At 39.8% G+C, this 72,089-nt stretch overlaps 2 protein-coding genes across 4 annotated transcripts in view; one reads left to right on the top strand and one right to left on the bottom strand.

The window, feature by feature from the left end:
- Positions 1-11,764, bottom strand: part of LOC130572812 (leucine-zipper-like transcriptional regulator 1) — a 13,522-nt gene extending 1,758 nt beyond the window's left edge. The window contains exons 1-6 of one of the 2 annotated variants that reach the window (XM_057364755.1): positions 11,289-11,764; positions 4,463-4,707; positions 3,632-3,711; positions 2,782-2,860; positions 1,195-1,241; positions 310-430 (exon numbers count right to left, since the gene is read on the bottom strand). In XM_057364755.1, the coding sequence (XP_057220738.1) occupies positions 310-430; positions 1,195-1,241; positions 2,782-2,860; positions 3,632-3,711; positions 4,463-4,607 (472 nt within the window). In that variant the 5' untranslated portion in view covers positions 4,608-4,707; positions 11,289-11,764. The remainder of the gene's footprint in view (positions 1-309; positions 431-1,194; positions 1,242-2,781; positions 2,861-3,631; positions 3,712-4,462; positions 4,708-11,288) is intronic. The other variant, XM_057364754.1, reaches the window with a different exon arrangement.
- Positions 11,765-25,564: 13,800 nt separating this feature from the next.
- Positions 25,565-71,324, top strand: RALB (RAS like proto-oncogene B). Of its 2 annotated transcripts, none has more exons than XM_057364753.1 (5): positions 25,565-25,670; positions 61,916-62,072; positions 63,193-63,401; positions 66,148-66,325; positions 68,457-71,324. In XM_057364753.1, exons 2-5 carry the CDS (start codon positions 61,959-61,961, stop codon positions 68,574-68,576), a joined length of 621 nt encoding a protein of 206 aa, XP_057220736.1. In that variant the 5' UTR covers positions 25,565-25,670; positions 61,916-61,958; the 3' UTR covers positions 68,577-71,324. The 2 variants fall into 2 exon arrangements, with proteins under 2 accessions (XP_057220736.1, XP_057220735.1); XM_057364752.1 differs by lacking the exon at positions 25,565-25,670 and adding an exon at positions 46,149-46,307.
- Positions 71,325-72,089: the final 765 nt, after the last annotated feature.

The following is a 72,089-nucleotide window of genomic DNA, read 5'->3' as shown; positions in this document are numbered from 1 at the left end:
GGTCTCTGCTGCATATGAAAGTTTTTAGTAATCCTTAAAAAATTTTGTGAATAGTAAAAAAACATTCTCCCTGATTTTCAGCTCTAAAACTGGCAAATACTGCAAAACTTCTTCCAGTGTAATAGTGTAGTTAATTTCAGCCAGCAATTAATTACATTGACAGAATTCATCACTAAATGTTGTCGAACAGAAGCCAAAACTAAGAGCATTCCTACTGATACGAATTTTCTTAGCAGAGCAAGCCAAGCTCTCCTGCTGCAGTTGCTGCTTTACGCGGGATCATAACCTTACCCTGCTTTTTTAGCTTACCAAAATGGAATGCCCAAAACTCCTGTGAAATGCCTTTGATGCCAAAGTATCCTCCATAGATGTACATGCTGGAATGATAGAYGACTGCACTGTGACCTTTTCTGTTAGCTGGTGCCGAGCTCTAGAACAGTTCAATAACAAGGAAAAAACATATTAAGTCATATCAGCAGTATCACATCTGTCCTGGAAATACACTTTTTTTTTCCCCCACAAATGACCCTGCAGTCCCCAAACTTATCTCTTGACTCCTGCATCAAGCACAGATAAACAGAGTGGTAATTGTGTCACATCTTAATAAATTTTTAGATGAAATTTCAAGGCATAGAAGCATTGTGAGGATGAAYTTTCTGTAGGAAAAGAAGAGTGATTCTTTATGTGTAGTGATACAAAACCCATCTCAAAAGACCAAGCCATAAACGCTTCCACTCAGGTTTCAATTAGAAGTGGCAGTAACTTGGTGAGTCCACGTGTTCAGACTGAAGAAATGAAAAATGCTGCAGCGCTTCACGTTCCAAAACGTATTAGCGTGACTGCCAATCTGTTTTCACAACCCTACTTTTAAAAGCACAGGCTTCACGTATGGTTGTAATACTCCATTTAAAATTAGTTTCCTTGATAAGGATTTCAGAAAAACAGATGCAGCAGCAGAGGAGAGGACTTAACTTCTCATATAGGACTTAAAATTTAAGAGCAGTATTTTTAAACACTGTTTTGAAGAAGGAAAAAGCCGTAAGTTATTGAAAGTGCAAAGAAATAAAGTATAGCCACATGTCTCCGAAGAGATGAGATTGGAACTGTTTGGGGGAACATATTTCAAAGCAATCTGTTTAATCAACAAAGCAACAGGCATTTGATTCACACATTCCCCACTTCCTGGCTCCTTACCTCCGTCTCTGCTGGTTCGTTGCAGCTCTCTGTCCATCTTGCGGAATCTGGGGGATTGAGTTAATAAAGCGCAGTTTAGATCCCGCACCACAAGAGGACACTCCTCCTACAGCAATTGTTCAAATCACACAGCTCATTTTCAAGGAAGTCTCGTCCTGGTGTTTACTCCTGACAAGGCTGAAGAAATCCCGCTAAGACAGCAGCACCAAGAGACTTGCAGGAGGCACAGCTTGAACAGTTTTCCTGTATCCTTCTCTAATACAGAATCACACAGGTACCACTGTGTGTTCCTGTTTCCTAAAGCTAAATTTCACAATGCAGAAAAAACCTGTGATTTTCATCATTTTCTGAACTTCCAGGACTCACAGATTTCCCAATGGAGGTACAGCTCCTACTTACCATATACACCTTATTATGGCAGACTTATTCTTTCTTCTTGTTTTTCATAGGTCCCTTTAATAGCCCTCTAGTAACAGCCAGAAATCACAGATCTGTGATCACCATGAAGGAGACAAAATGTCAGATACCCAGCCCCAGAGGTAGAGTGAGAAATCTAATTTCTCTAAATTTCTTAGATTTTCTAGATCCCCTAAAAAGGGCAAGTGCGAGCTTGCATTATTTAAAGCTATTCTTTCCTAAAGTTTTTAAAKAACAATTATGAAATAGCTAAACACACAACCTATGTCGAATAACTCATTCCAAATTTTCACTGATAAGTACTGTGAGTAATAAGATGCTTTCTCCCTGAAAACATGTTTTATCTGAGGCTTTCCTTTCTTCCAGCAGGTTATCTCAGACTACTGGTGGAAAACACAAAGGGAGGATTAAAAAAAACCCATTGACTTAAGGTTACATAGTGAAGTAGCAAAAGAAGCCAGGAAATTTAAATCTTGCTCTGGCCATAAGATTTACAAGCTCAAAAAGAAGTGAGCGTCTCTTTCTCCTCTCCTCAATCTGATATCAAAGTAACAGCCATTATTGTACACAGGATTTCCAAAGGAAGAATTCATGGTGTATGGCATTGCTATTAAATTCAAATGTTGCACTACTYTTGTTAGATACACACTTATGAGATCCTTTCTTAGGAGAAAAAAAAAATATGCATTATAAAATGTTGATGTTAATTTTCCACCTTCTTATTTAATTATACTTTATTTCTCCTGCTCCAGCTTATGTGTTTTTTCAGTAGAAGTACAAAATGAGATATATTTTACTGATCTACTTTCTTCCATAACAGCTTGGTTTTTAAAATATATGTAGCATAAAATATATGTAGCATTAATTATTAGGTCCTATGATCAAATAGTAAACTTAAGAAGGAGAGAGGGAGAAATGGAAATTCTGAAACCTTAAAATACATAAAACTTTCCCATAAAATATTCTCTAATTGAAGTAAGAGCTGATTCTCATAGCTTAACAGCCTAGTTTTGGGGGGAAAATATCCACACACTTTTACACACATTACTTGTTGTAAAGCTTAGGGAAGGCTCTGTTACAAGCAGCAGAAAACAGTTTGGTTCTTACTGTTTATTACTGCCTATGGACTTGGAATGTCCCATGGAAAAGACTGGCTATTGTATATCATACCAATGTCATATATCCAGAGAGGAGCTTTTGCTTGTGTGAAAGCAGAATCCACCATCCCACCAAAAATATACAAGCTGCCCTGCAAAATGCAAAAATATCTGTCACTACTCASAGGCACATAGCAAGAAAATAATTTTTAAAACACTTCTTAAAGGTTGCTATCAGCAAAATATAATTAACAATATGCTGATCTTTTAGCAATTAATCCCAAAAAGCCATCAACATGTAATTATTCTCTCTTTATTCTCTCCCAGTGGGAAGCCCTAATGAACATTAACGGGGACGGCATTTCAGAACCACTCATTCCTCGTCAGCCTGGGGCAGCTTCAGGGATGGGAATCTGGGGCTCTCTGAGGCATTGCTCAGGTAATAGCAGATTTTGCATGTTTATAGAAATATTTCATTGTGTTGTAGCTSCTGATATCCTAAATTCTGTCTTCCCCTCGCACACAAGGCTGTAATCCTTACTTTCCTTCACTCCCCCATCCCTCTTCTACGCAGTTCTTTAGTGAATGTTTTTATGCCGTAGCTGATCATGCAAATGAATTCAGAGCAACTGTTACAACTGCACAGATAAGTCAGAGAATGTGCTGCCAGGGTCTTTATCTGGTATTACTGTTACTGACTGAGCACCACTGAGGAAACCAGGGAGCTGCTGCAGAGCTGAATTACTGTCACTCTGCTCGGAAAGATTCCCAGACATTGGTACAGATACACCCAGAACTGCACCAACACAAAAATGCTTTCTGGGTGTAGTATTTCACTATATAATGATCTAGGGCATTTTATTGCATTGTATAGCAGGAAATAAAATGTCAGGATATGGATAATATAAATCTTGGTCTACTACCTTATAAGCCACCATTGAATGTTCTTCCAATTCTTCTGGACCATCTTTGGAGCAATCCAGCATTTCCCATTCATTTTTCACTATAAATCAAAGCTGAAGTTAAGATAGTAATACAYTTAACACATAAACAGTAGGGAAAGTTGAAAAGGTGAGCTTTGAACGTGCCGTGCTCCTGAAAATGAAGTGTTTTGTTRTGTTTCCTCTCTGTTAGTTCAGAAGATACTCCCCCAAAAATATATTCATTTTTCTATTCAGCAAATTTAAATGTAATCATAATAGTTACACTTAAGTGTGATAATTGTTACTGCTTGTATTTTAATTGTTACCTACATCAAAACTTAACAATTCCATGATCATGAACCCCAGCACAATTCAGGTTTATTCCAACAACAACTGAACAGGGAAATCCATACATCAAATCAAAAATTACAAAGAGTCATATTTGATAGTGGATTGRTAATACAAACCTACAAGGTATTGTATTCACATGTTCCCTTTGTGCATTTTTATATGCACAAACTATTTCTGTGTTAGACAATCGGGAAAGCTCTTTGATATCCTTTGCTAGAACCAGAATATTTTAAATTTCTCAGTATTTCTGGTTGAGAAAAAAACAAAACAAAAGGAACTGAAATCAAAACTTTGTGGGACACATGCAAGAGGAGCAAACACCCCCCGTCTGCCCAATGAACAAAAAGCACTTTTATCCATCCCTGTGATGGAAAGACTTGAAATGAGGATAATCTGTTAACTACAGAGTATCCTCAATTTGACGTGAAGTGGATGCAGAATCTCTGTAATCCTGACACACAAGAGAAGGGGCCGACTTACCTGTGTTGTATCTCCAGAAGTCCCTCAGYGTGGTGCTGCCCCGCCCTCCGTGGAGATAAATAAACCCTCTGCAAAGAGCACAGGCGTGTTTGTAGCGGTCACAGGGACRGGGCTGGGATGCACACTGGGCAGCTTTGCCTTTCATGCTGACAGCCAGGATCTTATCCAAGGATCAACTTGCAAAGGGCAGCCATGTCACAGGAAGGGCCCAAAATATCAGGGACAGGGCTTAAACCATGTCCTGACTGCAAAAACACAAAAAATGAGTTTAAGGTTAAAAAAAAAAGGAAAAAGAAAAGTCTCCACCTTATGATAAAATGTTACTGTGTTTCCTTTTCAATCCCATCAAATTTTGTCCATCTGTGATAATGCACCAACTTGAGTAAAGCACCTGAAAATCTGATTCAGATTCTTGTATCAGTGAGGACAGGAACATTCCTGGAGCTGAAAGTTTTCCAAGGAACTTTGAAACAAAGCTCCAGCACCCTACATTAGCAATACCAAGACTTGGTCTTTTTTCAGTATTAAAAGATTATTTTAAGACAAATCTGTACTTAAAATACTTTTGTAACAGTGTATATTACAGATGAAAGTAATGCATTAGCAGTTGTCCAGAATTTGTTTAGACTTTTATCTGTAAATGAAATGAGGATGCATCTCGAAAAAAAATGACACCAGTCCTTCCCATGCCACAAGATGTCACTGTGTTCTGTGAAGAYACAAGTACCAGGAAAACATTCTTCTACTAACCTTCTTCAAAACATGGTTTATTTTAATATAAATTATTTTACAGAGCACTCTCAAAAAGCCTTCCAGCATTAGACCAGATCTTGGAATTTGTGTTGGTAATGCATCTGGGATGACACATCACCAAATGAGGTGTCAGTGTCTCCCAATTCCAAAACTTATTCAGTGAAAGCCAGATTCCAGCTGCATCGAGAACCCAGCATGGAAATCAATAGGGAAGAGTCTGTCAGTGTGGCCACTTGGTTAACTCTTCAGTTCTGCAAAGTAATGCCTGTCTTCCACAGGTACACTGTTCTACACCCTCAGTTTCTCTGGCTCAAGCAGGTGTGTATTTAACTCCCCAGTGGATAAAATCACTGTCACAGCACAATATAATGATCATGCAGCAAATCTCTTGCAGCATATTCAGGCAAGATTAACTACTTCAATTTTRCTGTTTTTCTTTTTTTAATGCAAACCAGTATTGTAAGTACTGAAGTACATTCTTTGTATGTTTTCTCTGAAGGAATACAAAGATGGGTGGCATTTACCAAGGTGTGCATTTCTCATGTCCAGGGGAATTWGCAGATAAGAAGTAATGACCATTATAGATGTGTAAATCCATAATGCTTTCTGGCATCCCACTGAAGAGGGAAAAGCAGCTGAAGGCATGAAACAGGGATTATCTCCCTAACTCTGCCAAGCTACTGTGCAACCACAGCCAAATCATTTACTTCCACAGCTAAATGGGACAGTCACTTCCTTAGTACAACACTTGAAATTTGCTGATGCAGTGCTGTGTAACAGTGCAAGGTATTACTGCTATTGATATAATTTACTCTGAAGAGGGCAAGAGGTTAGCAGTGCTTCACAAAGGTGAAACACACTTGTCCCCTTGYGGTTTGGGTTTTTTCCTCAGTTATAAAGCTGATTGTCCTTCCTACATATTTCTGCTTTTTACTCTTCCTCCAAGCCTTGCCTCCTATTGTACAAACATTCAGAGAAGACAGCCTGATTTCATATAACAGATTARCAACAAAGTCCTGTCCAGTTGTTTGTCTATCCCAGCTGAACTCTTGCAGGGCAGGCAAGCAGGATGGGATAACAAAAGGCCAAGCTGGGACCAACTGAATGGGTGTTTCCTTCCAGTCACACCTTTCATCATCAGCCAACCCGTGTGAATCTCATTTACTCTCAGTGCTAGAGCATTATTGGAAGCAGACCTACCATCCCTAACAATCAGTTAACTACTCCACTTCAGAGCTGGGGGGAAAAAAACCACCAAGTTAATCATGAATCTTGTCTTTCACCACTGGTATTTTAAACTGCRAACTTGACTCCCAGATTGCCTGTCTATACAGCCCAACCCTCCGGAGTTCATCTACTGCCAACCTTAGCAGTCCCATTTCCCAAGAAAAGCTGCACCTCTTCTGAGAAAAATGTCACCGAGACGGGTCCTCTGTGTCATGCACCACTGACCTCAGTTTCAACTTGATACAATATCAGYTACCCAATAGGATACCTCTGATTTCAGAAAAAAATACTCAAAAAGACAACTCTGAACATTTTTATCCGACTTTTTTTTTTTTCCAAAACAGCTGTAGCACACACAAAAGTGTCTGCTGCTCTCCAAAGTCTTCTTCCACTTCATTCTAAAAATAGCTCCTTGCAATCAATCCCAATTGTTAAAGGGCTGGAGGAGCTGTGAGTGGAGGGCCTGGAGAGCTGCAATTAGTGCAGTAACTATAGCACTGAGTGTGTATCAATTAATGGTGCCCCACTACTGTTTCATAATACAAATTCAGGAAATGTAGCAAGACAGGAATTACTTCAGGAAATGTAGTTTATATGTTCATTATGTAATTATTTATATTTCTGATAGATTTGGTTTGTCAGACAAATGATTTATTTATTTAAAGTATTGCTTAAATAGATCTTCATTAAAGCTTTTTTCTACCTCAGCCCCTTGATTCATTTCCATCTGTTTTCAATATACTCAGAAAAGTTTCATTTTTAAAATGATCAAGCTTTTGAAATATAATGAGATATGAAACCACTCATATGGGAGGGGTGGGCCGGGCAATTAGGAAATCTTGTTCTGTTTTGGGTTTTTTTTGTTAATGACCCAGTTTTCTGAACCCTTCCAGCCAGAACACTGCATTTTCTCACTAGGCAACTTGATGTTTTACTGCTCTTCAAAAATAATAACAGATCTTCCCATTTGCACTTATCCTAGAAACCTTGGCTGTAGTGGTGGTTTTATTGTAAGCCTGTTCTAATGGAACTCCCTGCATGAATGAGGAAACTTTGGAGACTTGCAAGGCCCTTACAAAGTTATAGAAACAAACCCAACTTGTTCAGAATAGAGAAAAAGGCTTTTTTTAGTATATCGTGTTTACTTGCAATGCTTCACTATGTGTGATAAATTCAGTATCCTCTGGTTTGCTATTTTATTTTTTCCTAAACTCAAGATAACCTGAACTGTTTCTGTGGTGGGGTTTTTTTTTGTTTGTTTTTTTCAATACACAGGAAGTAATTTTCAGATATGCTCAGCTTCAGAGTTTCAACCTGCAAGTGCAAATGGCTCTAGGACCACAGGATGTTGGTGACAGTTCTGTATTATTAGAATTCTGAATTGAAATAAGGGCCTGGCTTTGCCACGTGTTTTTAAACATGCAGCTGCCACATGACTGAGCTTACAAATGCAGGAGTCGAGACAAAAGGAAGGAGACAGAAAGAGGGATTGCTYCTTACAGGGAGGAGCTGAAGGACAGAAAGAGGGTTTGTAAAATGACAAATCAAAGCAGCAGACATGGCTCCATCCTGATTTCAGGGTTCAGAAGAATGACGGGTACTTTCAAGTAAAACAATAACAAYGCTGTTGTCTGTATAAAGCTTAGAGCAGACATCCTAAAAATTGACAGAGAAACTGTGAGGCTTTTATTTCAGTAACTCTTACTTGAATTTTAACAAGTTCAGGGCAGTATTTGTCAACATTATCAGTGTTGTATCTCAGTGCTTTAAATTGCTTCTTGACATGGACAGGTATTTTAAAGGGGTAACTCTTCTGGAACAGCCCAATATAATCACAATTTCTATACACTGCGAGCAGTCCCACAGCACCGAGGGCATTGGCACCTTCACTGCAAAACAGACAAGAACATCATCGGTCTCTCCCACAGAAAAGCTCACTGCCTGTTTCTGGAGCTCTGCAGGCAAGATATTGCTTTTCTTTAATTCAGATCACATTAATATTAAAGCTCTAATTTTAGAAGGTCATAATAAATTTATGTTTGCATATAATCCCAAAATTAAATTTTGCAAATTGACATTATTAATATATTGTCTTTTTTTTTTTTCTAGAAGCTTTCACCCAGAAAGTCTTTTACAGTCATTAGTGTTTTGTAGCACTGTATCTCTGCTACARAGTGAGCTCTTTAGTAATAAATTAACTTGTTAAATAAAGAAATATAAATATATGCACTTCTATTTTCTATGTGCTAGGTATATTTCTTATTTTTAAGTAAATACAAATATTTTAACTAAACTAACTTTTAGTTATATTTAATATAACTATTAATGTTTAATATTTTAACTAAACAAATCTAAATTTGGTTTAGAGTAATAYAGTAAATATTACATCCATTTCCCAAAAATGGTAAAGGAGGGAGCATCTGGAAAAAAGAAATTCAATATTTAAAATATTTCTGGGATTGTTACATTTTAATGTATACCTTCTAGCATATGAAGCAGGAAATTACATTTGAGAGTGTATTTAAATATGTTTCATGGTAGAGATTAAAATTAATGCATTTATACCACCTTAGTTTCCTTAGTAAATTCAAATTTCATTGGCTGGGGATTTCTTGTTTGGTTTTTGTTTGTTTGATAGAGGTTTTTTAAGCACAGGACTTTTTTATAAACTGAAAATTAGACTACAGTTTAGTAGACCTCCCCAAGTAAKCTGTTAATTATGATTTACATTTGCAATTAATCATTTGACTGCATCTCAATTTTAAATAAAGTTTCTAAGAAAGAGCTTCCCTAAATACACATCCATGGGTGGCACAATTACAGCATGTTATGGATATATAAATCCAGGGCACCAGCCACTTCTGATCAAAAGCTGATGCCCATAATCAATGTGTATATAGCTTTATTTATTTATGGTCTTTAATATAATATTTACTTCAGGAACCTAATCTGTTTTTCAAATCTTCTTTAGGGTCCTGTTGRTGACTCCACCCGTAGGCAGAACTCACTCTCTGCTGTGGTCTCAGCACCTGCGTGGAGCAGACACCCCGACTGTGAATTGTTGCTGCAGCACAGGGCTCTTCAGACATTACAAGAGACAAACAGGTGATTTTTCATCTTCTAGACATGACAGAGGGAGGAAATACAGTTCCTGGTTCTCAGACTTTATGATAAAAGAAATGAGAAACTCCCACCATGTTCGCAGGGCAGTCTTAAGATGTATTTGGCCTTTTACCCTTTCCTTGGAAGTAATTTGTACTGTCACCACTGGAGCAGGTCATTTCAACGCACGGGTCATCACCCTGCCCCAAGAAATAGCAGTTCTCAGTGCTCCTAGAAGGCATCATTTGGGGATTTCACAGAAACTAAGTAGCTGGATTCTTTCAAGATGCACTAGGCAGGTGCCCTGGAGATTGAATGTAATAAATCTGTCCTTAGGTGTGACTGAATGCATCTTCTTGACAGCTTATGACACGCTGCTGAAGTAACTTCAAAATACTTTATTTCCTAAGGGAGACTATACTTGCACTAATTCACAAAATTTTCTAGGCTAGGAAGAAAGAGTCTGGTTGACAAAGGAGTCAGTGGCTGCTCAGCCTGTCTACTCTCCTCAGGCACGAATTAGGGTACTAGAGTATATACCTGACAGCTGAGAGTATATCAGTGAGAAGCTATTATCTTCCATTAAAAGCAAAAAGACTGCACTGAATTTTACTTGTTTGTTCTTTATATTCCCTCTCTGAGGAAAAGAAGCATCTAATAAAACACTCAGTCACACTTAAAACTTAATGCCACACTTCATGGAAGATAGACATTGTGTTTTTCTTGTCCCTRTGACATTTTGCCCTTAGACAAACATGCAGCAATGAAACAGAGAAGACATACAAGSTTATACGAATAGCAGAAGCTGTAGTGTAAAGAAATATGAAGGAGGAAAGAGAGGGCATTTGGCAATGAGAATAATAAAAAGTTGCAGCTAGCAAATATTAAAACATCCAGATATCCTGTTAGCATAAATATGAATTTAGATTACACTGTATGGGAGAAGTCACGAGAGACTTGTGTGAGAAAGACTCAGATGGCACAACTGGAATGACTGTCAGTCATGGCTGGAGGAAAAGCTGAGTACAAAAAGATCATTTATAGGGAAGAAGAATTTACACCATCAGGTGAAAGATGCTTTCATAAAAACATAATATAATTGCATAGCTGGAATAGATTGCATAGAGAGGAATAGCAGGATTTTAGTCTGGCAAGGAAAACAAAGGTGTCATCTGACAAACAGTAATAATAACTGTGATGGCTCACAATAACCTTGATGCCAACAGTTACTGGGCTGCACCATCAAATGGAAAAAAAGCAAACCCACATCATTTCAATATATAAAGGAGACAGAAAGCATATGAGTAACTTTACACATACACGTTGTCGCTCCAAATTCAAATGGAATTACTCATGTGAATAAAACCAGTGATATGCATGAGCCTGCACAATGTAGCCTAGATACCAGAGCAAAAGAAGGACCAACTCTTTTGTCAGAAGCCTGAAAAAATGTTTTTGCAAGCTGTTTTCATATTCAGACTCCAAATGACAGGGTCCATTTTGGACTGGAGTCYGGCCTTCTGAAAAATTCTCCCAGCTGACATGGTCCAGTATTCATCGCAAGCCAGATGCACTTCGGCTTGAGTTTTGGATGGTTGCATTTCTTTGTTTATCTTTTGCTCGGTAAAAGGCATTTTGTGCTTTATGCTCTTTGACTGTGGAAAAGGGAATGAGCAAAAGGAGGGTGGCGAATCTCCTAAACTGGAAGCAGGAAGCAAGAGCTCTGGCAATCCCTACCACAGACCTCCTGCGCAGCATCGCGGAAGCGGCAGGTCCCTGTCCCCAGCGGTCTCCGGGCTGCTGAGTGCTGGCGGCGCYTCCTTCCTTTCATACGCTTTGTTTCCTTTGGTACCTTTGTGCACAGGTGCACACAGCTGTGCCGCAGCCCCGCTGTCCGGCAGTCGGGCTGTGCGCAGGGCCGGGCTGTGCCGGTGTTCTCTGGGATGCTGGCTGTGCGTGAGCGCTGCTCAGTGCCCTCACCGCCTTCCCTGCGGGCCCCTTCTCCTCCTGGAGCTCCGGGCGCTGCTGCCCGCGGGCCCCGGGCTGGCTCCGGCTGCTGCAGGTGCCCCCGCCCGCGGGCAGGCCTCTCCGCCCTCTCTGATCCCCACCACGGCCGGCCTTGTCCTCGCACAGACGCGGGGAAGGGTGGCCGGGGGTGCAGCCAGCCTGGCCGCGCCCGTGCCGCCCCTGGGGCCCGCCCGCCCGGGCACCCCMGCCCCAGGCACCGCACCCACCGGGGCAGGAGGGAGATCCCCGATCCCCTGGCCGGGGCAGCAGCCGAGCGCCCCCGCCCTCCCCTCTCCTCCCCTCCCCTCCCCTCCCTCCCGCGGGCGGCGGGGCCGGGGCGAGCCCGGGGCGGGCGGAGGCGCGGCCGCTGCCCGGAGCCTGCGCGGCGCCGCCGGGGCCGCTCGGGGAGCCGGGGCCGCTCGCCCGCGGGAGGAGACACGGGTGGGGTCCGTGTGCTTGTCCGTGTCCTTGTCCGTGTCCCTGCACCGGGGCACGGCCGCGCCTKCCCGGCCGTGGGAGGCTGAGCCGAGGATGCGCGGCGTGCTGCGAGCTGTGTTCCTTTGCTGGAGAATCGGGCTGTAGTGGTTAACTGCCCTCTTGGTCATGGGGAGAGTGTACAATCTCGTTTCTGGTCTGAACGCAGCCAGACACGAGCATATCTGTAACTTTTGGGGGTTTTTCGGGGGTAGCGGCAGTGGGAAGCGGGAGGACGGAGAGCGGTTTTTGTTGGTGTGCTCCGTTCCAAGCCCTTTTATGTCAGCGTTTAGCTCAAAGATCCCTTTGCACGCTTTTCACCGAGCCCAGCCCCAGCGCTTGCTCGGACTTGTGTCCTTGGCTTTCTGTTTAGCTGCCACCGGCTCGCTTTTCCCCGTTTCTCGTTTACAGCTACATAAGGCTTCAGAAAACAGAAATCAAACTCCCCCACCCACACGTGCCTCTATTTTCCATGCTGACACATTTCCCTGCTTGGGGCGGAGGCTACTGCTTTCCCCTCAGTATTGCTCCTAAAAAAAAGAGAAAGAGTATAATTACTTTTTAGGTAACTGTGAGTGAAAGCCAACAGATAGACSCAATCCACAGCAATGCAAAGCATGTGGCCTGGACTATATGAATAATGCGAATATTTTATTTTAGTATATTATGTATAATATACCGAGTGTGGTAGTGATGYGTGCTTCTGAATTTTTCATTCTAGAAATCAGACGTTACTGAGAAGGCAGTCCAGAGCTACAGTGCAGCACTTTCTCCAGCCTTAATTGTGTTCTCCTAGGAATTAAAAAAAAACCCCAACAACCCAACAACAAAACCCAAACCCCAAAACAAACCCACACATATTTCATAAAAAGAACTCTGAGATCATTAGCTAACATTTGGAAGTCCCTCAAATTAACATGCGTGAAGGACTGTGGCCAAACTCCCACTGGCTCCCATAAAAGCAGTAATCAGTCCTTCAAGTAAGATTCTCCACAAAATAACACCCAGAAGCCCCTGCAGAAAGGATTGCCAATCTCACCATCTGACTAGATTAAAAACAGCAGTAACAATGTGATAATTGACAGAAGAAACTTCCCTGACAAGGAATGAATCAGTGTTTATTTTTAGCCTTTTCCCCCAAACGCTTTATTTAAATGAAAGATTAGCTAATTATTTCCGTCGTTGTATTGTCCACACTAGAAACAGGAGGTGGCAGATTTGCACTTGTCTTTGGCTCTTCCTTTSAGGTCTGCACCCTCCCTGGAAGGGTGAGATTTTGCCAGTTGTCTTTTCATTTCTAGTCGGATCAAATATGAAAAGTATCAAGTTTTCACTAAAGTTATAGACATCCCCCAATCAATATTTTTTATTTCCTGAGTAGAAAGCCTCAGAAAAGGGGTCAGAAAATGTACATTGTGATTGTGTCAGTATCCCACCTTTGCTCCAAAGCTTCCCTTGCCAGCAAGCCGTTACTAATCCTGTTGCTGCATCTGCCCAGTGCAATCTTTTGCACTGACAGAGCACTTGCATTCCGAGATCATGTTCCTTTCCTTATGCACAGGAGCCAGCAGTAAAATTTTATCTGGGAGAACGCAGCTTACCTAAGAAAAGACTGAAAAAGTATTTGTTCCGTTTTATGGGACAAATGTGAGGAAACYATGTCAATCCCATAGACACAAAGTAATAGCTGTGTTTCTGGTAATAAGTATTTGGATTCTGCTTTATTTTGAAGGGAGGACTTATTTTTTCTGATTTTTTTTTCTTCTCACTTTTTTTTTTTTAAGTTATGCATGAATTGTGGATTGCAGCATGGGTTTCATATGCAGCAAATGAATTAAACTGCTTTGAAAATGTCTAAGGATACTTTTTTTTGTTCTTGACTTACCTGCTGTGGAACTAAGACACATAAATGACTCATTGTTTCGTTCCACCATGTAGCTATAATATGATGATTGCTACAAAGCACACAAAGAGGTGATTTACCMGTCTCTCACTTTCCTTGTCTCATCTCAAAAGCAATTGTACCACACTAAATTCATAGGTCAAATTGCATTTATTTTGCTCCWGGAGAATGAGTCTCATTTCCAGCATTTGAGTCTTTATTCTTCAATGCAAAATGCTTGTGTATATTTTCTTTTCCAYACTTGTTAATATTTCATATAATTTTGAATATTACTACTTAGGCTAGACCAATTCTAGGTAAAATAGTTTATTTGTACCAATTTAGTGTGTATTTGGTCATTCTTGAATAGAGTGCAATGTGAAGGAGAAGTAGTAAATGATCATAGAGATAATGGGAAATTCTCATTTTCCTTATGTGCAGGCCTCTGGTCACTTTCAGAAGTTAGAGTGAAAGTGTTGTTTTGCTCTTAGGAACAATCTGAACCTTCAGCTTCTCATTTCACATGTTACTGCAAGAAATACATCAAAATGGAATTCTACTGAGAAATGAAAGTATTGTTTTTCCTGTTTCTGCATCTCCTAAAGAGACCTGGCAGAAACAGCTGCTCATTGGGATGAGCTCTGCCTTGCCAGTACCAGCTGCAGTGGTGCCTGCACAACCCCAGATAACTCAATTCCTGTTTAGAAGTAAGATGCCTGTAACACTAATGGGAGCATTGTATGAAATGATTTAATCTGTGAGCAATCAGGCCAAACAAATCCATGAATCATTCGTAATCATTCATACACATCTGCATTGCAAGAGATACTGTTAGCTACAAAGGAAAATATTACAGATGTGGGGAGGGTGAAACAGAATGAGGTAAATCAGTACAATTGGCAAGAAATACATGGCGTTTTAACCAGAATTTATTTTATTGGCTACAGGCCAAATAAAAAGAAAACAGGGGTTTAGGGCAGAATTTGAGGTCCCAAATCTAAAACAGAGATAGTGGAAAAACCCCAGTGAGCTGTGTCTGACCTTGCATCACACCTAGATTCCCAAACCACATTTCCTGTTTATATACAAGCTATATTCTACTGCACAGAGCCTCTCTGTGTACCTAGATCTGCACCAGTTCAGCAGGGTTAAGCAGCTTGGCACTCTTTCATATCTCAACTCAATCAGGAACTACAAACTTGGTGTTTCTTCATTCAGTTCCCCAGAGAGGCTCAGTTCAAGATGTAATCTTCAAACCCCTCTAATGGATGCCAGTCAGACCCAGTCTTCACAACTGCAACTGTGCCTGTTCCCTCTAAAAGACATTTCTGTGATCTACTAGAGCAGGTAAAGCGTTTATCCAGGAAGGGGAAGGTCTGAGTTCAGGGCCTGCTCTTTGCAGATCAGAGATACCAGKAGTCATATTGATGTCTGGGTGTGTAGGCATTGACATGAAACCAGCCTCAAAGCTTGATCACTCACAGTCCCCTGCACAGGGCACTCCAGGTAGTGAAAAACTCTGTACAAGGATGTTTAAATGACAATTGATGTGTTCCTCTCAGATCTGACTAATGCTGTGCTGGCAGAGGGAACTGAAAAGTAGCTGAGATGCAGCATTAGGATGGGGGTAGTACCTCTGAGTATAGCTGTGCCAGGGGCCTCATCCTTCAGCATGTTTCTGCTCTTCAGGAAGCAAAAATCTACATTCATTGTCTAAGCTATTTCAATATGGAAAACCGATTAAAAAAAAAAAAAAGAGGTAAGTTATCAATTTTTAACGGAAATGTTCCTTTCAGCCTAGCAATAGCTATTCAGGAGTTTGAATTTGCAGCTAACAGGTTGATAGGTATAAGCAGCACCGGCTGCTGGTCAACTCTGTGGGAACGCCTTCAGCAAATACAGGTTTGGGAATTACCACTGGATGGCAATCTTGTGCCRCAGAGGCTGTAACCACATGTGACTTTATTTGGCTGCAAACACTGACAGCTTTTAAAGACYRAAAACCAAGTCCACTTCTTCCGAAYACCATCATAAATTTAGARTGACTTCACGTAAGGCATTTAGTTTAATTTAGAGTTGCACCAGCATAGCTGGGACAAGAATATGAACCAGATGTTGAGATGTGATATTTTGACTACTAATTCCATCGATAAAGTTTTGAACAATTTATGAGACTTAAATACAAGAAGCGAGAATAGACCAAGAGTACCCAGCTTCAGTCCTTCTGTGTTGTTACAATCTAAATTCTAATGACTGACCTTTAATGCTTTGTTACATGCCAGTGGTTTTACCCCTAAGGCTGCTGTATTATACAGAGTATTCTTTTAAGGTATAAGAAAGTTCTACTATGGCTAGCTTAAAACAAGAAGTTACCTTAATTCTAAAAGTCATCATTTGAAGCCTCTGTTTTAAGGTTCCTAGTCTGTATATTTTAAATGTTTGGAGAATATTTCAATCATTTCTAATCACAAATAATTTAAAATATTTGAACAATGACACTTTTTATTTTCTACATAAAATAATCATTCTATGAAAGTCAACACTTTTTTTCAGAAAGTATTTAGGTTTTTTGAAAAGGAATCAATTTTGGATTAAATCTGCATWGTTAAAAAGCAGTGAATATTTCAGCTCTCTGGTGGAATAGAATTCTATTCACAGTAAATTTTTAGTAAAGGTAACTCATTTGGTCAAATGTTCTCTACACTCGTTGTGTATCAATGGAGTGTACGGGAGAACACCGGCACATTTCTGCAAGTGCATTTGAACATCAGGGAAATATCTTCCTTCAATTTGTRCTTCTGCACCTTTTCTGTTTGGACTGATGGTGACACCTTCTCTCCCATTAAGAGCTTCAGTTCTTTCGACCCCAAACGGCACAGTACACTAAACATCAGGAATATGTGACAAGTTCAATAACTCCTTCAGTAAAGGCATATTCTCTACCTTAAATTCTACCAAAACTATCAGGAGAGCTGCTAACCAGTTTCAGCTGAGGTGTTTTCTATTTTGGGGCTGGTAGCATATCTTTGGTTTCAGCCAGGAAAGGAAGTGCTCAGAGTGTTTTATCACAGCCAGCTCTTGTGATTACTGGAAGAAGGAAACTGTAAATATGGGCTAAAGCTTATTCTTGGGAAATGCACAGTTCCATGGACTTGGATCTTTAATGTATGTTTTTGGTTATCACTTGCTGTCACTTCAGTTCTCTATTTGTAGTATGAGAGTAATAACCCACAAATTCTGTGATGCTTGACAGAAGAGTTCCTTACATGTGCTAAACATACTCAGAGGCAAACTGACAGGCTCAGGGTACGAATGTTTCAGGACACCTTTCCTTCCCTCCCTGGTTTTTAATGCTAAATTAAGAATTTACTATAATGGYTGAAAAACACAGCAACCTGAATCTATTCGGAAAATAGGGTGGAAGCTGTTGTCTTCTCACATTTCTGCCCTTCCATCTTTGCAGCTGATGCTGAGACTTGGAGCATTCACAGTTGGCAGGATAGTYTGCAATTCCCCTATAAAGAACCTGTGCCTCACCCACTTTGGTTTATGTACTCTTGCCGTTCACTGAAGGGCTGGTCGTYAATTTAATTTTTAAAATCTATTTTATGGCAATTCCCCAGGGCTGTGTTCTTGTTTGTGGGTTCTGTGTACTAGCTATGGTAGATATTAATGGTTGAGAGAGATGCTCTCAAGGAAAGGGTACAAGCTCCAGGTAGCACCAATGGAGAACTGAGATCCAGGGAAATCAAGTGTTTTGCCCAAGGTCACGTGCAAGTTTTGTGGCAGTGTTAATGTACCTGCTCTGATTATCCAAGGCATGTAGGCACCAATGCATGTTCTGGTGCATGTATCAGCCACAGRAATGCTAAACTGGAGAAATTAATTTGGAAAAATAAAGGGGGAAAAAAAAGAAAAAATGGTATGCTTGGCACTACTTGAAGATTTGCAAGAAATTTCTACTTTCCCATTCTTTGAATACTTTGGAAATACATAAACTCTTGAGATCTGCATTTTAAAATGTTGTTTCAAGCTGGAATAGCATCTGTTAAATGTGGTTAAGGAACATCTGTTTTTCCGTTCCTGGAACCCTGARCTGAGGCAGCCGTTTTCCTGTCAGCTCTGCTGTGGAGCAAAATTGGTTCAATAGGTCATTCTGTTCTCTCCATTTCTTAGTTCTCAGTTTCCTATTAAAAAGATGGCCAACAGCATGAGTAAGCAGGAAGGGAAAGGAGATTCTCTGTAATGTGTGTATTGGCCTGTGAAAAAAATCCATTTGGCTTCAGACTGAGCTAGATAACTGGTGAGAACAGAGCTATTAAGCATCAGAAAAAAAACACCAGGGATTATGTGGAACTCTAAGATTTATTAGCCCCCAAACAGTTTATCTTTCATCAGTGGAAATAACAATCTGATACAAATCCCACTGAAAACAAAACACATTGATGGCCACTGGGCTCTGGATTTGACCCTTTCTGGTATTGCTGATAGATGGCCTGGTGGAAACTGGTCACCAGTACACAATGTATTAACTGCAAGGGTTGTTAACTCTGATCTGAACAGCTCCAGACTGGATGCAGCAATYGAAGGGCCAGCAGTGCTTGTATAGAACCTTCTTTTCAACCATCACTCACTCCAGTGGAGTCACTCTGATAGCAGCTGGGAGGGAGGATCAGAAGAGTTCAAAGGCCTCGAGTAGTAAAGACCAAATATTGTGTAGGTTTTAGTTCTTACATTCCCAGCTCTCTGTGCTTTGAYAATGCCTTGGACAAATACTTTCTTGACAACTGCATAATTTTTCCCTTCATCTTTTAAGAGCAGGATCAAGATTCATAAAGGCATTTAGCTGTTTATGCCTCCCTTGACATCATCAGGCATTAAAAGCATGAATAACACTGAGATTGTGCACCATGATTTGATATTGTATTAGCAGTTGCTGTATCATTCAATCAGTAGCATTAAAATTAGGTACCTAGTACAYTGAGTTGGCAGAACCCTCTATATGTATCCTTCCTGATAAATGACAGCACCCCTGTTTCAAGAACAACTGGAAAAGGACTTACCGTGACCTTCTGTCATGAACATTTTGGTGACATAAAAAAAGCCATCAGGCCATTGGACTCATGTTTCTCATACAGATATAATTTGCCATCACTCACATAAAAAGCAAAATTAATCCAGAGGAAGGGTTTCTTTGGTTTTTTCCTTAGATGTGACCTTTCCCTTCCACTTCATGAATTTAAAACACGGCGGTAGTGAGTCCTAATCTGAGGAAGGGTTTCCTAAACAGAATTGAAGATGCAGCACTTTCTGTGGCAGGGTCTTGCAAAGTGCTGATGGTATAAATTAACTGAAGGGGGTCAGGAAACTGGTGAAAGGCAGATAGGGTGCAGGAAGGGAAAAGGGAGTTGTACAGCTCGTGGGCAGTTGCAAGCAGTTTCCTGACACTATTTACTTTGTGAAACATTTTGTTTCCTCCAGAGCAATGTTTGACTTTGCTTWMATCATTGCCAGTGTAAGTCAAATGYTGTTATTTGTGTCGTGTCTGGCTTCCATTGCCCAGCATTCACAGTCTGATACTGGTGTGACCATTCCCTGGCTACACTGGAGCTRTCTAAATCTCTGTGGTGATATGGTCTTTCCATACCCCAACTACACTGCAGCCAAATGTATGTTTTCATTAAATAAGATCTACTCTGATTTCCAAGATAGACTGTGCCATTTTACTTCATGAAAGGCAAAAAAAAGTCAATAATAACATGCATATATAGAAATGCTGTTTTCAATATATAGTTTGGAACAGAATGATGTAGTTTACTCTGTGATCCCTGGGTTCCTGGTCTATTTTCCTCAATGTCATCTTCATCTGCTTTCTTCAGTCTCATCTGATTTTCATATTTGCCATCTATGCACTTTGTTGTGCAAGAGGAGGCTCAGATTGAATATCAGGAAAAAATTCTTCACTGAATGAGTGGTTAAGTTGGAATGGGCTGCCCAGGGAAGTGGTGGAGTCACCATCCCTCAAAGTGTTCAAAAAACAAGTAGACACGGCACTTGTTGATGTGGTTTAGTGGGCATGGACTTGATGATCTTGGAGGCATTTTCCAATCTTGATGACTGTTGATTTTGTGATTTGTCTAAGCACAGTTACATTTGTTGTCTGTTTGGAACACCACTATTTGGAATTGCTGTGGCTTGCAGAATCACACTCAGCGGTGTGATTCAAAGGACCAGCACCTATTATTGAAATCTGCTGCATGACGTGAACACAAAAGTGCGTCTGCACTGCTTGAGTTCCACCTCGGTCCCGCTTTTCCTCATGGATTGTCTCCTACCTGGAGCTTTGTGCAGGAACGAGGGACATCTAGTGGATCAATGGGACATAGCAAAGGAGGATTTTGTGCCCCAAAAGGGACAGCGYTGGGCAAAGTAAACAGTTCAGCGAAAATGAGCTAAAGACTGTCTCAATGGTTGAAATGTAATTTAATATGTGTAATTGTTTTAGATAAGAGTTAAATAGTCTGCGATGAGTTTTATTTTTGTGTTTCTATCTTTGAAAAGGTGAGCTGACTTCAAAACTTGCACTGGTTAAATGCATTTGGTGCCTAATTTCAGGAGTCAATCATCCTCTCATTAGGAGAAGATGGGATACAGGATATGTGGACAAGAAACAGAAGCAAATCACAAAACACAGCCTTATACATTTTTTGATCCCCCAAATGAACAAATTTGTTTTATGCATGGCCATTCAGGATGTGATTGATTAGATTAGGTGATACCTGATAGCTTTAAATGATAAGAAATAGCTGTGAAGAGTAGTTAAATGGAACCTTTTCTTTCTCTGCAATGTGTTTCCTATTTTAATACTTAAATAATGAGTTTCTTTAACAAGTAACCCTCCCTGAGTCATGTTTTCCTCTCTCACTTTTGTTCTTATTCTAACCAATAACTGCTTGTCTTCCCAATAGCTTTTATTACAAGTGATGAGGTGCACTTAAGAGAAGCAAAAATATCTGCATTGGATTATAGACAGGTCTTGTATTGGGAGCCCACTTGTGTTAGGTTTGCCATTCTGTCTTCCTCTAGTCTGTACTAAAAATCTGGATGGCCAAAGTCTTTTATGCTTCTCAGACCAGGCAGTGCTTGCCTGCAATAACTAAAACTAAGAGACCAGTGTCAGGTAGTCAAGGGCTGTCATCTTTCAATGTGTCTCGTTCCTATCCTAACTCCACAAAACAGCAAATTCCATTGATGCAGACAGAGTGGAGTAATTTGGCTTGGGCATATGACTAAAGAAGGCAGCCTGCATATAAAGAGGGAGGCTTCTCTTCAAATGAGAGCAAATTGTTGCCAAATATTAAGACAGATAATCTGGAGAGAGCAACAGGAGGYATTCTGTCTCACCTGAAATGCTGATAAAACCTGGAAGCCATGGGAGTGAGARTAGACTGAGAAAAGACGAATCACTTGTTATTTTGCAAACATGTGTAACTTGGGAACTTCTTTTTAAGAGTAAGGAGTGACGATAAAGAAAATCTTTTGCTAACCAAGTGGATTTTGTTCCACTTCTCTTTCCCCTCTGAACAGGCTAAAYTAGAAGCTTGTAAGCCTTGGTAGTTTCAGCAATGACTACTCCACTCAGGCTTCCACTCCTGCTACTCTGCTGCTTTGCCCCTGGCCCTGTGCAGGGATGGGTACATATTTACTGACTAGTACAGGCACACACCAATTTCCATTGACTAATGTTCCTCTGGCAGGGTGAGTCATACAGGAAAGGCTGTTTCTGCTTGTTCTTTGYTCGGATTGAATCCAGTCAGAGTTCCAAAAAGGCCGAGACAGTAGTTTCAACACCTATGACCATCTCTGCTCTCCCACAGTAACAGAGGGAAACTTTGRGAAATGTCTGTAGCTTCAAGCTTTCTGAAGGGAAAGATCTTCCTTGGAAACTACTTTGAAAGGAGCTGGCGAAGTTCCTGGTAAGAACTTAGCCTTTTCTCCATCTGTCAAAACAAGGCATAATCCTTCCTTGCTTCACAACAGATTCATGAGGAACCATGTTAACATGTTTACATCACTAAATGTGCTTTCCTATTCTGAATCACCTAGGCTTTGGTTTTTATGAACACAAACTGGTCTCATCCCTCTTAAAGACCTTCTCCCTCTTTTCACATCTCTATATTCCTCTTTGCATTCTGCTACAGCAAAGTGCAATTGCTGCTAGCATTGYTTTTGTACACCTGAGAGCAGTTTTAACAATCACACCGTGTTTTCCTGAACAACCAAATAATCAGCAAAGGAAAATAATTCTTCTTCAATTCCTGTTCTCCTTTTTATCMGTGTTGGAAAATGTTTTATACCTCATATTGCTCACTACTAAAATTTGTTATCACTGTTCCAACTCCTTGGTATTGTTATAAAGAATATGTGTATATTTATAAAGCATGTTTTAGTCCAGCAGTATTTAAGAGAATTAATTGTGATTGAAACKGGAGTTATCTATGAACTATCCCCAATATTATGTGTTGCCTATGTTTGCATGCTGCAGGACCTGTAGTTCTTTCTTAGAAAAGGCAACTTTCTCTGGAACAGAACAGGAGTAGACCAAAAGATCAGCACTATTTTAAATGTGAAGTGTACTATCCAACTGAAATTGCACRGGGAGCCAAGAGAGCAAAATGCTCTGGAAGCTCCTGTAATCAACTTCATGCCAGAACTGGCAAGATATTTTTAGCTATGACACACTCTTGAAGATTTATTTAGGGTTGTAAGAGGTACCCAAATCTGGGGGTGGTGACCACTTCAGTTATGGCCCTGCCTTGTCATCAWCCAAGTTCTCCTCCCACACACAACCTTGCCTGACCTGTGAAACAGTCCTTTCTTTTCTCCCTCCCTGCCATGATTCCTTTTACTTCTGCTCATCACTGTCTCTCCTACTATAAATGTAAAATCTTGGCTTTTCTTTATCTCTCTACGCTATAAATCCCTTCCACCTCTTTCCCAAGCTTGAAACTACTTCCCTTTGCAGGTTTTCTACCAGATGCTGTGTGTTAGCATAAGGAAACCTCCCAGCTTATATTTGTACAGAGGGACATGAATTACACTTCATRTGGACTTCACAGTGAGGGTGGTCAAACATGATGCCCTGGGAGACTGGAATGTCCACCCTTGGAGATTGTCACACCTGGACCAGGAAGAGTGCWAAGCAACCTGACCTAACTTTGAAGCTCTGTTGTGAGTGGGTAACAGATGAAGTAATCTCTGGTGATTCATTTTAATTACAATTAATTCATAATTCTAACAAAATCTTGAAGAAAAAGAGGAAGAGGGAGAAGAATCTGAAAAAGATACGGGGTTTTGGCAAGAAGCAAAAGGAATACAACAAAAGAAAACAGAGCTGGTCACAGTTATTCTGTGCACACTGAAGTAACTTAGGATGCAGTCAGAGATGTTAAAATTGTCAGAGAACCAAGAAGAGAACACCAACGTGTCTGTAGTTAGCCAAGGCTTACTTCTTCTGTTTGACCTCAAAGCCTGGTTAGGAATTTGTGTGTTATCTTCAGAATATCCTTCTCTGGAATATTCCAAGGCACCATCTGTTCCATTTCCTGCAGATTCAGAGGAAGAGCATGATGCAGGCAGTACACACCTCCTCAGAGCTTGGGCTGAGCAATGAGCCAGGGCTGCAGCCAGGTGTGCACTGGACAGGAACCCTGCTGGGGCCACAGAGGAGTAGGAGCWCACCAGAGGTGCCCCTGCCCCCTTCATGGCAAGCAGCACTTTCAGCTCCCTTGTCTTAGGAACACTTAGAAGTATGGTTTGCTGTCCCATGTGTGAATACGTGAAATGTTCAAATCAGAGCTGAGACAAGCTTTTGCTGTTTCAGGAAAACCTGCATAAGTTTTATAATACTACTGAAAATCAAGGTGAGAGCAGAGAAACAGCAATATAATGTAAACTGAATCACAGTTTTTTTTAGAGGGACATCCCAAATTCTACAAAAATGAATGTATTAGTGATCTTAAGAAACAATTTGAGAAGTTACTGCCCCTTACTAAACAGTACAACTCCAGATGCTTCATTCCGGAGTACAAGGAGTTAAAAAATCCCCAGAATCTTTATGAAGAAAATGGTTCTGTGCTTTGGTTTATTTTACTGCTGCTGCTGGTTTATTTGGGAGATGCATCACTGCTGGATAAATGAGCACTGATAATACCAGCATCTGTTTAATAAATATTATATTATATTGTTCTTCCCCTACCCTCTTAAATAGAACAAGTTCCTGAAATTGAAACTCCAGTAACAAAAGGCACAAACAGAACAAGAAATCTGGCAGCAAAATATTTCTTCTTTAACAATAGAGCTGCAAGAGCAACACCCTGTTGTGTAGTTCAGTAGAAGAGTGCTGAAAAATACTGAAACATAAAATGCCCGATCCCTAAACTGATTTAAGGTTCCTCCAAATCCAAGCCATTAAACTAAAAGCCAATACAGAAGCATGAAAATGATGATAATATATCACTCATGGGTGGCCATAATGCTGATTCTGGGATGAATTGCATGAATAAAATCATTGGAAATTTTTTAACACAAAAAGAAGAAATTTGAAAGGCATGCACAATGACCACCATAACAGAGAATGTAGCAATTCCTAACACAACATTAAAATGCTGCATGCTTGAAATCTGGGCTAAATTTTCCTCTGAGTGTGTTTTATGGGATTATAACAGAAACAAAATTATCCTGGCAACTTGAAAGAAAAATGAGTGGCATATTAGACCAATTGATAAAGCTGGAAAGGACAGAGAAGCTTCCAGGCATGCAAATGCTTCTTTGGATCTGAAATAAAACCAGAAAACTTCAAAGCTAAATCCAGGTAAAGAACAACTGTGCTKTGTTAGGACATCTGCTTTGCTTCAAATATTTATTAATTTCTTTTCTTTTCTTTTCTAAAGGCTGTAGACAATGACCTAGTAAATAAATTTTAAAATTATTTCTGAAGCAGACTTGCAATTAGAAAAGGATCTCAGGAGTAAAACTTAACCCTGCAAGTCTKCACAAAATCACATTGACTTTTCATGAGATTTAAAAACCTGCTTGCTTATATTGCTTTAGAAAATATTAATTGGATTCCTAAATCACTTAGRTGCTTTAGAAGATTTTACTTTTCCTGGAAAAGGCAATAAATAGTATAGGCAAAAAGTCAGGATACTGCCAAGGCATGGATACATGCGGGTCCCTGTCACCTACACAGATCCAGCTGTGGCTTCAGACCCAGCTGTGCCGGGGCTGGGTACCTTTGCCTCACAGAGCTGGTCACGAGCTCAAAGCTTGAGATCCAACACAGGCAGCAYTAAGCATTGCTTTGCAGTGCCTCAGTTGTAATAGGTCTCTTAGGCTAGTCCTACTAACAATGCAAGCATAGTTTTCTAAGTTTGTAATTTTTATTTATTGAAACTTTTAACTGGAAAGGGTAGGAAAGAAGAATTAGAAAAGTAATTTTCTGTTATTGGCCATTCACAATTTTTAAGCTATTACTTTTTAAATTATCCTCAACAGTTTCCTTGTTTTTAGAATGAGTGCATGATATCATATCCTGAGCCCTTCCCTTTTCTTGTAACTTTCTGAGGCACTAGGAGGAGTCCAGCTACARTCATCATGTGAATTGGTCAGTAAGACTCTAGTGGAGCTCCTGTTACCTCCTGCCTGCCTAATTCATACTCCTTAAGAAACTGCTGCTCTAGGACAAACAACCCTTTAAGCACAGTGAGTATGAACTGAGAAAACAACCAATTTATCCAGCTTGTAAAGCTGCATCAGAGAACAATCACTGCTCTATGTATTTATATGTATGTACAGTTTGGGACACAAATAAAAGTAAAATGACAACTTGCTGTCAGTATTCGACAGTGAAGAGGAGAAGGGAGTTCCCTGGCTCAGCTGGGGTGAGAAAAAAACCAGCAGCAAACATGGGAGGCTCTTGAGGGGCAGAGATTGGATTAAAGGTGTGGGCTAGGTRTAGAAAAGGGCCAAGGTACAGGTACTGTACCTCTTTGCTGTGGATGGACAGACAGGAATAAACAGCTGCTAAAATGTGCATGCAAGSAGCTGTGCCCGGGCACATGGTATCGTATTAATGCTGGATGACAAACACCTCTTGTTTATTCTTAATCTGGCCTCATATAAGGAATGTAGCAGTACTAGCTAGTAATAAGTACARTAAAAGAGGAATAAAAGGAATAGTTGTCTTCAGTAATCTTCACTCATCCCTAAAGCATACAGGCCAAGTAAACGTTCACAGAGAGTCACTGACTCTTTTTAGTATAACCATAACCTGTGGTGGTGGTGTTACTGCTGCATTTTTTCCATCTTGGYCTGTAGCTCTGAAATGCAGAGCTAGAGACTCTGCTACTCTTGGTGGAGGGCCTAAGGTTTTGTCTAGATGTCTCTGCAATGCTAATTTAGTAGAAACTTGGTAACTATATAGATATTATTATTATGGTTATTATTATATTTAATATATGTACAAGTAAAGTAGAATCCTCATTTCACAGCRTAATAAATGTTCTAATGAAAATAAATAAATGACATGCATTTATATCTACCAAATTATATTGTAGGACTTACATATTAACAAAGAAAGTTGCTTTTAAAAGGATAGAGCATCTGAATTTTCCTGTGCCTGTTGTCCTGTAGATTACGGAACACTAACTTCATTCCAAAGTTGTAAAAGMCTTACGACCATGCTTTATATAAAGGCCTCAATTTAAGGTTAGGTGGAATAAACAGCAGCAGTGATATTTTTGTGAATATTTAAGATAACAATAACTCAAAAAGTCTTCAAAAAAGTCCTTGGTGATGAGAGCAGCTATACAGGAAACATGTATAATTGATCACATTACTTTATGTGTTTTTAATTTGCTCACTGTGGTTTTGATCAGCTCCTTCATGGGGTCACAGCACAGTATTAGTAAAAAGCATTGCTTTTTGTTGTCTGCTAAATTGCATGGTGAGGTAAAAACTTCTCTTTGGTTAAAAGTTGCTGATTAGTTAATTTTATGACAGAACAAGCCTGACATTTTCTAAACAYAGTTATGATAAGAGTAGCAGGATGCTGAAGGTGTGCTGTGTGCTGCTCAGCCTCAGTARCATCGAGATTGCTGTACCAGAGGTGATCATTAATCCAGCTCCTCCAGGGCTCTGCCTCCAGCAGTGACCTCTGATCAGTGATCACAAGTACCGGGTGCTTCTGATCCAGCTGCAGCAAAGTCCAGAGAGATCAGCGGCCCAATAGGCTTCACAGGAGATGTTTTTACAAGCCTACCAATTAGTACTTTTTCATGCCTACCAGTCAGTTGTTGGCTTGTACTGTGCAATGTGAGGGATTTTAACTCTTTCACTTAATAGAATATTACAGCGGATGTTCACGTTTCCATAGAAATATTTGTTTTTTGAATTCACTAAGATCTTGGTGTCCAACAATGTCGTGTGGCCATGAGTTCAGTAACTTTGGACTTTAGGAAAACATTACTATTCTTTTCTTTCTCTGATTTAAATCACTGCCATTCACTTCCATTAGATATAAATTTGCTTATATATCAAGGGAAGCACTCACCGTAGTCTTTCAATTGTATGATCTACTGAAGAATAATGATATATTTTTATCCTTACTTATAGTTTGGTTGGTCTAGTTTGTGGCTATGCTTTTTTTTCAATTTATAAACTTGTTTCAAGGGCTTCCATTTATAGAATTCTAGAATATGTGATGTAGTCAGGCCMCTAGGTTGGCCACTTGCCCTAGATGAAGCCACGCTGAATATCTCAAATCACCTCCTTGTCCAATCTGTCCTTTCCTGATTTCTTACACCTGGATATTGAGAMTTGTTGCACTCTATGGAAAATGTCCAGATCTGCCAGCTCTATTCTGTTCCCTTTTCTCTGAGGGCATTTTATCAGAGTCTCCTAGTGTTAATTCCTTGAAGAGCTGGAATCTTGCKTTCCTATAAAATTCAGAGGCCTAACTTTACTCTTCACTTAACCCATATCCCTGGGAACTGCAAACTCCACTGTGCATGATCACAGCAGCCCAGGCTGCTGCCAAAATTGATGCCTCCAATTAGCTCACTTGCGTTGGTGACCAGCAGGTCATGTAGTTTATTATTTTGTCATGCTTAAGAAACCCAAAGATTAAAGAGATWTGAGTTCCCTTTATAGAAACCACCTATTTCTGCTCTTGTACCCTTTTTATATATGTCTTCAAAAATAAATTTTCCAGCACCCTGCATTCAAGAAAAGTTAGGTGCATAGCAAATGTTTAATTAAGTAATCCCACACAGCACTTGTGAGGCAGGCTCCCTCATTTTACAGGTGAGACAGAGAGGCAGTAAATTAAGTGACTTGCTTAATATCACACAGTGAGTCAGTGCTAATGCTGAAAATAGACTTTATGTCTTCTGGTTCTTTTCTCTGTATTTTAGTCATCAAATTAGGCTTAACTGTGAAGTTGAATGAACTCCTTAGTGTATTAAAATAATTGTTCTTGATTTCATGTTGGAGTATTATGTTTTAATCACCTAAGCAATACTGAAATATGTACAGAAGTTTTCCTTGCTTAGAACCCGTTTTGTCTTTCTTGTTCAGATATTGCTTCAGATTTTTAACCAATTTCTTTTTGTTTATAGTGATCCTGAACTTCAAAAATATACTTTAGCATATCACCACCAAAAAAAAAAAAGGAATGCACTTAAAACTTACAGCAATCTATTTCTGTCAATGTAACAACACTTTTTTCATACTCTCATGAGTATAGGGCTGTTACATTTAATAATACCCATAGCTTTAATTAATGGAGCATACTAAAGTTATTGGCCCACAGAAAGCAAAAGATAGATTGCTGGTTACACTGTCATGACTAAATGAAAATGTATCCCGAAGCACAAAAGAGCAGCAGCRTCTTAAGAAATATGTGCTTAGAAGTGCAGTTCTGAACTACATGCCAGGTCATCTCTGAATAAACTGGTAGAGAAAGGGTTGCAATCCTTGCAGACCTGTTCAAATGAACAGTACCCATGTCCAGGCTAATGAAATGCTCMAGCAGCTTTAGACCTTTCCTGAGCACAGTTGTTTATGTTGATAGAACATATATAAATTTTTCCCATCCTTGCCATCTTATCTGTTTGATAGTGTTCTTCAGCATAGGATAGGATAAATGGCCCAGAAAATATGTACATAGGCATTAGACTTAAAGAGGCTCAAGAAAGGGGAATGAGGAAATAATATTACCAGGACTTGCTCCCTATTAAACCTGAGTACAGACACAGCCTTTTACAATACTTTGTATCATACAGGCTTTTTAGCTGGTGAGACAAGCAGCAAAAGGCTGTGGTCAGCTCCAARATTTTTACAAAGGCTTTTGCACTTGTAATGAAAAGGACATTGCAGTGCAGGCAGCCTTGCAACTTAATTGAAATTCAACAACAAAATACCTTAAGAATTCAACTGCTTCATTGCTGAATGCAAATAAATCTCCTAGGTGGCAAAAATCAGTCAGTAAGCATTGGCATGCTATATTTATAGAAGCAACTCTAAAGTAATTTAACATGTACTTGTAAAGAAGATTGTCACATCTTGCCTGAATTACAGACTAGACWGAATGTTTCAGGTAAGATGTCAAGGAGAGATGTTCCAAGAAGGACATTCTGTTTCTTCTTCGGGATCAAYATTTCTGGTTTACTATGTTGTTTTCCTATGGGATTTATCTTCTTAAAATTTTAACTATGAGCATATCTTGCACTTTGGCACTAGGGCTATGTCATCAGTGATCAGCTGTCCAAGACTGATCAGAGTACCACTCCAACTTTGCTTTCAGTTTTTGCTAGAGACTAAGCAAAGAATCTCTTCTCAGAGACTTCAGAAAATGTCCTGATGCCAAGTGATGAGCAGTTTGCAAGACAGCACTGTGTCTGTGGACCACTATCAAGGACAAAAGGTTTTTGAAAAGCAGCAGGAGTTGTCCAGTRCAAAGTGGACAAATAAGACAGTTCTGTGACTTTTATACACCTTGAAATCAAAACTAAGAAAGCAATGCAAATAATTGAATTTTTTGTAGCTYTTCACTTATGTGTCCTTTTTTCCATAGTTCCTATTATTAAAMTATTAAGTGTAATGGTAATCGTGTTTGAGAAGCTGAAAATTTTAATAAAACATTAAATAAAATGTGAAACCCTGTGAAAAACAGGGTTTGAAACAAAGTGCCCAGGTGTTCTCTTCCAGATTGGGAATAGGAAGAATTTGTGGTCTGTGTGTCTGATCRAAACTAGCCAGATCAGTAGAAATTAAATATATGAAGATTCAGTTCATGGGTAGAGATTCCTTTTCATTAATAATTCAGCTAATAGGTATGAAGAATGAGTCAGCTTGAGAAGAGYAGAAATTACTTGTGGATAATCTGAATGAAAATGGGGAATGCATAATACAGTATCACATTTGAGAAGAGTTCTGACAAAATAGGGGCTTTGAATTTTGGATGCAGAGAGAGTTATACTTGCTTCATTTTTTGTTGAAGAGAGCAGATACAAGCCAGCTTCTATGATTAAGTAGATATTGCACTTTTTTACATAATTAACACTGCTTAAGATTCTACTTTCAGAGAAGACTTCAATGTGTCCTGCCTACCTTAAGTAATTGGATTATTGGTCACTGCTCTCTGGCAGGTCTATTGCARCCTTGTTCTGTTGATTCAGCACAGAAAGAAAACATTTTAGGAATGTCAGTTCTTCAAGTAGTGGGGATTATAAGCATGGTAACAGCACATGTTTGTRAAAGGTATATGCTGCCTGACTTCATTCCCCATGACAGTAAGAGGGAAACTGAGGTACATAGCCATAGTGCTACTCTGAAGAGGTCACATAATTAATACATTTTTCTTTAGATTTGACTCACAGAATTGAGAAAGCATTTGTGGTAACATGGTGCTTATACATAAGAGCCAGAAAATGAAAGGGAAAAGAAAAYGAAAAGAAAGGCATAATGGGGGAGTTGGCCAGTTTATTTCCATTATGCAGGCACAGTGAAAGGGGCAAAGCTAAGCAATACCACAAGTACAAAAAAAAATCCAATATGAGTTACCTTAAAATCTATTAATTATAAAACGTGGAGTTGGCAATGCAGACAAGGTAGATTTTTTCTAACATTACTTACTATGTATTAATCATGGCCCTGTAAAGATCCAAGAGCCTTGGATCACACAACTTGCAAAATACCCCTAGAATGTTTCTTGCTGGAACTAGGTACAGTGAGACAAGTATAAGCTGAAACATTAAATATGGGGAAGACCTTTCCTGTTCAATAAAATAAGCTGTTTCTGCTGAAACTAGTTTTGCTTGAGGACTAATTTGTAGTTCCAAGTGTCTTTCAGTGCTGACAGCTGAAGAAGGTAGCTCGGGGCCAGATTGTAATAATGTTCACTCCTTGATCTAATGGGCGGATGTGTTTAATTAACCTTTGTTTCTGCAGAAGCAGGCATTCTGGCAAGCTGTAGGAATGCTAAAGGAGGGAAATCTAAACAGCAGTGAACCTAGGCATATTCTATAAATCTAGTACTAGGTAAAGAGCATTAATGTAGATAAATACTGTTTCCTAGGAGATAGRTTTGTATAGGCAATTTCTGTAAAAGCAATTTGACATGGATCCCCTTGTAGGATTACCCCTCATTAATTTCATAAGATACAGCTATGGTCCCATGCCCTGGGGACACTTGTCTCATGTGTCTGGCAATTCTTCAGTCGGTGGTCAAAAAAGCATTTCTTTAAGGTGGAAATATTCTGCTTAGTATCTCTTGGATAGAGTTAGACCTGACAGCCTCATTGCTTGTTCCATGTCCTCCAGTGACTTCTCCAGATATCATAGCTCGGGCTGACCTTTCCCAGAGCTTCCTGTAAAGTGCAGATCTTAAGGTTTCTAGCTAATTCTTCAGAAGGCTTACRGCAAGTCATATGCAAAGCAAATATCCTTTGCATAAAATTGCTGAAGGCACTGTTCTTTCCTTGGAAAACTAAAGCAYTGTAGATTACAATCATACAAGCACAGCAAACTCCCTGGCCACAATGTCCCTTGGCCCTAATCTTTCACTAAAAAAATCACCAACTTCATATGAGTGTTTTGAAAGAATGCAAATCAGAGATTATCGTCTCTGACCTTCATCAGCTCTGCTACCACAATAGCATCATTGTTTCCTATCTCCTCCCCTTAGTAAGTGACACCCTCCATTCCTCTCACTTCCTTTCCATCCCAAACCTTTCTATTTGAGAGGCTTTTTAAAGCTCTGCTTTGTCATCTGGTTTTGCAGCTACTGTGATCTAAATGCCAAACTCCTTCAGTCCTGGTTGTCTTAGTCTCAATCAGCCAAGTCTCTCTTTTCATTTAAAAGGCACTTTATGAGCTTGAATGTTGGAAATTCCTTCTACTTGTGTAGTCTAACAAACAAGGTGTGCTCCCAGCTGAAAGAAATATTTAKGTTGCAGCATTATTCTTTCTAAAACTATGCTGCAGCACACAGTATCAATCACAACCATAAACAGTACTTTTCCCACCTCAGCACTGTGACACACAACTCTTTCCCTAATAATAGTGCGCAACAATCTCCACATTGTCACCRTACATAAGTACTAGTGCTCAGGGTGCAGTTAAATTACTTACTTCCTAATCCTGTGCTTTGTCCACTGGGTTTCTGCTCCAGAATGAAGTGTTGTGACAACAAATGGGGTAACCAAGGAAAAATAAAACTGGCCACAACTGTCAGGATTATGAGTTAATAGAATTCTTCAGCCTGTTCATACTGGTCTCTCTTTGTTTCTAATAAGGACTGATGACTCCAAAAGCCACAAACTGTGTGTGAAGTTCCTGGGTGATGACAATTTCCTTTGTAATGTTGCCCAGTGTCTGAGACTATTGAGTAGGGTTGTGAAGCCCTGCTCTCAGCAGTGTCCTATTGCAAAGAGAAGGTTTGCACAAAGACTGAGGATGGAATAAGAGTCTTTATGTCCAGATATAAACAGTGATCGCCAAAAGCTCTTAGCATTGACCTTACTCAGAGCACAGTCAGTGGATGCAGTCAGGCTGACACAGATGAATTTTGGAAATTCTTGGCCAGCAAAATGCAGCTCCTTGGCCCAATCTGGTCTGCAGGATCTTCTGTCTTGTCTGAAACACCTTTTCTATGGAAATTCCACCTAGCAAGCTGCTGCCTCATCCCAAAGAGCAGGAAATATGGGCAAGAATAGCATCGTGATGCAGAAAAGTTGTTGCTGTTCTTCTGTCTGAATGATCCTGTGAGTGCTTGGACATGCGAAAGAAACGCTTCTAGAAATCCTTCTCCCTTATTTCTTTGTTGGGAAGGTAAGAACTGCAGCGCTCCTCCACCACTGATGTTCTGATTTGCTGCTTGGGGGATGGGSAGGAGGGACAGGACATAGAGTAGGGAGCAAAGGACAGTAATTTTCCCCTGCAGCCTGTTGCTCCACCCAASCCTCCCCTCAAGCCTGATTCACTGCCCAAGTATGACAGTGTGAATGGTAGGAGGTATGAAATCACAGTCCTGAACTGCTGTCGATCTCATTTCAGTCGGGGTACCTCTCCAGATTTTGATCAATGCCAGTTAATTACATTTTTCCTCTTTGGAAGTAGTGTACACTTCTTTCCTTTGTTAGCATTTCTGATAATGGTAGGAGATTTTTCTGAAGGTAATCTTGGAACAAAACGGCAGCTCCAGGCACTCTCTAAAAAGCCAAATACACGGGAAGGGTGGAGTGAAGTTGCTATTTGATAATAGGAATAGTCTGCAAGGAAGTTTCCTTATCTCTCTTCAGTGCTTGTTTTTCAGAAAGTAACTGTGATGAAAAGGCAGCAACTATTCTTCTCTGATRTAAAATCTTTTCTGATAAGATTTCTGCAAGAACTCACAATGCTATCTTCATTCAAATCCTTCCTAAGATGCATTTCTTCCATTMTGTGTTTCTATGCTAATCCACTAGGCGTTGCTATTTACATCTTTAGAAGAAACAGAGTACTTAACCTGGACTGATTGTAGATTAAGAATGACTAAGAGTATGCACGTCCCATAGGAAASCATAGTCCCTGGGAAGACTATTGCCTCCTGGCAGTAGTTCTTTATATTGTGTTTTTATTACTTACTGTTGATTATAATCTCTACAGGGAAGGGACATTTGTCTTTTAAGCATYATTTATGCCTTTAAGRCATCATTTATGTATGTAACTTTCTGTGATCACAGAWTCACAGAATATTCTGAGYTGGAAGGGACCCACAGGGATCRTTGAGTCCARCTTTTAAGTGAATGGCCCTTATGGGGATCAAAACTATGATCTTGTTATTATTAGCCCCATACTCTGACCAACTGAGCTAATAATGAAGATCAAGAAGRAAACAAGAAGTAATTTTACAATACAAATTAGCTCCATCTTGAATAGCTGTCARATTCTACTCTGCTGTCTCATTATATATCCAGATTTGGTGCTAAAGTCAGTGGAATGGGATATGGTCATAGCTCTTGAAACAGAGAGGACTGAAAAGGAGAGGAGGCCAGTATGCTAAGGGAGGCATCTAATAGATTTGTTCTTATTATCTTAGACTATGCAAATATTAAATAAGCCTCAATCTTCTCTTAGGGACATGCTGCCTTGTGCTACAGGCTGCTATTATAGCTCAGAAATGCACATCTGCTGTGTCACAGTGTATCAAGGTTMCCAAATTAGGCACTGTTCTAGTCAGGTCACAAGCTATATGAAATTTCATTTGGTCACATATTTAGGCTAGTATTTATTTGAGGKTGTGTTCTTGCTCTACAGTTGCTTTTTTTCAGTGAAAATTTTGGGGAACTTCTGTGGTTTACTCTGTGAAAAACTGTGTGAAGAGACTATGTCCTGTGAGTCATCACTGGGAAAAATCCATTATTACAGGGGTGAAACATGTAATCCTGACTGTTAGAATTGAAAGAAAATAGTTATGACTGTAAGTATTTTGAACATACTCCAATTTTTGTAGGTATGTCGAACATGCCCAAATCTGTTTATGYAGCATATCTCAAATGCAAAGGTGTCAAAACCATTGATTTCCAAAACTGTAATTAATCTATATGTCAAAATATTACATTGCTATAATAATTACCATAACAAAATTAGAGACTAATCCTTCACAATGAAAATACTCACCAGTAGACAAAATATGATGGTTATTTATACAAGAGAGGAGAAGAAAGAAGAGGAAAGAAGACACCAGAAATGTCTGAACCCCCTATTTTTTAGCAGTGTGTGGCTATCTGTCTGTGCTATTCTAGCAAGGAAGCTCTGCCAGAAGCATAGGATGTTGTAGAGGTAGCAAGCTTGGAGCCAGGAAGGAAGGCAGAACTTCCTGACACTAGAACACTAGTTAGTGACCTCAGAGGAAGAAGAGCATCCTGCCTAGTCATGCTAAATCAGCTAAAAGTCCCTAATAACAGCAAATCCCTTACCCATCCTTGTTGATGCAGAAGGATATTCAGATTTGGTTAGGAAAGGGAAGCCATGATTTTGGATGTGACTGTGCAAATCACTCGTTAAACTTCACTCTCCTACACTGTGACTTTCTAATTTGCTTTGTCTCCTACCTGTGCTTTATCTCCTTTTCTCAAGCACATTTGGTCAGTTTTCACCTTTTTGTGCAATGCCTTGACTTAAATATTTATGCCATGTCCCATTTAAATTCTCAGCTAAGAGCTTTCCTCCTTTCAGCTGCACAACTACTGCACACCATTTGATAATCTGTGAATTTCAAATATATTTAGAGTGACTAAATAGAAGAGTTCTGATAACAATGCTTTGTGCTTATACACARAACTACCATATCCCCTAAGCCAAAGTGATGCCTCAGAGTTCAGCCTCTTGTGCCCTAATAGTCCTTCACTTCTTGTGTRGCAATTGCCAGTTCCACAGGCAGTTTTTGAAATACTAATATTTCAAGAACTCACCACAGTAATCACATAGTTTATTGTTTTAACTGTTTACTTGTGGATTTGGTTGTCTTTTTAGACAATTGGTCACAAATGGCAGCCTAAATGGAAGATTTAAAGCTGTCAACCTCAGAAGGTCATTCCACAAAAAGTTATTATTAGCAACATAAAATTGCAAAAAAACTTGTAAAACCTTTATTAAATAATACAAATTGAAATTGGTATATGCTTAGTGTAAGTTGCAAGTTATACAGAATAGAACACATTAAAAAAAAAACCAAATTAAAAAAAAAAACATTACGAAAACCTTAGAAAGGAAAAGCACACAAAGAAGAAAGGTGATATTGGGCTAAATTCTCAGACTATATTTCATTACTGTTACCATTACCATTTATCAGTTCTGATATTTCTTCCCTGTGAGTTTGCAACCTTGACTGTTGTATTCTCAAATGTCATGTTCTTACCTAAACTTTCCCTCTTAAAAGTTTCTTTGTCCACATTATTTCTGGTCGGATTTGRTTCAGCAAAACAGAACATTTCCTGTCCTTGGTGGGATGAACCCACACTAGATTTGAGGAGACTGTGTCAGCACTAACCGGATGCAGACCAGGAAACACTGCATTTTATTAACAGGAACTAGAATGAGGGTGGCAAAGTTCTGGCAGAATAAGAATGAAATGGTTTTACATGAAACAGAATAAGAACTGGAACTAAAACWTTTTTTATATAACTAAAATAAGGCTGCCAGCAGACTGGTTTGGTGCATTTGGAAAACATCAGAAGCATATGAGAAAAAGATTCTGCTCAAAACCTAGGGTTTGAATGAGAGCACTGGCTGCCCAAATAACTGGAGCTGTGTCTCTGGCAGGCTGGAAAAGGCTGCTTTAGTGAGTTGTGAATACAAATGAGTTATGTCCTGGAGCAACGAGCCATTGACACTCTCCTGAAAAATGAATAGTCAAAAGTTTGGAATTAACAAAAATTCAGTTAGAATTAATGTTGGTCAATAAGAATAAAAACTGACTTAAATTCTCCTGCTGGAATGCAAAGCATGCTTCTCAGAGAGCTAAAAGTGCACATGGACCAAAATACAAATAGGAAATAGCTCTGTGGTGTTGATCTAAAATAAGACCAGGAGTAGCCACAATGTCAAAAGCCAGTAGTTAAACTACAYATCAGAAGGAACTTGTGTGTGGAGTGACCCCATAAGGACAGGTTTAAACCAAGCTGGAAAATTCTGGGGATTAGACAGTATGTTTCCCACACTGTCATAAAGCTGTTGAATAAATCTCATTCACTTTTAAGTAGAATAGATTCATGTATCTGAGGTCTCTTAAGGCCCTCTGGAGTCCTAACTTTTAATGCAGATAATAAATTTTTCCAACACAGATAAAAGTYCTAAATTAATCTTTTACATTTATTTGCAAAATAGTTCCCCATCAGAAGTTTTGATTTTTTTTTCATGCTAAAATCTTTACCTGCTTCTACTTTTTAATTGACTTGTTAGCATGACAAGAACTAAGAGATGAAACTTCCCTAAGATACATAGAACCTTAATGAAAGAAAAGCTACCTATGGCTTACTGAAACTGAAAATTCTTGTAAAATCACAGCTGCTTTGGGCAAGAAATTATAACAATTCTAATGATGAGCTCATTTTTTAGTAAAGTATTAAAGAGGAGTCYTGAAGTTTAAGGAAATTTTAACTGCAATCAGAATAGTGCTGCAACTCTTTCTGCCATGATTCAGACTGTATTTAGAAATGTCAGGTTAGGCCTACCTTCATTAATATRCAACAAAGCAAGAGAGTGCAAATCTGCTAAATGGGAAGGAATTGAGTTTTACCATGTTATCCTGAATTGAAAGAKTCCCAAATTATCCCCAGAAAACCCTTGGAGAGGTATAAGAAAAGCCACAAGGAAACTGTTTCRGAGCTAAGAAGTCAAGGAAGTCCAGCTGATCCAAACAAAGGATTCTTTACATGCTAAAAAGAGGGATTCAGCAGGTGGCCACATTGCTTAGGCTCTGTGAAAAGAAGCTGAAAAGGCAGAACTACATCAAGCTGAATCTACCATGGACGTGACATGACTRTTCCATTTTGCATTTGACATAATGGATATCTGCAGCCACAATGGYCAAATCCATGGCACTTTTGCTTTCCTAAGAGCATGAAGGACTGCTCTTTTTGGGAAGGAACCAAAGGAAGATTCCACATTAATTTCGATGCATTGTGCACTGCTTCCAGAGAATGGAAAATAAAATTATGGGCCACCTCTCCATTATGTGACCATTTCCCTAGTGATTAAATCTGTATCAACTGACATTTAGTATTTTGCAGATGTTTTCACAGACAGAAATTGGTATGGAAGAAAAAAGGCAGGGAAAAAGCAGGCCTTGTATGCCTTATGACCTGGTTATAATTCCATTTAAAATGTTAGTGAACTATTGCATAGAAAATGGAAAGCCTAAAAAATGGCAAGAGTTGTAAAGGGAATAACTGTAGTTATGAGTCAGATCAAACCAATTCATTTTCTGCTACTGAAAGTCTGATCAGGAAAATAGGCTAAAGGTCTGTTGTTGCCCTTCAAGAAATACAGCTTTAAGATGAAATTCATGCCTGAGTGCAGAGAAGCAATTTTGAAAAGTCAGAGTTTGATTTATTGTTCTCTGAAAGGTTGTGTAAAGCTTCTTACTAAAGATTTCAGAGTTACACAAAGGTGTTTCGTATGATTAAAGGCAATCATAGTTCTCAAGGACTTTTAGAAGATGTAGACATAGGTTTATTTCTTACTGTAAATTTTAGGTTTTCATTCTGAATAGATGGAACTTATTGCATTAATTTGTTCAACATTTGCATTACAGACACGCTGATTCAGTAGTAGTACAGGTGCGGATTTGCAGTAGATGATATACACAGATTCTGCTCTCATCTATTAAAATGTCAAAACAAGTAAACAAGATTAGAGAAAGCCAAAACATAACACTGTTCAATAAACTGTAGCTGATCAAAAAATGTCCAAAGAAGCCATTTTGCTCTAGGTAAATCTGTAACACAGTTTCCAAGGTTTTAAAACATGGTTCTTCAATGGAAGGGAAAAGCCAGACTAAATTAAAGTGAATATTCACTGTTTCCCAGTAAACAACTTCTTTTAGGCTGCAAATATTAGATTAATTTGGGATTTCAGTTATTTATTTTGAAGAGATTAGCCTAGGTAGAAGAGTGGGTGGGTTTGCTTGTGACTACATAATACAGTTCTCTTGTGCTACAAATCCAGTGTATCTTCAATGAATTTTGGGGACAACCAGAATTTTTGACTCCTAAACACAATTTTAGTTGTGCACAAACACAACAGCTTCAGCTTTTAAATTAGAAATGTATATGTACCCTCATAGATGTGCATCTCCCTTTCCCCTCAAAAGTTCCTTTCTTCCTCTATTTCCCCTTTGCTTGCTCACATTAACCACAGCATCAGAATTCTCAACTCAAAACTTCCTGGCTCTTGGCAATTATTTTAGTCTTCATTTTACTGCAGTACTTCTATTTTGTTTTTTGTAGTATTCCAGAAATACATCACCATGAAATAACAAAATTTGGGGATTAAAGAGCAGCTTTCAAAAAGAGTGTTYGTGAAGTGTCTGAGAGAGTCCTCAGAGTGTCTGAGATTTTGGCCAAGGTACATTACTTTAGTAGACTGAGGACCCCAMAAACCAGTAGAGCTCCTCCCAGGCTTTTCCAAAGCAATAAGAGGTTTACTGTGAATTGCATCAGAAGACAGAAAGYAGTGTTTTGGKTTTTTTTTATTTTACAATGTATTYATTAAAGAGTTAGCAGATTGAATATTGATTAAACTTATTAGTATATTGAATGGCAATTTGCTCCTACCAATATAATTTGCTCCTAGCGAAATTCTATTTGAAAAAGTTAATCTATGCCTGTTCTGACAGATCCTAAGTACATGTTACTGTACACTGAAAAAACTAAAAAAACAATGTAAAAGCCCAAATGTTATGGAGTACAATGCATCCTTATTTTGAAATTGCTTTCCTTAATCTTCTAATGTGAAGTATATTGAACTCTTATCAATTTAACATGGAAAAAAGGAGGGRCTATTTGTAGACTGTATTAGGTTATCAACCATAAGTAACATATGTTTTCTAGAAAAGAATGCTGTGTAAACTAACACATGAACACTCAGCTCAGTAGTGAAAATTTCTCAAATGTAGCAACATTATCACATGACTATTATGTGCTTAACAAGCTCTATAACTGAGAATAATGTAAYGTCMTAAGAATATGATGCTACATTAATATGTTCATGGACAGRAACTTCTWTATAAACTTCACCTTCTAGAAGATATTTTCCATTCCACTTCCCATTTAGACCTTCTTTAATTGAACATTTCCCAGCACAATAGTGCAGTTACATTGTAGGTGCAAGAAAAGTGATTTTTATTTTTTTAGCCAAGTCATATCACAGTTTATTCTAGGTGTGCCATTCATGAATAGGTAAAATACTGTCATAACAGAGGACGTGCTCCAAAATTCAGTTTCCAAAATCTCTCTGCTAAATTGTGAGGTGCTTTAGAAAGATAAAGAAAATTCTATTGCCACTTAAATGGTGAAGAAGCATCAAACATTTGCAATTAAACATGGAAAGGGAAAATTGCCCTGATAACAATGAAGATAGGCTAAAACTGAATGGCKTCATAGTCAGAATATGTTTACATTAAAAAATTATCTGGTTTAATTTTCAGAAGGATATTTTAACCTCATTTTAAGTTACATCAACTTAATTAGAGATTGTAGACAGAAGTAGGTACTTAAAAATAGTATCATTGTAATTGAAAAGTTTTTTTCTTTCTGAAGTATTGCTCCCACACTGCTAGAATGCTGGCTGCTATAAAAGCCAGTAATTTTCATTATTAATCTAATATATTTCTCAATCATTTAATCTGGAAAATTTGATTTAAAAATAAGGGGGATGAGATTGGTTAGCATGAATTTTTTTTTCAAATATGCTCAAATCACCTTCCAACAGCAGCTGTTCAAAAAGATAGCACTTTGGAGGGAGGTAAACCCTCAACAGTGTTAGCTGCTTAGTATTCTGAAAAAAATCTGCGTTATCTATTTTTGTAATAATTCACATTTTTACCCAACTGGCTTCAGTGTGATCTGTATGACACTAATAAGGCACACTTTCTACTCTATATTTAAGTGCTAAAGCTTTACTTAATGTATCTGCTTCAGAAGTACATTTCAGAAAACCTGGGCTGGCAGGAGTGAGTCCAAGGGAGAAAAAAAGTGACTGGCTCTTAGGAAACATGACCTATAAAAAACAACTGCAAAAACAGCTGTTATTTGAAGGAGGAAAAATAMTACAAAGAATGAAAAAAAAWWTTTTTGAATATTTATCATATGGTTGCACAAAAGGAAAAAAAAAAAGTCTCATGGCTATGTCTAGTATGCAACTAATTAAAATGCTTAATCTGCAGAAAGTCACATTTAAGGTACATGTTGGGGTTTTTTTTTTCTCATGATAAAATAGTACAATATTTTAAACAAACTGCTATGATAATACCACAATCTTAACTGCATTTTAAAAAATTGCCTGTCAAAAATTATATATGTGTAACTGATCTTGGCTTTGGGCCATGTGATGACCTCTTCTAACTCTTTGTACACCCTTTATTTTCTTTTGATTCTTGGCTATCAAGTTATTTACAATAAACTTAGCTCCTTCTGTAAAAGTTCCAAGATCAGGCCCTAAATCTGTCATGGTGTTGATAATCATGACGATCAGAAGTGTAACACTTGTAAAACTGGAATGTGAAATCCCTTACCTCACAAAATGTCAGTGAGAATCTCCTTAGAAATGACCTTGTGATATGATCCTGACAAATCCCAGCTGTATCTGAAATGGAAAGGTTATTTGACAGTGAACTTTATTTTAGTGTGGTGACTTCCGGCTGTTTGTAACAAAAATAAAGTGAATGGTACAGACAAAACACCATAATCTCCTACAAGACCAAAACCAGAGTCATATTTCATTTGCTATTGTTTGTTTTAGATATATTYTAGTTTATTGCTTTATGGTTTTTCAATGCTGAAGTTCATAAATCATGATAAGGTCAGCAGCATTCTCTTAAGAACACAAATAACCTGTAAAATGTATTTCTTGTTAGGCTATCCATGCCCAAAGAGAAAATCATCTTTGACTACATAACTTTTATTTTAGAACAAATTCTGTTTGAGTGCACACTATGTACATGTACCTCCTCTTACCAGTTATATGAGCCTAGACTAACTCTGGCAGCTCAGCTCTGCACATACAAAAAAATACGTATTTTTGGAACAAATAGGACATCACAGCATTCTAGAGAATACAGTGGAGTTGGGGATTTTCTGTTCCCCAAGCATTCTTCTGTTTCCCCAAGCTTTTTTCTGTTCTTCCCACTCCTACACTAGCATTCATTCTGATTGAAAAAATAGTTTTTAAAAGTAGGATAAAAAATTAGAATGGTTTTGGATTGATCGTAGAAGTTAATAAAAAATTATGGATCTGATCACCTTTACTGAACCCTTGCTTTGTGCTGTGCAGGTGCTATAAGGGACTGGCCATGAGTAACTATGAATTCCTTCACAGAGGGACAAAACCTCCCTGCTGCTTTAGCCTGTTCTTATGCTATTGGCACAGCCTCAGTGCTGGAAAGGAAGCAGGATCAACTCTTTCTCCACTGATTTTTGTCTGGTTATCACTGGCAACAGTTCTGTAAACTGAGATTGGGGTAAAAGCTGTGAATCCAGTACCTGTCTGCCATAGTCCCTTGACAGCATTCAGATGTCAGCATTCTCTGCTTCTTATTTCTTGTATTTCTCAAGATTGCAAATTACATCCCTAAATCTCCAGACTGACTTTCTAGGTAGCACTGATTTCCTTCYAATTCAAGATCCTCCTTCCAAGTTCCTTATCACTGTATATACCTTCTTTTTATCCCTGAGACTAMTATTTCATGCTCCCTGCAAGATCAGTGGTATGGGGGGATATTCTTTCTGTTTATCATTTGCAGCCTGCTAGGCCTTCAAGTTTCTCAAATTAATTTTTTCCTGAACTGGCTTCTTACACTGTTCTTCTTGTAGTAATTTATATGAAGAAAAAAAACAAAAAAACCCAAAGAAGTCCAGAGAGGCTATGAACACTATCAAAGAACTGTATGCAAATGGTGGGAGAAGAGCTAAATATCTGGKGTTTATATCACCAGTTTCTGGAACTAACTTCAGCTAATTTTTTCTTAGAACTGTGCAGAAGGGAAGCTTAAGTCCTAATCTTTGCAAAGAAAAAATATTTACTGTTCAGTCATCCCACCACACTAACTGTTGTTTATGACTCTGGCAGTGACACACAGTGCCCTGTTACATTCTTAGTGGGTTAGGAGCTAAAGATATGCAGGAAAAATACTGTCCCTATTGCAAGGAATTTGCAGTTTAAAACATGGCAGGATTAAGCAACAGCCAGAGACAAATTTTTCCATCTCTACTGAAATTTTACTTGTTTAGGAAGTGAAAGCATATATAATGAAATAAATGCAATATGAACGACAATGAAAAGGAAATTTGTCCCCTAAATTGTTCTATAGATTTTTTCTTCCTAAAGTACTGAAGCAAAAAATATATCTGTAACCATGGAGATTATACCAGGCAACATGCATAATAATTCAAAATGTGGCATCACATAAATGTTCTTTGTCATGAGTGGATTATTACAAAGAAGTAGGTTTCCCCTAAACAATTTTCAGAAGCAGGATAGATGTGCTTCATTTCCCGACCCTCTTTTTTGCAAGGGGAAAGAGGAAGTGTCAGTGCTGTGGTATGTGCAGGGAAGTTGYATTGTGTTCAGTTTGAAAAGGCTCAGCTTCCCAGGTTCTTGGTAGTTTTTAATCATAGATACAATTTGCTGAAAATGTTTATTTTCTGTGAATTGTCACACCAGAGCAACAAATCCACCACACTGCCCGTCTGGCATGAAAGATGGCCATGGAGACACATATTTACAGGATAAGGAGTAAACCGTTCTAATTAATTTTTGCTCGGGTCTTCTGCGTTTGGTCATTTGTTTGTAGGACTACATACAAATGTACAAAATCAATATTAAAAACCATTCCTGTTTAATCCTAGAAATACCACGAATTGGCTAATTTGTTAGCTATAAAACAGGATTCCTTCACATTTGGCAATATTTGTTTCTCTGCTTATTCTTTCTCTGTATGGATGACATCAAATAGCAAATAGCTCTCAGTCTGCCAGCTTCCAATGCAGGATGAATATTGATGCAGTTCTTAGTCTGATACAATCTTTAAGGAAGAGGGAAAGAATTGCTGCAATCAGGACCTTCCATAATACCTTAAATTTGTAATTTCACTTTTTCGTCTAAGGAGTTAACTAAAATMTGGTGGTTTGCTGTTGTTTGAGTTAGGAAGAGAAACTGATGATGATGCAAGGATGATGTAAATCCTGTTTACTTACAAACAATGTAGAAAATGTTGTTTCCTTGAAGAGAGGAAAAATTCAGAAGATACTTCCTTTTTACACTATCCTTAAGTACTCAGCTGTTTCTCAGAGCCACAACTCCTTTTTTTTTCTGCCTCTGCAACTTCTTTTTTCAAATCCCTCCTCCATGTTATTTTGCTTTGGCAATAGGCCATTGATTCACCTATCACTTTCATAAAGTTGAATCTTTTTTTTTCTTTTGTATTTATTTTAAGTGGCATGCCTTTTTTATGCTCTCCATCTTCAAAATGCAATTTCACCCAGSCATCAGTGGATAGAGCTAGAACAAAATTAATTCTTTCCCTTTCTCTTCTGCAGGAGGCCACATGGAGGCCCAGTGTGAAAATAGGAGTTAACACAGTTACTTAATATATTACTTCTGTCCCAGAGGAGCTGAACCCMTGGAGATCAGTGGTAATCATAATTACCATAGTTTCCCAAAGTGGGTGTTGTCATACAAAGCATGTTTTTCTAGAAGGAATAATTTTACCCAACATATTCACTCTTAAATTTGTGGAATTCAAATAGGTCAACATTGAAACCTAGAAAAAAATAAGCAAATTAAAGCAATGAGAAAAGTTATGTTTTCTTTTGTAACTGGCAAGAWAGATGTGCCTGACTGTGTGATTAATAACACTAGAGATGGCCAGAGAGAACTTGGATTTGGGAAGAACAGCTTAGGATTCAAAGAAATAATCACAGTAAATAGAGCAATAGCCATTATTTTCCCAAGCAGAGAAACCTGCTCTGTGCTGCCCACACATGACAGAATTGCATCTCAATGATTTAATGAAGCACTGAGCACTCCCAATCTTTGTGAATCAATCAGGGACACTTCCATTCCTTTGCATTCTGACTTTGCACTGAACTTCTGCATCCGTTGGTAGAATTTGCACTAAAATATGTGATGTATTTAAGACAGAGCCCTTCCTAACTTCTTTTCTTCCTCTGCACTCAGCGTTGGTAAGGCCACACCTCAAATCCTGAGTGCTGTTCGGTCCCTCAGTTCAGGGAGGACACTGAGGTGCTGCAGTGAACTCCGAGAAGGGCAATGGAACTGGTGAAGGGTCTGGAGCACAAGTCCTGTGGGGAGCGGCTGAGGGAGCTGGGGGTGTTTAGCCTGGGGAAAAGAAAGCTCTCTGAAAGGAGGCTGTAGCCAGGTGGGGATCGGGCTCTTCTCCCAGATACCCAGGGACAGGATGAGAGGACACAGCCCCAAGTGAGCCAGGTGAGGTTTGGGTGTGACACCGGGAGGAAATTCTTCACAGAAAGAGAACATTGGAATGGACTGCCTAGGGAGGTGATGACCGCCTCTGGACGTGTTAATGAAAAAGCTGTACGTGGTACTCAGTGCCATGGTCTAATTGACAGGGTGGTGTTTAGTCATAGACTGGACTCAATGATCTCAGAGGTCTTTTCTAACCTAAYTGATTCAGCGATTCTTGTAGGTCAAACAGAGCTGCGGGGGCTCTCCACAGAGCTCGGGCAGCCCCTAACAGAGGCAGCAGAGAATCGCACAGCCACCACCCGCCGCGCTCGGCTGCGGCTCTAGCGGGACCGGCCCCTCAGCCCGGGGGCTCGGCCACTCGCACGGCGGGGCCCGCCCCTCACGGCCCGCCCGCCCGCTCATTGGCCTGTCAGCCCCACGTGACCGGCGGGCGGGCGGGCGCGTGCTCGCGGGGAGCCCGGGAGCGGCGCCGGCGAAGGCGGAAGTGCGCGGCGGGGGCGCGCGGGCGGCGGCGGTGCCCCCTCAATGAGAGCCGGGGCGMGGCGGCAGCGGGAGCAGCGGGGCCGGGGGGCACAGCCGAGACGGGAGCCGGGCTGGAGCCGCCGCGCAAAGCCGGGCCTTAGCCCCGAGGTGAGAGCGAGCAGCGACACCGTGATCCCCCAACCCTTGGGGCTTGTGGAGGGCTCGGCCGTCCCGGCCTCGCGCTCTCGGTGAGGGCAGGCGGGAGTCGCCGGCTCCTGGCCGCGTCCCGGGGATGTGGCTGAGCCCCCCGGTCTCCGCACTCTGCGGAGAGGGTGGGGAGGAAGATGCCACCGGGGGTGCGGAGCAGCCCCTCCTTCTCGGGTGCGTGGGGTGAGGAGAGCCCGGCGGTTTCTGGCCGGGAGTTCCTCGGCCGTGGGAGAGCACCGGGGGCGGGCGAGGGGAGAGCGGGGGCAGCCGGTGACCGTCGGGCCTGCGCGGGAGCCGCACTGGGAGGCGAGAGGCCCCGCTCGTGGATTTGGCCGCTCCTGCGGCTCCCGGTGGTTCTGGGCTGAGGTAGCCGAGGACCGCTGTGGCTCCTATCTACAAGTGGGACCTGGGGGAGGGAAAGGGCGAGGAGGAGCTGGCCTTGAGCGTTAGCTCCTCTGGTGGATCCCTCCCGTGCAGGCTGCCCTGCCTTTCCTTGGTGCCCTCGGATAAATGATAACGTTTCGTCTGTGCGAGATAAGCAGAGGGTTTGGGATGCTGTCGGTCTCAGCTGAGCCAGAAGTTCCTGGGGGATCTTGTTTTATCTGGGTAGGTTCTCTCTGTGCCCGTCTTTATCCTCCCTGCAGCCTTACCGGTGTAGATCTTGTAGGAAGAGAAGGGTGGTGCCTGAGCRTGACTTTACCTGGAGAAGGGCAGGGAGAGAGGTGAGACAAAGCAGCCCAGTCATGTTTTCTGAACAGGTGGTGGAGGCCTAACTCGGTCATTCTGCTGGAGCCCTGTTGAATCAATTCAGTTCCGAGAATTAGCCTTGGCTACGCCTGGATATTTTCATGGTGGAAGGGAACAAGGAGACTGCACCTGCACAAGGAGCAGCCTTGCGGTTTTCAAAGCTAAAGTCTGCAGTCTGAGTAATTTTGGGGTTTTTTTTTTGTTTTTTTTTTTACCTGTTCTAATATTACTTCTCTAGTTCCAAGATCCTTGTTTCTCTTCTGAGATATAGGGAAGTGTCTATCCTCATCCTCAGAGACATGATTTTCTGGAAAAGCTGTCTTTTTTTTTAAATGTTGTAAACACTACCCCACCCCCCCAATAATTAAAATTATCCAAGTGAGGATGGGAACTAACAACTGGGAACAGACCTGTGGTTCCTGGAAGTGATTTTCTCAAAGGCTGAAAATAATTTTAATACAGAGAATGTAATAGCAACAGCTCAATCTTACTTGACAATAGCTTTACACTTATTCACATATAGCAGACTTGCTAGAATAAGTTTAACTACTTAGAGTTTTGCTTATGATTAGATGATACCAACTTACCATGGTGCAATATTTTGCATTTTTTTCCTCTACGAAATACTTGATTTAGGAACAGAATAGCCTTCAGACTACGCCTGTAAACAACTTTCCTGTGTTAGGCTTCTAGCTGTAAATTGTTTATTTCCACTTCTTTTGGAGTAAACTAACTTGATTCTGTTTTGCATTCCTGGGAGAAAGTGAAGCTGACCTATTTTTGCTGGTGTTATGTATATGCTGCAGAGGTATTTCTAGTCTAAAGATTTAGCTGAAATGCTTTACAAAACCTCGTAACTGAAAGCTTAATTTGACCAGACAATATCCTTTCTTGGCCATCCTTTAAAACTCTCAAACTTGTCTCTAATTGTCAGTGCAGTGGTACTGGAAATCTGGGTAGAAGAGCAATTGAGGCATTTTCATCAAATCAAGTCAGTAATGATAGGACACTGCCTGGACAACTTGGATGTGTGCATTGAAATCCTGGATGATTTATAGTTTCTGTGATCTAATGCCTCATTTGAGCTCTAAGTTTTTTCAGCTGCTTAATTGATTGAGCATCTACTGTTATTTGACCAAATKCTGCATAACATTATGTCCTTCTCTGGGAGGTATTGGGGTCCAAGCTCCACATGGAACAAAACTGTCCTGTGAACAGAGCGGAAGTTTTCGTGTGAAACAGCAGAACAAGCACTAGAATGATGATTTGGGAATCTGGTTCATAGTTTGTTCTTGTCCTGTAAACCTATTCACTTTCTATGCAGTGGATAATTACATGTTAACTCAGTCATTTCTTACTGATTAGATTCAAGCTCCATGTGACTGATTAAATGAATTGCTTTCTATTGCACAACGAGTTCATATGAATTAATAGCYTCTCTTAGCAGGGGTACTGAAGGAGCCTGTTTGTCCTGACAGCTGTGCAGGCACTAAGCACTCATGGGAGTGCCAGTGCACAGTGGTGTCAAGACAAACAGAGTGGTCAGTAGGTGTCTTGTGTGAGTTGCTGTAGCAAGCAGCTCAGGATGGAACGGTGGTCTCTGTGGCTTTGAGTGAAAGGCAGTGGCTGGGGAGGCCACAAAAGTAGATAAATGTAGGTGCTTCTGCTTTTCACTCCCTGAGCGCCTGTCTTCAAGTAAYTTTGCATGACTGACTTAGGAAAGGTGCTGATTCTAATTATCAGCCAGGTTTGATAGCAASTCAYTCTGTCTTGAGTTGGAAGTTTATCTCGCTGATAAAAACCTGCAGTTCTTTAGGTTTTCTCTCTTCACCTTCCAGCCCCATGTTTCTGCTAACTGTTCTGCACCACTGTCAAGCAGCGGTGATGAGGTTCCATTGCTTGCTGCYTGCTATTGCATGGAGCACCAAGGTCAGCAAGCATTCTTGGTTGTTTCACTCTCCCAGTGGTAAYAGTCAGTTTTGTGGCTTTTGTTGTATGATATAGTTGATGCTTTCCTGTTGATAAGTGGCTAAAGTACGTATATTTAAAAAGTCCTTGTTAATACCTCCTAAGGAGCAATCATTTTATTGGTAGCTCTTTTAGCCCGTTAAACAGGGCTAACCAACTTTCCTCCATGCCTGCCCCAGAAATATCAAGTTGTCATTTAAGGCTGTATAACTCATGATTTATCTCTTCATGTACTTCCAAATACTGCTTTAATAGTAATATTAGAGGATCTGTTTTGTCTCTTGTGCTTGAGATGTRCAAATGTGTTTTTCAAGACCTGTCAAAATGAAAGTTATGGAGTCATGTAATGTGAGAATGTTACTTAGGCTGATGTGTAAGTAGCTACTTGAATCTTTATGGTAACAAGGTGCTTGCTTGGAACTTCAGCTGTTTTCTGTGGAGCCTTGAGCCCATAGCCTTCTCTGCTGGAGYTGTTGACAGAGGAATAATGGTTGATTACACAAAATATGAGACTTAATGGAAATGCAGTCCTGACTAGGAATCTTTGCTGGATCACAAGTCAAAGACTGAAAAATCAGTTCTAGGATTATAAGCACTTGTTAAAGTCTTAATCCTGTCAGCTGTTACTTTGTGAATTAGTATTGCTGTCAGTTGAAGTGATTAGTGTGAAATGTTTCAGGCCACTAATAATGTAGTGAAACTGAAGGTTTTAATATGTTCTTCTTAAATTTGGAATGTGTCAAAACTAATCTGAAGTCAAAGCATAGAACTGTAAAGCTGAGAACATGCTGAGTTAAGCAGATGCTGTGATTTCTCTGGTTTCTAGCTTTTTCTGCATATATTTTTACCTGTAGTGAAAGATTATTCTTCAGAAGAGTACTGAGGACTTAGGCTTCGCCCCTATTTTGCGCATGGTTGATGGGCATATTAAACAATGTTTCCAATTTAGACTTAGTCTTGATGATATATTTTTTTTTAAGCTGGTGGTTTGAATCACAGGTCTAACAGAGAAAAGAATCCCACTTTTATAGACAAGACTGTAATGGAGTACTGCATTACAGGGTTATGCTTAACATGACAAAGCACTTTGAAAGATTATTTGTAGGAGCTACCTGAACTCTGGACTTCATGCTGCAGAACATAAACTAAAGTGGCTTCTTTTTTAAAGTAGGTGTTTCATAAGGTTAGTGCTACCCTGCTCCACAGGATGTTGTCTCGGGCACTCTCTAAAGCAGACATTTAACAAGTGTAGTAGTTTTAGATCAGGATGCATGCCAGTTGCCTCAGCTTYTCAGAAAAGAGGTGGTTTTGCTAACTGGGGAAGCTGCTCCCTGATTATGAGTTAATTGTAAAGTATGTCATGATCTTTGATACAGCCTTTTCACTAAAATGTTGCAGCAGTAAGAAACATCTCTCCATTATGGTACTGTTCCTTGGATTACTGTGAGATCTCATTTTGAATAGGTAAGGAATTCTCATTAGTGTACTTACCAAGAAGTCTCACTGACTGACTTTTATGGCAGCTCTCTGCTTTTATCTACCATGTCATAAAATAGACTAGCCAAAAAATTTAGGGAAATGGTCTTTCAAAAGACAGCAGCAGCTTCAAGCACGCATTCCTACCTCTCAGTCCACTTTATCATGTTTCAAAAGTCAGTTTAGGAATCAATTTAATTTTTTAAACAATTCTGCAGGCATTGGGATTTTACTTTTAAGTTTGTCTTATGAGGCAGACTAAATTCAAAGTAGTCTCTATTGGTTGAATCTGTTCTGAAGTTTTAATGAAAGGAAACTAATTAAAAAAAAACATTTGACAGGCTGATTGCTGGTGATTCTGTGCATCTTTATCTTCATTTATCTTGTAAAACAGTGATCAAGCAGTACACTTGTCCAACTCCTTTCCTGAAGTATCCACAACTGTCTTCTAATATCATCTAGTATAATAATATAACCATGTAGGACCATAGCACAATATSAACCCTGTTATACTCTTGTAAATAAGTATTAGATAAGGTTTCTAATTAAGTGTTAGTCATGATGGATTGGCTTAAAGTTTTCTAGCTCTGCTGTACTACTTGTGCAAGTTGAAAAATGGGCCTTCCACTTCCCACAGGTAAGACTTTTAGCAACTGTGTTGCTGGGGCACAGATTTKACTTAGAGTTGCTGAGGCTGGAAGACACTTGCGGGGACTGTCTAGTCGAGTCCTCCTGCTGACTGTGCTACTGCTGACCCATAAACTGGCTCATTGTCATCTCTAGGCAGGGCTTTGTGCGCTCCAGCTTTTCTCATGGGAAAGACARCTGTCCTGCCTTGCCAGTCCTAAAGAGCCTCTAGCCATCCAGACAACTCTSTAACCATGAGAGCTATCCCAGTGAGCTTGTAACCCCTGCCGCTACACACAGATCCCCAGTGTCTCCCGCTTGTTCCCTGAGTTGCATGCAGTAGTGTTACGAAGCACCCTATTGTGCTAATTGCCCAGGAAAGGCACAAGAGCTGGGAGATGAGGTGCCTGTGTATCAGAATAATAGTTTTTTTTTTCTTGTAAAGTGTTCTGTGGAGATATAGAATGTCTCCAGGAGCACACAAGAATAAATGTACTTTATATTCTGCACTGGTTCTGTACGTTGATGTGGCCTGTCATTTGCTAGGTCATAAAGGGAAGTGTCCTGAACTAAATATGTGCTAATTCTCTGTGGTTCTGAGTTAATAGTCTGCCACCCAAACCCAGAGTTACCAAGCATGTTATATTGTGCCACTCTGCATTCTAAGCACTCTGGAGGCTGTGTTGGAGAGCACACATTTGGCTGTAAATGCTTTTATAGTAGTAGGCAGAGCATTCTCCATGAGGGAGACAAGGATAGCACTTCTCCCATAAGTAAGGCTCTCCATAGCTTTTTAGTCTTCTTAGCCACAGGAATATTGAAATTGCATATTACCCCTATACTGGTGTAATAATCCAGTTCCCATTTGATGACAGAAATACTGCTTTTGGCTTTGATATAAAGTATATGAATACAGAAGTGTGGATGATTGTCTGTTACTGAAAACATCTGCTCCTAGTTCAGTAGAAAGGCAGCATCCTGAATGTGCAGAATACCTTGGTATGGTGTTCACTCTACCTGACTGGGGGACTGGAGTAAAGAAATCTGTTTAAAGGTAACTTAACACAGCAGCTGAATTATGGGTACTGAATGTCACTGTTGTTGCTTTGTGTGATGTAAATGCATTGACTGAAAGATGGAGAGAAAGGCTCATTGCCTGGCACTTGTGTGGTGTTGCCTGATTGAGGTCGCTTAGTGACTTGCAGCACACATCTGTGAACCCCTCTGTGAAGTGCTTAAAATAGTGTAAGTACTTTTCATAGGCTGTAGGAAGATGATTCCCCATGGGAGGTTGGATTCCATGGTTAAGAGTAAACTCAAGATAGGGGTTTATTACTTGCTTTTCTGCATTAAATATGGTCTTTACAGTGGTTTACATTTCCCCAAATGGAGATGCGAGCATGAGACATTAAGTTGGGAGGAAGGAATGTATGGTCAGAGACAGTTGCTTCTTGCTGGTATTAACTAAGCCAAATTAAATAATGTTTGGACTTCTGATTTATCCTAGGCATCCAGTTACCAGGGAAGCATGATCTAGTGAGATACATCCTCTGGGGGAGCRGCGGTAGCAGCTTGTGGCCTATCTGCAGTGTCTGGTGCTGTGTTTGTGAGACCAGTGGGCTGAGTCTGACAGCCCAGGACTGGGTAACGTTAGTGAGAGCTGCTGCAACTTTGTAGCACAGTTATGCTTGAATGGAATTCGTTGGAATTTGCTAAATCAGTGTTAGTGGCAACTTTCCTGTAGATTATATAGTTGCAGGTTTTTCACTGAAGTAATTGACACATACTGTTGTAACCTGGTAGTGAAGTAATATTTTGGTTGAGCTTTAGCCTGCCCCACAGGATCCTGATTGTGTGATCTGAGATGTTTGAATTCCCTGTTGTACTTGTTAGGCTCCTGGAGATCCAGTTAAAAATTGGTATGAGATTAACTATTAGAAGCATGTCACTGTCTCTTAGTAGTTTGGTGGACTGAGTGTATGCTGTGTATCAAAGATGAACATGTTTCTGCATGGATGAGCTTTCAAAGGAAGTATAGCTGAAWTACACGTTGCAAGTCAATGGGAGTGAGGCTGTTGAACAAGTCTGTTGCCCAAGTGTCATTTTTCTGGTATGAGCCTAATGGACTAGTGTAGACAGTGGTGTCATAATTTGCCCTAAGTAATTAGGCAACAAGACTGTTATCACCACAGTGACAAACTCTAAGCATATTAATACTGATTAATGGTATTAACTCAATGTTTGTGCTTGTAGAAGATTTCTGTCAGGTTTTCTAACAAGACCTTGCAGGGTAARAGCAATGTGGTAGATCCTTTTCCTCTAAAGTCAGTCTGTAATGTGCCTTCGGATGTTAATATTAGACTTGGAGGCTTCCTGAAAGTCCATGGAGAGGTCTAGCYAGATATCTCCCTACAGAAGAAGTGGTTTTAGCTGTAATGCGCTACTGTCTTATGTTTTTTTCTTCAGGTAACACTAACTTGCTGAAATAAAGAACATATTATACCTGGTGCTACATACAATCAGCTAGTTGCTCTGCACTGAGTAATATGGAAAAYAATGTGGAGGGTGGTTTCTTGCTTTTTTTCCCCATAAAACTCTGCGTAACTATGATGCTTGCATGCTATCTGTGGAACAGTGAGGCAATTATAATAACTGTACTGCCCACATGCAATGACAGTCTCTTGCTAGCATTGATACCTRGCTGTTAAGAGCATAAGCTTTATAGCATGACATTGCAACCTTTTTTACTTAAATACAGATATATGTGATTGGGGGGAGGGGGAGGRTGTGCTCTAGTGCCTTGAAAGCACTGTTTGAATGAAGTATTTTTTCTTCTTCTCTTAACTACTGCTCAAAAATAAGTTACTTGGCTATTTTTCTTTCACTCTGATGGAATTCTAAAAATAACCATCAAAAACTAACCAACAAAAAAAAATCCAAAAAAAAACCCCTAAACAAACAAATTCAGATATTTAAGTTCCTTAGGAACAGGGATATATATTTGCTTATATTTCACTTTAGCATGAGATCTGAGCTCAGTTTTAAAAGTGCTTTAAAGTGTTGCACTTCTGATGCTCAACTGACCAGACTGATCCTGTCCTGACTGAAGGACAGGACTAAATCTTTGAAGGTTGCAACTTTGCTACAGACTTGGACAGGATTTAGTTCCAGTTTTCCTTAGATATTAGGATTATTTTTTGCATGGTTATTGGCTTGAGATTACTGCTAATGTGTAAGGTAATGTCTGTCTGTTTGTAATGAGTAATCTAGAATGGTCCTGTACTGAATGATGTGAGAGGGCATATATTTAAGAATTTCGTCTAGCAAGTAAATGTAGGTAAAATGCTGTCAGATTTACTTTCCAAGCTGCAATGATGCATCCCTGAAAACTTATAAGAAGAGTTGGTCTGTGCTTGGCAAGGATGGAGGGGGTGATGAGGAATGACARTGTATACTGGGATTTTGTACTTAAAATGGATCACTATTGTGGTGTCCAGATCTGAGCAGAGCCTTAAAAGATGGAATCATCCAAGTCTAGCTATAATGTTGCTCTTGGAAAGAGCAGTGTGCTAGACTTTGTAGGTTGCACGGACAATGATCAGTTAAAGGAACAATGCACCTATAAGTCTCTTATTCTTCCCGTTCTGTGCAATTGCAGTTGCCAAAAAGTTCTCTGTACTAAGGCCATTCTTTTAAAAATCACTTGATATTATTAAACTTCTTTAGTCTAAATGAAGAACTTCAGGTAGCTTTGCATGCAAATGTGTGAAATAGTGGAAAGTAAGATAGCAGTATGGAGACCAGGGTCATTAGTAGGGATTCTTAATCAATTTACCTAAATTACCTTAAACAGTTTACCTAATTGGCTGGTATCCAGTGGCTGGATGTCTGATGCTATTGATACTGTTAGACAATTTTGGTATGATTTCTGGGTTCCTGCATGCAGAGGGGACTCCTGATCACAACTATATAAAAATACTGGTTTTATACTGCCTTTGATATTTTCCAGATGAGCAAGTCTTAGGGGCTMGCCTGCAGTACAGGTTCATCTCAGACTGCAGTCTTTCTTATTATGGAAGCTAATACTCTAGTCTGATTAATTTGGTGAAGTACAATTCTGGATTCAAATGGTTCCTCAATCTGTGCTTATCCTTTCCCTAGCCTTGTTRGAGATGGAGAATAATAACAATCTGGCTTCAGGTTCTAGTTTAACCTTTAGCTGCTGTACCACAGTGAATTTCCTAGTCCCAATCTTGCTTCACGTGACTGTTAGTTAGCAGTATGTAGCTCCTGCCAGAGCATAGTTGTGACAGCCAATGTCACAAAGTGTACACACAAGTCTGGGGGAGTCTAGGCAGGATTAGTAACTAATAATAATTGATTGAAAATGGTAACTTCCAGTTCCATTGTGAATTGTTACATTTAGTTTATCAAGTTAATGTATTTATTCTGTGGGGTTTTTTTCCTGTAACATTTAGGATATGACCATTGCCACTCGGAACAAGGACCTAACCTATACAAAGAGGTTAGATCCTTTCATGCATRCAGAGAAAAGTAGTTCTTTGCCTTAAGTCTCTGCTTTTCATCCTGATACTAAAGTATTAAGTTTTCAAAGTCCATTTTAAGTTTCCTGTCCAGACCCCTTGTCTTTTCAACTTCCAAGTTTACTAGTAGATTCTAGGGAGAGAAAATGCCTACCTGACTACCAAAAGCGAATCTGAGGCTTGAGTTTCACTCCAGTGCTCAACCCGGACACTGCAGCAGGGTGGTGGCTGCACCAGCCCCTTGTCTGAGTGAATTGTGAACAGGATCAGGAAACTGCCCTGTTTCTGCAGCAATATGAGGAACTGCTTGGCTGCTATAGTTCTACTTTCTTTGGCCTTAGTTGTAGAAACTGTTTTTCTCCCTTCACATCAGCACTGAGGTGTGCTCTTGGTGTTGCAGATGGAATGGCTCTGCTGCAGGAGGAGATGGGCTGGAACAGCCAGGGGCAAGGCAGAGGGGACTGAGGGACAGGGGATGGTGATGGCAGCGTTGGGTGATATAAATGGGGACTGTGAAACTGCTGCCCCAGTGTGCTCTGCAAGACATCTCATGCTGAATGAAATCCTTGATCCAATTAAACATGGCCCAGAAAAATCTATAACCACAACTGAGAAGGTAGAAACAATCCTCCAGTATGTGGGGAAGGATATGAGGATATCCCAAGCAGAAATTTTTACTAAACACATAATGATCTCTGTTTAGCTTGGAAGCCATTAACTGGATATATGCCAAGAGGTAATATATTAGCACAGCAAAAGAAGATAGAGTAGCATTTGTAATTTTTCAGCCTGCATATCCTAAAATTTTCACTGGCATTAAATATGCCACTTAATCTCAAATGGTTTTTTTCAGTTGAATTACCAGTTGGGGCATTTACAGTCCATCAAAAGCTAATGGAATTTCAGTACTTAAATATTTTCTGGGTAACCTCAGAACGGCTGAGGAGCTCTTACAGTTCATAGCTCAGTGAGATTGTTAATTAGTTTTGTGATCCAGGGAATTTCTGTGACTACATTCTTGTGGGCATATCACAGAACCAAACACTTCAAAGCCTCTAATTCATATTCTGATAAATGAGGATCACTAAAATACTGTTGCAAAGCCTTGTTTTTTTCTGTGCTTGCTTTTGATGACATCATATTTAAGTCTTTATAATAGGTTGAATACCCAGATTTTCCTTTAAAAGTAGGTATCTGAAGGGTTTAACAAAGCTCCTCTGTCAAGCTGTTGGGCTAAGGGTTTTTAGAATCCTGTTTTAAAATCCAAAGAATGGCTGCTTTCAGTGGCAGGATAGCAATGAAAAGAAATGTCCAAAGATATCAGCTGCAAGAGAACAAGGGCTGATCTCAGCAATTTTGAGCTTAGAGCTTTATTTCAGTTTTAAATCTCAAACTGAATGGAAGAACTAGAAGCAATTCCAATTAAAGCCTTTGGAGGGTCTCAGATTCTTTTATTACAGCAGCAGAATATTTATTGGAAAACAGGTAGACTTAGTGAAGCTTCTTGGGTTTTTTTCTTATGTACTTACATGAACTGTAGCATAATAAATTCCTTTCTTGTGAAGTGACAAGCGCTTTTTCCTTTAAGTGCTGTGCAGCTGTGGTGTCTTAATGCATGTGAAGTAAAAAGGTATGTGAAAGTGTGGTCTGGTTTGAAATACATGTAATTATTCAGTCATAGTCTTTGAATCTTGTTGCTAGGTAAACCAGTCCTGTTTGTAAACTGTGTTCTGAGTAGTTTAACTGTTTAGGTTGAGGAGAGGGTGGAGAAAAAGCAGTTTGCTAAGATGTTTATAAACAATTGCCTTGAAGTGCTCAATTTCAAGGGACCAGCCACGAATGACACATTATGCAGGGGGCCTTAGTTAACCTGCAGAAGTTGTAACTAAACAGACAGGACAAGGGAAGGCTGTAATAGTTGGTGAGTTTAGGGTTAGGTATCTTACATTGTAGGTGGCGTGGTTTGATTAGTCTCATGGCCAAGTAGAGATCTTCAGTAAATCAAAACAGSTGATTAGTAACTCCCATGGTTTGAGTTGTAGATTCTGTGCTTCATGTGGGGAGCCTGTGGCTGGTTGTAACCTTCCTTTCTTTATCTGAAGAGCATCTTTCACTAGCATCACAAAGCTCCTGTTGTGCATAGGGCTGTGTGTTACCTGTATAGATTAAGTGCAGAGATATCAAGCCAATGRCTTAATCCTTATCTTTTAAAACAGGTGGAGCAGGTGATTACTTCTAATTTCTAAAAGATGAAAGACCGACAGAAAATGTTTATTCTGAATGGGGTCTGTCTAGAAGTTTATTTCAAAGCAGGATGAATGGTAACCAGAAGAAACCATYTCTCCTACCTGCCTCCCCTTTCGGAAGGCTTGGGGTGTGCTTTTTGTTTGTTTTTTGTTTTTCACAGCTTATGACACTTAGCATATGAAGCTTGACATGGTGTCATTAAACCTGAGGGTAAAATGACAGATGGAAATTAAAGAGATTGACTGACGGCCCAGTGGATTACTTCTTGTCCTGTCAGAGGAATGTTAATCTTGCTGAAAAGTAAACTCTACGCAAACAACAAGTAAAGAGCAATAGAGGAGGCATTTTACCCCACAGCATTAGGTGTGGTGATACTCAGAGTAAGTTCTTCAGCAGATGTACTCTTTGCCTTAAATCTACGTCTCTTAAACTGAAGGGAATTGAGTAATGTTTTAAAGGAACTACAGTTGTCACAGGTTCTTCTAGACACTGCTACTTTTTTGAGAAGTGGTTGGCTTTCCCAAGGCATGTTTTTCTGTGAGCAGGTAAGTTAATGTCAATGTCTTGGCTGCCTTAAGAATGCTTAATGTACACAATAGGAAGAAAATTAATCCTTGCCTATTCAGAGATAACAGAGGAGAGAGCTTCCATATGTGTACTTGTGTTTAAAATTTTTAAAATTTTTTATTACATTCTTTAACCTCAAGGAACTGTTAGGTGTGAGCTTTTGAACCATGTTGTGTAAACTGTTTTTTAGGCTGCAGAGGTGGAGATAAAAGTAAACAAACAGTTGGCTCCAATGCCTTCTCTTGTTTTATTAGAGTATTCCTATTATAATCTCACCATGCCCCTTTCTGAACCAATGATGTGTTGTTAGCCTGTTTTTCTGTAAGCACTGCTACTTCTRCACTGATACTGTGTTAATCATATGTCACCCTGATTCAGTCTTGCCTTGTCCTCTGTCCTTGTCTCTGCACTGCACTGCCTGGCTCTTCTGGGCTGGAGGGGGCCATGCTCCCTCTGGTGCCACCAAAGAAGAGATGCTTTGTGTGAAGCTTCTGGGACCTCACTGAGTGCACACAGCACAGGGGCTATTGGGAAGTGTTGTGAGCATACTCCTGCATTCACAGGGTCTGTGTAGCCCTCATCCTCTGAAACATTCAAGTGGCACTTGGAACAGCTCTGCAGCGAAGATCAAGTGCCTTGGCCATGAAGARCTTTAGATGCAATTGAGCTCTAAATTTTTATGCTGTTGGGTGGGTTTTATTTAGTATTATATTTTGATTATGAATTGATTAGTATGGTATGGCTGACATTGCAATTTCTACAGGCCATTGTTGGGGTGGAATAGAGAATGAAGACTTTAAATATTCTCTCCACTTACCTCTATGATGAGTTCTACTAAATCAAGTTTATCAGTATTTTGCCTAAAAAACAGCAATTCATTTACCATGACCATGTAAAGATGTGGTATTTGTATTGACAGGACAAAGAAATCTTTTCTCTCGGCTAATTAGTAAATTGTCTTTATTGCTGTTCCATAGCACAGTGGAYTAGTGCTGCTGCCTATTACATATTCCTAAATTTGTGATACCAAAAAAGTGTGTAACTTGAGAGCTTTGTGTTAYGTGACACAGCGGTTACAACAATGTTAGGATGCCTGATAAAAGGATACTCACAGGTTGAAACCAGTCATAGTAATACTGAAAAGTAGCTGAGGGTTRCTTGGCTTCTCCAGAAAGCAGCTTATCTACTACTGTGAAAAACAGACTACTCTTGAACTAGGACAAAACAGCATTCTCTACAACTTAAGAACAAGCTGTTTTATTTCTGGGGCACTTAAAAGTCCCTGAACTATCTCATTGTGTGGCCTATCTGTAGCTTTTGTTCCTTGGGTGTTTATGTTCAAGCAAGCTGAATTCCAGTTTACTATCTGTAGACCATGTGGATAATAGTGAAAGCAACAACTTTGGGAGTTCAGATGCTGCCAATTTCTTCACATTCCCTTGGCAGGGAGCTCAGTCCTCTTTCTCTCTTTGGTCTCTGGTAATTAAGAGTTAAAAACCAATYTTACAATTCTCTTCTGGTTTAGAATTTGTGTGGCAATTGCTGAACTCACTGCCCCCAACAACTGTGTGTTTGTGCTGTACAGGGAGAGCCTGTGGAGAAGTAGGAGTTGTCACACCCTATTTCTGTACTAAGGAGTGTCCTGGATGAGGGAGCTGATGTATAACATAATAGAGAAGATTACCAGAGGAAAATATCTGTCTTCACTTACCAGTGTTTATCCCAGAATGAACACTTAAAGATGATTAATTTGCATTGCTGTACTAAAAGTGTGTAGCAAACAGGTGTGAGTAAAAAAACTCTGCATGGAAAAATACTGCTGCTCAGATGTTTGAAAATGCTGTCCTGAGGGCACTTCTTGATTGTTGGCATGTTTGTTCTTGTATGCACTAGTCAATGAGAACTTAGTTTGATTTGTTGCTTTTCAGAACATCAGGTCATGACAAGGGGAAAAATATAGTCATCATCAGTGTACTCCAAGGGCCCTTGTCCAGGCTGGTAATGGAATTGTCAGTCTCAAAACACATGGATGCATGGAGCAAACTGGGTTCAGGGAGAGGTTTGGACTGGACAGCATCCAAAGGTCCCTTTCCAGGCTAAATAATTCTATGGTCTGTTTGTAGGCTGATGATCCCTTAGTCTCTAGTTAATTTTGTTTAGGGCAGCTGGTTGTCCTGAAGCTTTTTCCAATATACTACTCAGTAACTTTTACTGTTGGCCTTGTGTTTCAGTGTAGTAGAGCTTGATGATGTAGTAGTTCCAGTGTTTTTCTGGAGTAATTTTGGCTGATACAGCCGCTTCCTACAGCAGTGTTTTCTGACTGCTCTGCTCTTCTCCTTACAACTCWCTGCCAGGATATGAGCAGCTGGGGTCCTTTGTGGTGCTCTGAGAACACAATAGTTGCCCTCCTGTATCTCCCATATATACTTTATGTGTCTGRAATACTCATATTTGGGGCTTTTTCTGTGTGGGAATGCTGACTGCTGGCATGTCTTTGTTTCACTTATTTTATCTTCAATGTGCTGTCCTTAGAGATGCTGCTCTGTGTTAATCAGTGTGGCAGCTGCTGTTCATGCTTCTGGTAGAACTACTGTGTCCAGCAACTCTTGAAAAAGCCCAAAAAAAAAAAAGAAGAGTATTATTTTTAAGAAGCCTCCAGCATTTAATTACTGGGCTTGCATAACACACAAACAGAGGCTTGTTAGCTAGGGCTTGTTTATTGAAGCTTACTCCTTTATGGCTTAACAACATCAGGAGAAGAATAGGAACTGAGATTTTTTTGCAGTAAAGCAGGATTTTTTTTCTAAGCAAATTAGATTTACAGCATCAAAAAGCAGGAAGAGTGAAAAAAAAATGCTAATGCTATGTCATAAGACTTTCTGCTAGAAGCTTTTGCAACTTGTTTCTGCCAATTTACTGTGTATCTCTGCTGTTTTCTAAGCCTACATAGGGAGAAGATCAAAAGCTAGATTTCTACCTATAAGCAGATCTAAAGTATAGCTGTATCAACATTAAAGAAATATTTTAGAAAGGTGTGAAGCCTTATAATATGAACAATAAAAACCACTTAATTTCATGTTGCTTGAGAAAGAATGTATTTTTCTTTGGAAACTGCTATAGACAGTTTTGTAGGCTTGGTTTAYAAATAAGAGTAGCTTGTTAGAAGCCTTTGGCACTTCTATTAATCATAGTTTTGTCACAAATAGAAGGTATTTGTTTTAATGCCTTGTCCTACTCATAATTTAGGTGTGGTTTGTGTTCCAGTGCATTGGAGTGGCCCAGTCTTCAGGCTTGTGGGCCAGGGTTTTAATCTGGTCTTTCAGCACTTTACCTGCATGCAACCCTGATGCTGCCAATATCGTGGATGGCTGACTGTGTTTCTTCTGTCTGCAGATCTAATTGGTTGCCTGGCACTTTGTCTGCAGCAAGCAGGACGATGGCTGCCAGCAAGAGCAAGAACCAGAGTTCCTTGGCCCTCCATAAAGTGATTATGGTTGGCAGTGGAGGTGTGGGCAAATCTGCACTYACACTTCAGTTTATGTATGATGAGGTAAGTAACTTTGGTTCAGCTTCTCCAAAGCACAAATTCATACAGTTTGCTAAGTTTTTTTTTCTGTGGGACAGTGGAACTAAATGTGATGACATAAATRGCAGGAGTAGAATGTAGGAAGCTGGGAGACATGTCCTCTGGGAACTTAYCTGGCTAAAGGTGACAAAATTGATACTCATTTGTGAAAGAACAGTCTTCAAAAMTCATGCATAATGTGCGAGTGCTTGTGTACAGAAGCTGTTACTAGTTGGAGTTGAACTTTAATTTTGTAATTTTGGTCAGTTAAGGCAGTGAAGTCAGAAGGAAACATTTTAGCTCATTCTGAGCCAGGTGATGAAGTAGGCATGCTCATAGCCAGAATTCTTCCATGCTGGTATACAGGAAGCTAGATTAGGCAGTCCAGACTAGGATGTGGAGAAATACATGATCCTGTAATTCAAAAGTTAGGTACTTACACCCTAGAGATAAATACTATATACCTATATATACTGTAGTGGTGTAAGTATCTGAACAGATTATGTAGTCATTAAGAAAAGCCAGCCAGCTTAACTGTGCTTAATTGTTGTGTTCTGAGGCTGAGATGCTCTTAGCATCTCTACTCCCATGCTGGAAGTGTTTTGTCAGCACAGAACTACACAGGCAGTGRCTATATGCTCAGTGGGTCTGAGCAATACTGAATGGACTAAAGTATGTGGCTGTATAATTAYGGAGCAAGCTTTCATGTTCAGCAGCTGGATGCTCTCATCTACACCTCTTAAAAGTTCRGATACCTGTAACTGAAGTATATTCAAATGCATTTTCTTAAAGTGGGAGACCTAGATAATGCCAGCAGATTGCTGCTAACTTACGCTGCAACTCTGTTCTTAAATTGTACTGAAGTTGCTGAAGTGTTTTGTGTAGCAAGCTTCTCTTGGCTAGGCAAACTGGYTCTTTGATGTATTAAGTGCTTAAATAATTTGCTTTTAATAGTAAACCTAAAAAAAAGTGGTGGAATTTAATAGCTGACTGAATTCTGAGAAGGTTTTGGGGAATTTAAATGTCACTGAAGTGAAAGAAGTGATATGGACAAATRCGGAGACTGTTTGACAGTAATTCTAAACACTAATCCCTTTCTTGTCAGTTTGTAGAAGACTATGAACCTACCAAGGCTGACAGCTACAGAAAGAAAGTAGTTCTGGATGGTGAAGAAGTTCAGATAGATATTCTGGACACAGCRGGACAGGAGGATTATGCAGCTATCAGAGATAACTATTTCCGCAGTGGGGAAGGGTTTCTTCTYGTCTTTTCAATAACAGAGCATGAATCCTTCACAGCAACAGCAGAGTTTCGGTGAGTAGCTTCTSTCCTAGACAGGGGAAAATATCTGCTTCCTATGTTTCTCTGACAACTCTGCTTAAAAGCTGCAGCTCTTTATCTTTTGTCTGTTACCATKTGATCAATAAAAGTAACACCTGACCATTTTGCTGTCAGTAACTGGTAACCTAAAACACAGTATTCAGCCTCTGGCTTTAGTTGTCTTCATGCTTGTGACTTATGAGTACATTATGCCAGCAGCAACCTCAGGCAAGTAACAGGTTCTTGGACTCTTAAAACAGGCACATTCCAGCCAATTTTCAGTCTTCATGGATGTGAAGTTTAATTATCTTAGAACAGTACTTCTGGAATTAAGTCTGTCTTTTGGCCAGGTTTCACAGTATTGCTTACTGCTAGAAGCAGGTGCTCTAAGGAAAGGAAGGATTAGCCTTCACTTTCAGGTATGGATTGGTGCCAAACATGGGTTGGCAGCCAAGCACTGCTATTGTAGGCAGACGTATTCCTAGAAAGACACAGAGTAGTAGTAAGCACTTCCATTTTTCTTCTTGGGCTTAGCAGTTCTGGTGTAAAAATTGGCACCAGACTGACCACAGAAACTACTTGTGTAGTGTGGGGAGTAAATAAAAAAGCATTTAAACCACTATTCTGGTTTTAGAATTCATGTAGCCACATTGTTCAGGGCTAGTGTTCTAACTCTCTTTTGATAATAGCTGTTGCCTCAGTAGAAGGTAAACTGGAGATTTCTTTCAAGTTATACAGCTATTCTAGGCAAATGTCCCAAAGCATAGGAAAATTGTTCAGAGTTTCTTATGCTTGTCAGAATAACAGCTCTTTATCAGTCTGCCTCATATTCSCTTTCCTTCAGTGGTACAAGGTCAAGAGATGCTAAGTGGTAATGCAAGTGCTGCCGCTAAGATAGATGCCTGTTTCTAGGTTTTTCTTAAAGCCAAGCCAAATTCCCTCTGCACTTCAGGACTTTGGTCCAGGTTCTTAAAATATCATACTGTTTCAACAGTAGTAGAAGACCACAGGATCTTTTAAGAGGTGTAAAAATACAGTTCCTTCATCACATAATATTTGATTTTGCTGTGCTTCAGAAGGCTGACAGTCATGGGGCACAMAAGCAGCACTCAGTTTTCTCAACTGGAGCTCTGAAAGGAGTCAACAGTTCAGCAGTTGTAGGACTGCAAAATTGAGTACTAAGGCTCTTCCTGATGTAAGATGGAGGAAAAGGTCACGTAGCACTCAAAGAGCACAAAGAAAACCAGACTAGTGAAAGCACTTGGTTTTGGCTTATGTGCCTAAGTGAAATAGAATGCTATACCCAAGGCTTAAGGCTTTGAATGAAAAAGAGTAGGAGTGTTTATCTTGGCAGTTTGTTTTCTTTGTCAGACTTCTGTAACTAGGTTAACTGTGTTGGTTCAAGATTCCAGCATAGCAGAACAATGAAAAATCAATGCTAGCCCTGAAGATGTGCAAGAAGGGCCTAAGAGCCTTGTGATGCAGAATTTCCTACTTTTCAATGGTTCAGAAGTAAACAAATAGTGAAATTAGTTAAATGGAATATTTAGTTAGGCTGACATGCAAGAGCCAGCTCCTTGGCCCAGGAAGGAGGGGAATGGGTAGTATGAGTCACCAGCATCCCAGGCCAAACTGCAAGTTGGTATTGTTGATCTGTAAAGTTCCAGAATTCTAAAACTGTGAAAAAGTTGAATATTGAATGAACTGTGGGCTTGTCTTTAAACCCTAGCTCTCCTGCTGATGCTATGCATTCAGTGTTTGCTTTCAGTGCCTCTGTAATCTGAAAATGTGTGAAGGTGCAGTCAAATGCAATAGCAGATTGTCTGCTTCAGTGTTAATGCTATTTTAAAGTCTCATGTATTCTCCATGCATTGTTATTTTGTGGATGGAAAATGCAGGCATCTGAAGCAGTGTGGTAACTGAGTGAGATGAGAGGGTGTAGCATTGTGCTCGTGCCTCGTTTAGCTCTTCTTAACAAAATGAAGCAATCTAAAAATAGTTTGTAGTTGGTGGAGTTCTTCCAGCATCTTAGATGGATGGCAGCATGTGTCAGTCTTTGTGTTTTACCCCAGTAATGGCACCAAGTGAGACTGGTATGCAACATCCCTCCATCTCCTTACCTGGATGCTGGTAGGTCCTCTTAGCATGACAGGTTCATGCTGACAGTTAAAATATCGTCCTGGARTCTTTGAAGGAAGAAGATTGCTAGCATTTTAGTTCAGCATTGTGTAGTAACTGTCTCCTTTGGGTAAAGTTTAGGTAGCCATTAGGAATGACCTCTGCCAGCTATGTGGGCTGTTCCCAACCTACTGCCTTGGCAAAGGCTTGATATTGTCCAGACCTATATTGAGATGTGATGCAGACTGTGAATTGAAGACGGTGACTGAATGCCAAAGTGGAACTTGGCAAACATGGCACTTGTACTCTTTTCCKCATTCAAATGTGAACTCCTGCTGCTGGTTGCTCTTCTGCCATACAGTTCTTCTTTCCTAGAGCCTGATTACTCACTAACTAAATGGTAAAACCATCCTTCTGGAAGTGTGAGGCTCTCTGTAGTGTAAAGCCCGTAGCATTAGTATGTTAACTTGGAATAATTTAAAGTGTGAGTCCAACTGTTGGGAAATACCCTGCTGTAAACACTGGTAATGTGCCGACTACTTGATCCACTCCTTGTAAGTGTAGGAGTTTTGTTGCTACTACTCACACAGATGTTTTTTATTTTGAATACCTAATGCCTTAGGGAGCAGATCCTGCGTGTGAAGGCTGAAGAGGATAAAATCCCTTTACTGGTAGTGGGAAATAAATCTGACCTGGAGGAGCGCAGACAAGTGCCTGTAGAAGAGGCTCGAAGTAAGGCAGAAGAATGGGGGGTGCAGTACGTAGAAACCTCTGCCAAAACTAGAGCGAATGTAGATAAGGTAAGACAAATGACATCTGCTCCATTAGATCATTGCCACTTGTTTAGTAGCTACTCTTGTTGGGACAAAAGCAAGTCCATGATTTGGCTTTTGAAAGCCTAGTTTATAAAAAAAAATAAATAACTTGTTTGAATGTGTACGCTTAAGCACATAGCTAGCTTAGGAACAAGTTAATGCTATTGTCTTGTTTTAACTGAAGCAATAGTTTTCAATAATAATATGGATAAACGGTTCTAAGGATACCCTGAAGTATGTTATTTTGTTTGTAGAGTRTGTCCTACTTACACAGACACTTAGAAATTGTTCCACCTTCCTTCCCRTAAAGCTACATGTAGTGTGGTTAATCTTAAAGATTTTATTCTTATTTTCTGCCAAGACTACTTTGAGTTTTGAGAACTGTTTTTGCTGTGTCCCTGTCCTGTTTTGATTTGTCCTTGGTGGTACACAACAGTTATTCTCTCATTATTTTGCTGCTGGTTTCTTGTGTTAACCAGTGGTGGTGTGATATTCCAGAGGAGAAATGAATTATGACTATGGAGTATTTGTCTGGTATARAGGACAAATCAGTTTCAATCATCCCCTTTATTTTGTGGGTAGTGAGGACTTCTTGAAGGAAGAGTGCCTTTTTTACTTCTTCAGCTCACAGAAGATGATCTGAAATTACTGTTGAGCACCCTAAGGACTCCAAATGTGTTTTGCTGATAGGCATTTGTTTAAATATTACAAATTGTAAGAGATACAAAGAGATTTGTATCTCTTCGGATAAAGAACATTTGCAGCTAGCTGTACTCTTAAGTTCTTCTAGACAGCTTCCTGTTCTTCTGTATTAGTTCCCTACTGGAAATGTTGTTGGTTCACAAGTTACTGACAGGAACTCCTTCTCTCATTAAAAGGACATGGCATAATTTAAAGGACATGGTTTAAAGGACATGGCATAATTTGAGTTTGGTAAAGAACCATTATGAGTAGCAGAATGCTACTGGGAAGTCACCATCATTGCATAATGGGTGATGTAATGAAACATTAATATTTAGACTTGCTTTTGCTTAAAAGCATCTCATATTACTAATGAATGGCTAGCCTGTTTTATATTTAGACTAGTTTTCTGGTCAGTTGGGTTTAACAGCAATGGAGCTGTGTGTTTGTAGTGTACCAGCATGGTGGTCTAGATTTGCTGTTACAGGTCTTCACTGGCTAGCTCRTGTGGCATACTGGTTATCCTCTATGTAAGCACTGTTTGGTGTATTGTAAGATAAGTTATTAATCTTTGTGGTGATTGTTTATTAATACTGTGGCTGAATAAAAAAAGTACTTTAGGGTTTTGAATGATAAACTAATCTATTTTTGATCAGAAGCATGGGCTTATTTCCAAGTATCAAAGGCTTGAGAGTTCCCCACTTGGAAAAAAAACCACACTCTAGTTCTACAGAGTGATGCTAAGCTCTTGTTCTGTAACAACAAATAAATTGCTAAAATTTATTTTAACAATTATATAAAAAAAAAGTTAAAATAAAAAGAAAAATAACAACTGTACAGCAAAACAGGTCTTGTATCTTAAGTGATATGTACCTAGGCATCAGGAATACAGAAATTGACGAAAATTTTGGACAGAACAACAGAGAAACATGAAAGAAAGCATGACTTTCTCTGAATCTTTCTTATAACRTAGTCTTGAGAATTTTTTGTGCCTTGTCACTTGAATGCTGCACCTTTGTAATTATAGACCAGGCAGAATACTACCAAGCAGAGTGCACCTGTAACTACATGGAAAGGACTGGATTAAATGCTTGCCATAGTTAACAGCAGTGGGAATGTTTGCTAGGCACAGACAAATGTCCTCATGAGCTCTGAATGCTGCTTTTGTGCAAGAATGGTATTCAACAAAAAGCTCTTAACACACGGGTGTTGAATTTGTTTGATAGCCAGGTAAGATTGTGCAGCTTTTTGCCCCTGCTTGGTGCACTACATGATTCTGATGTTGTGTTTGTCACTGGGATCTTTGTCTAGACTTACTTCTGCTGTGTGGAGTAGAATGTAGTTCTACATCTTTATTTGCTGCCGAATACGGGAGTTTTTTATCTGCTTTTCAACGGTTGATCCTGTTTAATTTTTCCTTATTTTTCCCTCCTAGGTATTCTTTGATTTAATGAGAGAAATAAGAGCAAAGAAAATGTCAGAAAACAAAGACAAGAATGGCAAGAAAAGCGGCAAGAACAAGAAAAGCTTTAAAGAAAGATGTTGCTTACTGTGATGCTTTGGAACTGTAAATATCTATCTACAGGTGGCATGGATAAAATACCACTAAGGATATAGGGCTGGATTCATGAAAGGAAGTCTGTATTGACTCCTTTATCTTTTGCTTTGCATATCACACCTTCAAAATGTGAAAACAGAACTTTGCAACCATTTTCAATATCCAACAAAACCTTTGCCTACTTAAACTGAAATAGGCTTCATCTTCCAACTTTCCAAACTAGAAACAGTTTCAGAACTACAATCCTTCTGCTTGGTTACACAATGTACTTTTGTATTAACTTCCTTCTAATGTTTCTCTGTGTTTCTCTTGAACCTCTACTGGCCTTAACAAGCACAGCTGTTCAGGTTCAAACACTTYTTCCCGCTGTTGCTGCCCTCCTTGATGGTGCAAACTTCAGAAAGGCTAGATGACACCTGGTAAAGGGTTTGAGTCTCCATCTTCTCTTAGTTGTCACTGGTATTTCTTACACTTGAAATCTGCTGACTTCCTCCCCACACTCCATGTAAGAAATAGCAACTGACAGTTGAGAGCCAACTCAAAACAACTTTCTTCTGTTTAGTCAATACAGCATTCATGAATCAAGCCTATGGACTCAATTCAGACTCATTTAGGCAATGCAAAAACTGATATTTAAATACAGGCTAGATGCATTCCCTTCTGGGGTCTGTCTTCTCATCCTTAAATTAGTGGTATGGGGTGAGAAAATGACTGTAAACCTTTCTTCAAAAGGAATAGTATTATCACCATCTCCCTGAAATGCTGTCCTAGGTTTCTTCCATGTATTGTCTCCACTCAGTTACACTCTACATCTATCATCTTTCCCTTCTCTTGTACTGGAGTGGAAATAGGTGTTGATTTAATCAGTTATGTTTATATTGGAACACTTGTGATGATAATGTTGGAAAGTGAGAACATCTGCATCTGTCTCTTGTCTTGTTGAAGATGAAAATGTTGAATAAGGGTGGGTCCCATCACACAATCATGACTTGGAATAGGTGAGGCATATATGCTACCTCTCAATGATTACTTGGCTAGTGAGCTGTATGGTGTCAAAAAGCAAATGAAGTTAAGCAGTTGCCCCATCTATTACTCACTGTTAATTTAATATGTACTGTTTCTGATGCACAGCAACCTAGCACGTGGTGAGTTTTGCTGTCAGTTATGCAATGGTGGTCATGTAGTGTTCAACAAAAACAGTCCAGAAGTGGAAAAGTCAGTGCTTAGCAGGTTCTGTTGTCAGCTGACTGAAATGAACTTTCTGATGCAGTTTAAATTAAGTGCAGTTGCCAAAAGTCACTTCTGTCACTGTGGAAAAGAACTCTTCCCTGGTTGTGGAGTCTGTCAATGAATTATGGCTATCTTCTGCCTTGAAGGAGTAGAGAAACTTGAAGAGTGACTGTATCTTGCTTGTAACTGGATGCTTAAAACACACTTGCTTGGTGAAAGTAATCTAAGTGGTTGTTCAATGAAAGCTCACTGCAGCACTAAATTAACAAATAGTGTTTCTTCCTGAGATGAAGGAGTAGTGAATACTGTTCAGTACTTAGTGTTGTAATTTGAGGTTGAAAAATATTTTTTAACATGTACTAGACTGCTTTTGTGCATTCCATCTCTGAACATTGAAAAAAGATGTGATCTATATCAGATCCTCTGTTGGCCTGAGGTTTCACAGGGACTTACCACGAACCATTGTCTTCCATAACTAGTTCATCTTGTCAGGCAACTCATTGGATTGGGGAAACTGTACTAAATAAAAGGTGCTGTAATCTTCATTCTTGTCAAATTAAATTCCTTCTTTGTTACTGTTCTGGGCAGAAAGAATGGTTAACTAGTTCTGGAAATGCTTCTCTGTTTACAGTATAATTAATGGTGATGTTGGCTTTGTAATACCAATACTGTTTTRAAGCAGAAGCTGGAAGCCTGCTGGCTTACAGAACTTGTCACWTGAGCTGTGTCACCTGTGTTTAAAGCCTGAGCACCAAATAGGACACTGGGAGCTGTAATACTTCCAACAAAGTTTCCTCTTGAACTTGTGTGGATGGAAGTCCATTTCTGCATGTATATTGTGCATATATCAAATTCATGTCTCCTTCTGGAGGAAGACAGCTCACTTAGGTTTGGTTTTAGTTGAGACTTAACCTTTAAGTCCTTAATTAACCTAAAGGATAAACAGCAGTTGAGTTCACATTACAAGCTTATCTAGGTCAAGCCCCTCTGAGGCGGGCTGTAAAATGTGTCTAACAAAACTGAATAAACTGTCCTTTCTGTATGAATAATGAATTCAGCAAAGCTCACAAAGAGCAGCTCAGCTGTAATGGCTCAAGATGCCTTGACCTTTGATCTCTGCTCTTAGAGTACCTGACAGTATTTGATAGGACAGATGAATTTCTTCTCAGAACAGCGAGTCTCCCACTGGCGTTCTTACAGTCCACGTACTGTTTTCACTCAGGTTTTGTTTTTTCCAACTGATAAAGCTATGCCACTGAGGTGAACTTACTTGGGAGAAGGTGCTTGCTGCTTCATGGCTTGATGTTGCATCTCTTCAGTGTTCTGTGCTTGTCACCTGCTCCAGAAAGACCAGGCCTGGAGACTAAATGCAGCAGCTTTTCAGTATTCCTTTTCTGTACTTGTGAAAAACTCAGTTTAACTTGCCAGTTACAGCTGAAAACACAATAAACAAAGCAGCTACCTTGCCTATGTTGGAACAGTGAGCAACCAGCATTCTGACTGGTACCAGGAAGGCAATAAAACTTGTCCCCTGGACTGGAATCCTGTTGTCTCCACCTCATGGTAGAAATGCCTGAATGTATGCCCTTCTAAATAGGGGCAATATGGTTTGGGGGTCCTTGAATGGCTTCCAGGTGTGCTTCACTGGACATCAATGGACATCAGCATCAGGTGGGTTGAGTGGAGTGAATATGAAATGGCACAGCATCCTGTCAGCAGAGTAAATGGAGCTTTGAGTAACTGCAGATCAGGTACATCAAATAAGGGATGASTTTGGCAGCAGGGGGTGTGTGGCTGCCTGCTGGCCCTGCCGTGTGGCTGAGGAGACTGAAGACTGAATTGAAGCTGATGTATTCTATCAGCCTTTGCATGCTGGATAATTAAAGAGAAGACTTTGTTGGTATAATGTGCTCTTAAATCATTCTCAAGCATGGCTGTAGGCAGGTAACTGGATATTTGCAGCTGGAGGTCATGCAAGACTTGACTATGCACTTGCACTTAAGCATTCAAGATTATTCTTGCGTAATGGCTTAACACGAAGTCAGGGAACTGTTTACTGCTACGTGCAATCTTCCATCTGTGGCTTAGCTATGAGTGCTCCAGTTTTCCTTCTGGTCTGAGCAGAGCAAACAAGCCCCTGTTATAACAAGGGCTAAGTCATTATACTAAAAAAGCAGCTTAAACTCCAGGATTGCACAGGCAGAGTTGATTCTTTTAGAGGACAATCTCTCCAGGTGGGAGTACAGATGCAGCATGAAGTGTTTTCAATGACTTGTGCCA

This window comes from Malurus melanocephalus, unplaced genomic scaffold, assembly GCF_030028575.1.
Source record: "Malurus melanocephalus ecotype Western Australia unplaced genomic scaffold, MMel_1.1 scaffold_42, whole genome shotgun sequence".
NCBI lineage: Eukaryota > Metazoa > Chordata > Aves > Passeriformes > Maluridae > Malurus > Malurus melanocephalus.
The sequence above is the reverse complement of the archived record's forward strand: the minus strand, read 5'-3'. Positions and strand labels throughout refer to the sequence as shown.